This window comes from Zea mays, chromosome 4 (assembly GCF_902167145.1).
Source record: "Zea mays cultivar B73 chromosome 4, Zm-B73-REFERENCE-NAM-5.0, whole genome shotgun sequence".
NCBI lineage: Eukaryota > Viridiplantae > Streptophyta > Magnoliopsida > Poales > Poaceae > Zea > Zea mays.
In genome coordinates, this window is record NC_050099.1 from 69,800,382 (window position 1) to 69,872,470 (window position 72,089).

The 72,089-nt window shown below is 44.3% G+C and overlaps 1 protein-coding gene and 2 pseudogenes across 1 annotated transcript; 2 read left to right on the forward strand and 1 right to left on the reverse strand.

Moving 5' to 3' along the window:
- Window positions 1–15,560: 15,560 nt before the first annotated feature.
- Window positions 15,561–17,449, forward strand: LOC109945523 (uncharacterized; annotated as a pseudogene).
- A 3,806-nt stretch (window positions 17,450–21,255) lies between these two features.
- LOC103655334 (transcriptional repressor ILP1-like) lies at window positions 21,256–31,179 on the forward strand (annotated as a pseudogene).
- On the reverse strand, window positions 31,049–32,447 carry LOC100382228 (P-loop containing nucleoside triphosphate hydrolase superfamily protein). Its single transcript, NM_001174983.2, has 4 exons — window positions 32,394–32,447; window positions 32,060–32,102; window positions 31,810–31,889; window positions 31,049–31,680 (listed from the first exon to the last, which is right to left on the reverse strand). The coding sequence occupies exons 1-4, from the start codon at window positions 32,422–32,424 to the stop codon at window positions 31,241–31,243; spliced, it is 594 nt and encodes a 197-aa protein (NP_001168454.1). The 5' UTR covers window positions 32,425–32,447; the 3' UTR covers window positions 31,049–31,240.
- Window positions 32,448–72,089: the final 39,642 nt, after the last annotated feature.

Below are 72,089 nucleotides of genomic sequence, written 5' to 3' on the forward strand. Positions count from 1 at the left end.
AGAAGCTTGTGGAGATTCTTCATCCCCACATGTGCTAAGCGGCGATGCCACAGCCAGCCCATGCAAGTCTTAGCCATTAAGCATGCATCTAGACCGGCCTCTTCTTTTGCAAAATCAACTAAGTAAAGCTTGCCGTCTAGAATACCCTTAAAAGCTAGTGAACCATCACATCTTCTAAAGACAGACACATCTATATTTGTAAACAAACAGTTATATCCCATATTGCATAATTGACTAACAGATAGCAAATTATATCCAAGAGACTCTACTAAAAACACATTAGAGATAGAGTGCTCATTTGAGATTGCAATTTTACCTAACCCTTTTACCTTGCCTTGATTCCCATCACCGAATATTATTGAATCTTGGGAATCCTTATTCTTGACGTAGGAGGTGAACATCTTCTTCTCCCCCGTCATATGGTTTGTGCATCCGCTGTCGATAATCCAGCTTGAACCCCCGGATGCATAAACCTACAAGGCAAATTTAGGCTTGGGTCTTAGGTACCCAACTTATGTTGGGTCCTACAAGGTTAGTGCAAATATCTTTAGGGACCCAAATGCAAGTTTTGTCTCCCTTGCATTTTGCCCCTAACTTCCTAGCAACTATTTTCCTATCCTTTCTACAAATAGCAAAGGAAGCATTTAAGGCATGATAAATTGTAGAAGGTTCATTAACTTTCCTAGGAACATTAACAACATTTCTCCTAGGCATATTATGAACAACATTTCTCCTACCAACATTCCTATCATGCACATAGAAAGAACTAGAAGCAAACATGTCATGAGAATCATAAACATATGAATCAAAAACATTATAACTTCTATTTGCATTTCTATTATGTCTCCTATCATGATACATAAAAGCATGGTTCTTTTTAGCACTACTAGCCATAGGAGCCTTCCCTTTCTCCTTGGCGGAGATAGGAGCCTTATGGCTTGTCAAGTTCTTGGCTTCCTTCTTGTAGCCAAGTCCATCCTTAATTGAGGGGTGTCTACCAATTGTGTAGGCATCCCTTGCAAATTTTAGCTTATCAAAATTACTCTTGCTAGTCTTAAGTTGAGCATTAAGACTAGCCAATTCATCATTAAGTTTGGAAATTGAAACTAGGTGTTCACTACAAGCATCAATGTCAAAATCTTTACACCTATTACAAGTTTCAACAATTTCTACACAAGAATTAGATTTACTAGCTACTTCTAGTCTAGCATTTAAATCATCATTAAAACTCTTTAACTTAGCAATAGTTTCATGACAAGAAGATAGTTCACTAGAGAGCATTTCATTTCTCTTAATTTCTAGAGCAAGAGATTTCTGAGCTTCTACAAATTTATCATGCTCTTCATACAACAAATCCTCTTGCTTTTCTAGAAGTATATTCCTATCATTCAAGGCATCAATTAATTCATTAATTTTGTCTACCTTGGTTCTATCTAATCCCTTGAATAAGCATGAGTAATCTATCTCATCATCATCACTAGACTCATCCTCACTTGAAGAAGCATAAGTACTAGTATTATGAGTGCTTACTTTCTTCTCCCTTGCCATGAGGCAAGTGTGACGTTCGTTGGGGAAGAGGGATGACTTGTTGAAGGCAGTGGCGGCGAGTCCTTCATTGTCGGAGTCGGACGAAGAGCAGTCTGAATCCCACTCCTTGCCAAGATGAGCCTCGCCCTTTGCCTTCTTATAGTTCTTCTTTTTCTCCATCTTGTTCCCTTGATCCTGATCACTATCATTGTCGGGACAGTTAGCAATAAAATGACCAAGCTTACCGCATTTGAAGCATGAGCGCTTCCCCTTGGCTTTGGTCTTGCTTGGCTGTCCCTTGCGACCTTTAAGCACTGTCTTGAATCTTTTGATGATGAGAGCCATCTCTTCATTATTAAGTCCGGCCGCCTCAATCTGTGCCACCTTGCTAGGTAGCGCCTCCTTGCTTCGTGTTGCCTTGAGAGCAAGGGGTTGCGGCTCGTTGATCGAACCATTCAAGGCGTCGTCCACGTATCTTGCCTCCTTGATCATCATTCGCCCGCTAACGAATTTCCCAAGAACTTCTTCGGGCGACATCTTGGTGTACCTGGGATTTTCACGAATATTGTTCACCAAATGAGGATCAAGAACGGTAAATGACCTTAGCATTAGGCGGACGACGTCGTGGTCCGTCCATCGCGTGCTTCCGTAGCTCCTTATTTTGTTGATAAGGGTCTTGAGCCGGTTGTATGTTTGAGTTGGCTCCTCGCCCCTTATCATTGCGAACCGTCCAAGCTCGCCCTCCACCAACTCCATCTTGGTGAGTAAGGTGACATCATTCCCCTCATGAGAGATCTTGAGGGTGTCCCAGATCTGCTTGGCATTGTCCAAGCCGCTCACCTTATGGTACTCGTCCCTGCACAAAGAGGCTAGCAACACAGTAGTAGCTTGTGCATTTTTATGAATCTGTTCATTAATAAACATGGGACTATCCGTACTATCAAAGTGCATTCCACTTTCTACAATCTCCCATATGCTAGGATGGAGAGAGAACAAGTGACTACGCATTTTGTGACTCCAAAATCCGTAGTCCTCTCCATCAAAAAGAGGAGGTTTACCAAGTGGAATAGATAATAAATGAGTATTAGTATTTTGAGGAATACGAGAGTAATCAAAAGAAAAGTTCTAATTGACCGGTTTCTTTCTCTCGTATTCGTTGTGGTCGTCGTCCTTTTGGGAGGAAGTAGACTCATCGCTGTCGTAGTAGACGATCTCCTTGATGCGTCTTGTCTTCTTCTTCTTCCCATCTTTGCGTCTGTGGCCCGAGTCGTTGGACTTGTCATCCCTTGGCTCGTTGACGAAGGACTCCTTCTCCTTGTCGTTGATCACGATTCCCTTCCCTTTAGGATCCATCTCTTCGGGCTGTTAGTCTCTTTGTGAAGAGAACGGCTCCGATACCAATTGAGAGCACCTAGAGGGGGGGTTGAATAGGTGATCCTGTGAAACTTAAACTTATAGCCACAAAAACTTGTTAAGTGTTAGCGCAATAATCGCCAAGTGGCTAGAGAGAAGGTCTTGCACAATACGATAATCACAAAGAATTCAACACAGAGAAGACACAGTGATTTATCCCGTGGTTCGGCCAAGTACAAAACTTGCCTACTCCACGTTGTGACGTCCCAACGGACGAGAGTTGCACTCAACTCCTCTCAAGTGATCCAGTGATCAACTTGAATACCACAGTGTTATGCTTTTCTTTTCTTATCCCGTTCGCGAGGAATCTCCACAACATGGAGCCTCTCGCCCTTACACTTTTGATGTTCACAAAGAATCACGGAGTAAGGAAGGGAAGCAACACACACAAATCCACAGCAAAATGCGCACACACACGGCCAAGAAACGAGCTCAAAAGACTATCTCAAAGTTCTCACTAGAACGGAGCTCGAATCACTGAGAATGACAAATGAATGCGCAAAGACTGAGTGTGGATGATCAAGAATGCTCTAAGGTTGCTTTGTGTGCTCCTCCATGCGCCTAGGGGTCCCTTTTATAGCCCCAAGGCAGCTAGGAGCCGTTGAGAGCAAATCTGGAAGGCCATTCTTGCCTTCTGTCATCGGGGGCACCGGACAGTCCGGTGCACACCGGACACTGTCCGGTGCCCGATTTCCTTCCTTAAATAGCGAAGCCGACCGTTGGCAGACTTGGAGCCGTTGGCGCACCGGACATGTCCGGTGCACACCGGACAGTCCGGTGCCCCTTCTAGCCGTTGGCTTGGCCACGTGTCGCGCGCAGATTCCGCGGCCGACCGTTGGCCCGGCCGACCGTTGGCTCACCGGACAGTCCGATGCACACCGGACAGTCCGGTGAATTTTAGCCGTACGTCGTCGGCGAATTCCCGAGAGCGGCCACTTCGCTCGAGCCAGCCTGGCGCACCGGACACTGTCCGGTGCACCACCGGACAGTCCGGTGCCCCAGACCGAAACAGCCTCTTGGCTGTACACAGCCAACTCTTCTCTTTTCTTCTTCTTTCTGTTTCTGATACTTAGACAAGTATATTAGTACACAAAACCAATGTACTAAGACTTAGAAACATACCTTTGCTCTTGATTTGCACTTTGTCCATCCATGGGCATAGATTCACATTTAAGCACTTGTGTTGGCACTCAATCACCAAAATACTTAGAAATGGCCCAAGGGCACATTTCCCTTTCAGCATCGAGCCCTTGGACCCTATCGAACGGGTCCGGGTCCGGCAAATCACCTGCAGGTACTTTTGGAGCGCGCCTCTGGGCCACTAGCCGACCCTTATCGAACGGGGCACGGGCGTCCACTCGGATCACCCGTTAGCAACTCACTAGAGACACCATGTTCGGCGCCCTCCGAGGGCAACATGGCGCTTCCCCCCCCCCCTTCCCCCTTGCGCAAAGGCGACAAAGGGGCATATAATAAAAGTCGAGATAGTCCTTGATCGTCCTCTCGCTCCATGCAGAGGCTCGAGGGCTGCTCTCGCAACCCGGCTACGGCTAAACCGTTGACAGCGTCAACAAACCAGCCTAAAAACCCGGAACCCGACCATGCACCCGGGCTACAATCAGGTCGCATGAGGGAACAACCAGGCCGGCCAAGGCATCACGAAGGGCATTAAGACCTTAGAGGAGTCAAACCACTCCTCCGAGGCCTCGGGGGCTACACCTGGCGGGTGCGCTCGCGCGCACCCACCAGAACAAAGTATAACCGAGAAAGGCTGGTCCCCTCGCAAAAAAGTACGGCAAAGCCTCCAAGCGAGTGCCAACACTCCCTTTGAGGCTCGGGGGCTACTGTCGGGTACCATAATTAGGGGTACCCCCAACACTCCTAAACACGACTGGTAACCATCATCAGCACAAACCGCAAAGACTAATGGGCGCAGTTCAGGTCAAGGCTTCATCTATCCGAGGGACGCGATCTCGCCTCGCCCGAGCCCAGCTTCGGGCGGGAACTATAGTCCCGGACGAAGTTACGTCTCGCCTGAGGGCCTCTTCAGGCAATGGGCGCACCCTCAGCACGCCCAAGGCCCAGCTCGAGCAGGCTTCGTCGAGAAGCAACCTTGGCCAAATCGCCTCTCCAACCGATCGTATCGCAGGCGCATTCAATGCAAGGATCGCCTGACACCTTATCCTGACATGCGTGCCTCAGTCGGCAAGGTCGAAGTGACCGCAGTCATTTCGCCCTTTCACTGACCGACCTGACAGGAAAACAGCGTCGCTCGCTCCGCTTCGACTGCTGTGCCACCCACCAGGATGAGGCTGACAACAGCCAAGTTTAGCCTCAGGCGCAACAAGAAGCTCTGCCTCGCCCGACCCCAGGGCTCGGCCTCAACCTCGGCCTCGGAAGGTGGTCTCCGCCTCGCCCGACCTTAGGGCTCAGCCTCGGGAGGAGTATTTGCCTCGCCCGACCTTGGGCTCGGACCGACCGCGCCATGGGGGATACATCATTACCCTACCCCTAGCTAGCTCAGGCTACGGGGAACAAGACCGGCGTCCCATCTGGCTCGCCCCGGTAACGAGTAATGATGACTCCCCGCGTGCGTCCATGACGACGGCGATTCTCAGCCCCCTACGGAAGCAGGGAGACGTCAGCAAGATCCCAGCAGCCCTGACAGCTATGCTTCTATAGGGCTCAAGCGCTCCTCCGACGGCCACGTTACCGCGTACACAGGGCTCTAGCACCCCTCCGACAACTACGTTGGCATGTACAGAGGGCTCAGGCACCTCTCTGTCAGCCATGTTAGCGCATAGCTACACCCCCATTGTACACCTGGACCCTCTCCTTGCATCTATAAAAGGAAGGTCCAGGGCCTCCATGCGGGAGGGTCGCGCGGGAGAACGGGCTGACGAGCAGGCTCACTCTCTCTCCCTCGCGAACGCTTGTAACCCCTACTACGAGCGCATCCCCCTGGCGCAGGATAACACGAGCCGCGTTTTCCCACCTTGTGTTCCATCTCGCGCCAACCCATCTGGGCTAGGACACGCAGCGACAAATTTACTTGTCGGTCCAAGGACCCCTCGGGGTCGAAACGCCGACACTACCTCTTTTAACAAGAATAAAGCATTTGCTACCAAAGACTCTAAAATATGAAACATTGGGCTTTTTACCGGTGAGGAGTTCGTAAGATGTCTTCTTGAGGATTCGGTGTAGATATAACCGGTTGACGGCGTAGCAAGCGGTGTTAACCACCTCGGCCCAAAACCGATCCGAAGTCTTGTACTCATCAAGCAAGGTTCTTGCCATGTCCAAGAGAGTTCTATTCTTCCTCTCCACTACACCATTTTGTTGTGGCGTGTAGGGAGAAGAGAACTCATGCTTGATGCCCTCTTCCTCAAGAAAGCCGTCTATTTGTGAGTTCTTGAACTCCGTCTTGTTGTCGCTTCTAATCTTTTTGATCCATAAGCTGAACTCATTTTGAGCTCGTCTCAAGAATCCCTTTAAGGTCTCTTGGGTTTGAGATTTTTCCTGCAAAAAGAACACCCAAGTGAAGCGAGAATAATCATCCACAATAACTAGACAATACTTACTCCTGCTGATGCTTATGTAAGCTATCGGGCCGAATAGATCCATGTGGAGTAGCTCCAGTGGCCTGTCAGTCGTCATGATGTTCTTGTGTGGATGATGAACACCAACTTGCTTTCCTGCTTGACATGCGCTACATACCCTGTCTTTCTCAAAATGAACATTGGTTAATCCTAAAATGTGCTCTCCCTTTAGAAGCTTATGAAGATTCTTCATCCCAACATGGGCTAGTCGACGGTGCCAGAGCCAACCCATGTTAGTCTTAGCAATTAAGCAAGTGTCGAGTTCAGCTCTATCAAAATCTACCAAGTATAGCTGACCCTCTAACACTCCCTTAAATGCTACTGAATCATCACTTCTTCTAAAGACAGTAACACCTATATCCGTAAAAAAGACAGTTATAGCCCATTTTACATAATTGAGAAACGGAAAGCAAATTGTAATCTAAAGAATCTACAAGAAAAATATTGGAAATAGAATGGTCAGGAGATATAGCGATTTTACCCAATCCTTTGACCAAACCTTGATTTCCATCCCCGAATGTGATAGCTTGTTGGGGATCTTGGTTTTTCTCATAGGAGGAGAACATCTTCTTCTCCCCTGTCATGTGGTTTGTGCACCCGCTATCGATGATCCAACTTGAGCCCCCGGATGCATAAACCTACAAAACAAGTTTAGGTCTTGTTCTTAGGTACCCAAACGGTCTTGGGTCCTTTGACATTAGAAATAAGCACCTTGGGTACCCAAACACAAGTCTTTGACCCCTTGTGTTTGCTCCTAACATATTTGGCAACTACTTTGCCTGATTTGTTAGTAAGCACATAAGATGCATCAAAAGTCTTACATGAAATATTAGGTTCATTTGATGCAATAGGAGTTTTCTTCTTAGGCAATTTAGCACGGGTTGATTGCCTAGAACTAGATGCCTCACTCTTATACATAAAAGCATGATTAGAGCCAGAGTGAGACTTCCTAGAGTGAATTCTCCTAATTTTGTGCTCGGGATAACCGGCAGGGTATAAAACGTAACCCTCGTTATCCTGAGGCATGGGAGCTTTAGCCTTAGTAATTAATTTTTCATTCTCAATCTTAAGGCTAGCAAGAGAGGCATTCAATTTATTAATCTTAGCAATTAAACTAGCATTATCATCTTTAAGATTGGTAATTGAATCATCACATACATTTGAACTCTCAACCTTAGCAATTAATCTAGCATTTTCATTTCTAAGGTTTGAGATAACATCATGGCAAGTGCTTAGCTCATTAGTTAATTTTTCACATTTTTCAACTTCTAGAGCATAAGCATTTTTAACTTTAACATGCTTTTTGTTTTCTTTAATTAGGAAGTCCTCTTGGCTATCCAACAGTTCATCCTTCTCATGAATAGCACTAATCAATTCATTTAATTTTTCCTTTTGTTGCATGTTTAAGTTGGCAAAAAGGGTGAGCAAATTATCCTCATCATCACTAGAATTATACTCATCACTAGAGGTTGCATACTTAGTGGAGGATCTTGATTTTACCTTCTTCCTTTTGTCGTCTTTTGCCATGAGGCACTTGTGGCCGACGTTGGGGAAGAGGAGTCCTTTGGTGACGGCGATGTTGGCGGCGTCCTCATCGGAGGAGGAGTCGGTGGAGCTCTCGTCGGGGTCCCACTCCCGGCAAACATGGGCATCGTCGCCCTTCTTCTTGTAGTATCTCTTCTTTTCCTTCTTCTTCCCCCTCTTGTCGTCGCCCCTGTCACTATCACTAGATAATGGACATTTTGCAATAAAATGACCAGGCTTACCACACTTGTAGCAAACTTTCTTGGAGCGGGGCTTGTAGTCCTTCCCCCTCCTTTGCTTGAGGATTTGGCGGAAGCTTTTGATGATGAGCGCCATCTCCTCATTGTCGAGCTTGGAGGCGTCGATGGAGACCCTACTAGGTGTAGAGTCTTCTCTCTTCTCCTCTATTGCCTTGAATGCAACGGGTTGCACATCGGGTGTGGAGGAGGCGCCTTGCTCGATGATTTTCTTGGAGCCTTTGATCATCGACTCAAAGCTCACAAATTTTCCTATTACTTCCTCGGGAGACATTAGTTTATATCTTGGATCACCACGAATTAATTGAACTTGAGTGGGATTAAGAAAAATGAGTGATCTAAGAATAACCTTAACCATTTCATGGTCATCCCACTTGGAGCTCCCGAGGTTGCGCACTTGGTTCACCAAGGTTTTTAGCCGATTGTACATGACTTGCGGGTCTTCTCCTTGGTTGAGCATAAAGCGACCAAGCTCCCCCTCGATCGTCTCCCTCTTGGTGATCTTGGTCACCTCGTCTCCTTCGTGCGCGGTCTTGAGCATGTCCCAAATCTCCTTGGCGCTCTTCAACCCTTGCACCTTATTATACTCCTCTCGACTTAGAGAGGCGAGGAGTATAGTGGTGGCTTGGGAGTTGAAGTGCCGGATTTGGGCAACTTCGTCCGAGTCATAGTCCTCATTCCCCGGCGATGGTACCTGTACTCCAATCTCAACAACATCCCAAATACTAGTGTGGAGTGAGGTTAGATGGTGCCTCATTTTGTCACTCCACATATTATAATATTCACCATCAAACATGGGTGGTTTGCCTAATGGGACGGAAAGTAAAGGAGTATGTTTGGAAATGCGAGGATAGCGTAGGGGAATCTTACTAAACTTCTTGCGCTCATGGCGCTTAGAAGTGACGGACGGCGTGTTGGAGCTGGAGGTGGATGGCGATGAAGAGCCAGTCTCGTAGTAGACCACTTTCTTCATCTTCTTTTTCTTCTCGCCGCTCCGACGCGACTTGTCGTGTGAAGGGGATCCCTTCACCTTGTTGCCGGACTCCCCGGATGGAGCCTTCCCATGGCTTGTGTCCGGCTTCTCGCCGGTCACCATCTTCTTCTTGGCGTGATCTCCCGACATCACTTCGAGCGGTTAGGCTCTAATGAAGTATCGGGCTCCGATACCAATTGAAAGTCGCCTAAAGGAGGGGTGAATAGGGCGAATCTGAAATTTACAAACTTTAAGCACAACTACAAGATGGGGTTAGCGTTAGAAATATAAACGAGTCCAAAAGAGAGGACGAAAACAAATCATAAGCAAATAAGGCAGAAGACATGGTGATTTGTTTTACCGAGGTTCGGTTCTTGCAAACCTACTCCCCGTTGAGGTGGTCACAAAGACCGGGTCTCTTTCAACCCTTTCCCTCTCTCAAACGGTCACTTAGACCGAGTGAGCTTCTCTTCTCAATCAAACGGGATACTAAGTCCCCACAAGGACCACCACACAATTGGTGTCTCTTGCCTTGGTTACAATTGAGTTGGAATCAAGAAAGAAGGAAGAAGAAAAAGCAATCCAAGCGCAAGAGCTCAAATGAACACAAGTATCTCTCTCTCACTAGTCACTATTTGATTGGAATGATCTTTGGACTTGGGAGAGGATTTGATCTCTTGTTTGTGTCTTGTATTGAATGTTATAGCTCTTGTATGAGGTGTGAAGGCTGAAAACTTGGATGCAATGAATGGTGGGTGGTTGGGGGTATTTATAGCCCCAACCACCAAAGGAGCCGTTGGTGGAGGCTGTTGTCGTATGGCGCACCGGACAGTCCAGTGCGCCACCGGACACTGTCCGGTGCGCCAGCCACGTCACCCGGTCGTTGGGTTCTGACCGTTGGAGCTTCTGACAGCTGGGCCATCGGATAGTCCGGTGGTGCACCGGATAGTCACTGTTCACTGTCTGGTGCACCTTCTGGCTCTGCTCTGACTTCTGCGCGTACTGTAGCGCATTAACTGCTCGTTGCAGACGACCGTTGGCACTGTGTAGCCGTTACTCCGCTGGCGCACCGAACAGTCCGTTGCTACACCGGACAGTCCGGTGAATTATAGCGGAGCGGCTCCCAGAATTCCCGAAGGTGGCAAGTTCAGACTGGAATTCCCTAGTGCACCGGACAGTCCGGTGCGCCAAACCAGGGCACACTTCGGTTGTCTTTTGCTCTCTTTGTTTGAACCCTTTCTTGGTCTTTTTATTGGTTTGTTGTGAACCTTTGGCACATGTAAAACTTATATTCTAGAGCAAACTAGTTAGTCTAATTTATTTGTGTTGTGCAATTCAACCACCAAAATCAATTAGGAAAAGGTGTAAGCCTATTTCCCTTTCACCCAGCATGTCTCCACCCGTTTGGGCCACCTCTCTGCAGCAACCTCCTCAGTGACCTTATCCAGCTGTGACACACCAACACGATCGCCGACTACCAGAACAAGTTCCACACCTTGCTGGCCCACTACGAGGACGTCTCAGGGTCCCAGCAGATCCATATATTCACCATCGGGCTACGCAACACCTCTGTTAGAATACCTTTTAGGGTTTATTAGGGTTTGCGGCTCTCCCATCCCCTTTTAATGGGCCTGTCCCAACACTACTAGTCTATTAATACGTCACCCCACCCTATTCCAGGGTTAGGGTTTCCCACATGGTATTAGAGGTAGGTCACAATATTTTTTTTTCTAGCCACAGTTGCCCTCTCCCCTACAGCCACCGCCTCCTCCCACCTCCCCTCCTCGGCGGCGCCCGCGCCCACCTCCCTGATGGAGCCCACGCCCTCACCAGCACCCGCGCGCCCCTCCCTCCTTGGGGGCCACATCGGCTGTACCCCTGCTGACCGCGCCACCGCCTATTCGGGCCTCCCTGCGCAGTGACGAGCAGCCCATGACTTCCTACACCGGTGCCATGCAGACCGCCACGGCCACAACCGTCGTTGCTTCCTCCGGCACCAGTCCGGCCCTTCCGTCGACTCCGAGCTTGGCTTCTGTTTGCCTAGCGCGGCCGCCGCCACTGCCGCGGCCAGCGTGTGCAGTCGGCCTCATCCCCTCCGGGCTTGGCCTACCGGGCTACCCAACATGCACAGGCGCCCTTACTTGGTCTTCTGTCACCGACCCATCGCCTCAGGCAGCCGCCCCTGGGTTCTCCACCACTCGTCCGCTCGTTGCCGATGCCACCTAGGCTTCCCCGACGCCCTCCACTGACTCCGCGCTGGCATCTGCCATCCCAGGCTGCCCTAGCCACCTCGCAGGAGAGCGCCGCGTCTAGCGCACTGGAGCAGGAGCGTGCCTTGGGCGCAGCTCTGACCGCCCAGATGGTCGCCGCGCAGCATCTCATCATCGGCTCTCCTCCGGTCACCCACGAGACACCTCCACCCACCCAGAGGCTCCCCACGCCTCTAGACTCGACACCGACCACATCGCTGCTCTCCACGCCCAAGCTGTCGGTCTCCACAACATCTGGTCCCTCATATCCATCGTGCTAGACATGGCGTCCTCTCACTACCCTTGCTGGCGGGGGCAGGTCCTCCTCACCCTGCGGTGCTATGCTCTTGCCGACCACATCCTCGATGACATCGTCACCCCGTCGTCCTCGGCCAGATCCCTGATGGACACCGTGGTGCTCTCGTGGCTCCATGACACCATCATCGCCGAGCTCCAGAACATCATTCACGACCAGGCGTACACGGGCAGCCAGGCGTGGCTCGCTCTCGAGGAACAGTTTCTTGGGAACCAAGATGCTCGGGCTATTCACCTTGACGCTCAGTTCCACCAGTTCTCCCAGGGGACCTCTTTGTGGGGGAGTACTACCTCTAGATGAAAGGCTTAGCGGACTCCCTCCGCAATCTCGGCGAGCAGTGGCGAACCGTACCTTGGTGCTAAACCTTCTGCGTGCCCTCAGCCCTCGCTACGCCCACCTAAAGGCTCTCATCAAGAGGATAGTGCCTTTACCACCTTCCACGCCGTGCGGAATGAGCTTCTCCTCGAGGAGCTCACCATGACGATCGAGGCTCCCACTCCGGCCCCGGCGCTCCACAGTGCCACCCCTAGTGCTCAGGCGTCTTCCGGGGGATAGGTCCCCCGCACTCCGTCAACCGAAGCCCCCGCACACCCCCCCTATCGTGGCCCCTGTGGCCTCTCGTCCGGCTTCCACCACCAACTGCAGCCGTCGCCCCCGCAAGGGCGAGCGTGGGGGCGGCAGCTCCACCCGTGGAGGTTTCACCGACCGGGGTAGCGGGCAGGACTGGCTGTCATTCTACAACCCCTGGACTGGCACATCTCCATGTGGCCGGCTCATACCTCCAGTGCCTCTCGTCCTCAGGCACCGGTGTCGGCTCTCTTGACTGCGCCTCCTATGGTGCACCTTCGCTACCTGCCTACGACATGTCTCGTGGTGGTACTCTATGCCAGTGATGTCTCTTTTTATATGTGTCGCAGCAGCAGCAAAAACTTCCTGCTTAGTCAATGTTCCATTGGGTTCTTTGTGACGGAAGAGCAAAATAAATATGTTTCTGTAGCAAAAGATAGATGAATGGATACATTTAGAGCTATGTAAATATCAAACTAGTATTCCATGCATTTCCAAATCCACTTTAGGACTAGTTTGGAAGGCTAATTCCCAGGGGCAATCTGGCATTTTCCCCGTGTACGCATGCCGCGTGGAAATGGCCTACGGGAAAACTTACCGGCCCATTTGGAAGCCGAACACCCGGATCCAGCAAATCACTCCAGGAAACCCTCCCTCGACACCTGAGGTCGGGCGGCTTTCTCCGTCGCGCCGCCAGCGAGCGAGCGGATCCAAGGCGACCTAGCAAGCAGCTCGATCTAGCAAGCAGCTCCACCGTCTGCTCCACCACATCCGCTCTGCCGCCGGCAGTTCCACTCCAAAGGTAAGGCACCTAGCAAGCAACTCGATCTGGGATTTACTTGCATTCACTTGATCTGGGATTTGATGTGGGATTTACTTGCATTCACTTGATCTGGGATTTGCATCTGGGCCGATTCTTGTGGCACCTAGACCGCATGTAGCTCTGTTCTTGTTATTCTCTTCTCCAGTAAACTTGTGTTATGCTAATTTTGATTTGATATGAAGGGCAATACCCCACTGTTTGCGCACAGAGACGACCATCTGCTCCAAAGTGACCACACCCTCTATTGCCAATGTCAGCGCCGCCAGCATCTGTTGTCATCGTCCCCATCTAATATTTGTACGTCCATTGCATCTGATGTCATCTGTCTAGTGATCAGAAGTGGGATAACATCGTGTAAAACACATAATCATATGTTCTGTTGATGTACTGGACATTTGCAATAGCGTGGTAAATTAAGTTTGTAGTGGCTAATTGAACCACCAGTAAAAAATAACTTTTACAGGCAGCTCATGTTCTTTTATGGATGCTTTATAGATTAACTGAACTTTTACAGTAAAAAATAACATTTGCAATAGTGTGGTTCATAATGTTGTATCCGGAGCTATATAGATTAACTGAACTGAACTGAACTGCTTTCCTGTTATGTGACACTCTAATGCAGTTTAACTGAACTGAATTGCTTTCCTGGTATTTTCTAAGTTCCTTTCCTATTATGTGACAGGTTTTTGGTCCAGGTTAACTAAATTATCGTCCTTGAATAAATAAGCTACCTAAGGTAACCAACTGTTCCTTCACTCTTGGAATTATTTGATCATTTCTCATGTTTGTTGACTACAAACCGGTGGGGAAAGTGTCCTAGGCTATCTTTGTTGCTGCTGCTGTCTCTGAGCATATAGAACTGTGGAATACCTTCATTCGATTTGTTTATTTTATGCTGATGCTAGTACTTTTGATTTTGATAATTATATATTTCTTTCAAGTGATAATTGTAGCTTTGGTTTGTTCTAAATTATATAAATATAATCTAAGAAAATTCCATGTTTGTGTGGTTCTTCGTTCGAAGATATTTTTGTTTTTCGTTGCAGATAATCTTCAGACTATTACTTGCTTATCATGCTTTTTGCTATGATTATGTGTTGCTTATGTAATTTCTCGATTTCTCTAGATATGGGTTCTTGGGAAGCGCTAGCTAGGCAATTTTTGTTGGAGGAAGAAGAAGACGATGAGGAGTTTTTCTTTATTCTTCTCCCTGCTATACTTCCATTCCTCTCTGAAGAGAAAAGGTCTATCCATACCTCCTCTCTCTGGTGCCAAGAAGGTTAAGGAGATTCTTGAAGGGCACGAGAGTTGGTGCAAGTCTGAGTTTCGAATGGAGCTAGAAATATTTAAAGCCACATCAGATTTTCTTAGAAGAGAGGGTTTGTTACGTGACACATGAGGAGTTAGTGTCGAAGAGCAGCTTGGGATTTTCATGTATATGATCTCCCACAATGCCAGTAACCAAATGCTTCAAAAGGCTTTCCAACATAGTGGAGAGACTATCTATCAAAAAAAACATCAGAGGTTTTTGATATAGTTCCCACTCTAACTCAGCGGTTCGTGAAGCTTCCCAATTCTATCCAAACACATCCAAAAATTATAACAGATTCTAGGTTCATGCCCTTTTTTCAGGTGACCTATCAATAGTAAACATGATTTCCTTAGTTTTTTCCCTTTAACATGCCATAAACTTCCTTTTCTTTTATACAGAATTGCATTGGAGCAATTGACGGAACCCATGTACCTATTACCATTGCAGAAGATAAGGCTCCTTCTTATCGAAATAGGAAAGGGTCACTTTCACAAAACGTGATGTTAGCATGTGACTTTGATATGAATTTTATATTTATTTCATGTGGGTGGGAAGGCTCAGCCTCAGATGCAGGAGTCCTTCGATCCGCTATCAGTAAAGGACTCAGTGTGCCAGAACGAAAATTTTATCTTGTGGATGGTGGGTATGCAAATACATCATCATTTATTGCCCCATGCCGAAGAGTTAGGTATCACCTCAGCGAGTTTAGAAGGTGTCGTTCATCACAAGCTAGTTATGTGAACTACAAAGAGCTATTCAACCATCGTCATGCCATTCTTCACAACCACATCGAAAGAGCCATTGGTGTTCTGAAGAAAAGGTTTCTAATTCTCAAAGTAGGCACATTTCATCCTATCCAAAATCAAATCAAGATAGCAGCAACAACTGTTGATTTTCACAACATAATTAGAGGGCAAAACGGTGATGAAGGTTGGCTTGACCACCAACCAGATCATATATCTCCAAGCCAGTATGTTGAAGTCCCAAAGGGAGACAACAACTACCCCAATGATATGGACTCAAGTGATGGAAGCAACCTGAGAGATCAGATTGCTCTCCAAATGTGGGCTGCCTACAATAGTTAGTTTAGGATCTCTTATATTTATTATATAGTAATAAAGACTTATGTTTTATTATGTAGTAGTAAAGTCTTATGTTTTATTATGTAGTAGTAAAGCCTTATGTTTACTATGTTTTGTTGGGAAATATAGCCATGACAAAGAATGTTTCTAGGGCAGCTTGGAACACTGTGTATGAGAAAGGTCTGGTTGATGTGCTCCTTGAACATAAGGACAACCCAAACTTCAAAAGTCAAAATGGTTGGACTGTTGAGGGATGGAACAATATCACAAACAAGTTCAATGAGAGGTATCCTCTTGCCCATTACTCCAAATAGCAAATGCAAGACAAAGATGAGGAGCTTAAATCTCATTACAAGGCAGTAAGAGAGTCAAGGAAAGAAAGTGGGGTGGGTTGGAATGATTCCCTATGTATGATAGTGGTTGAGCCAGAACTTTGGGAAAAGCTCATCCTTGTAAGTCATTTCCTTAATATTGAATATGTTTTCTTAATATTGCACATGTAAGCTCATTTTTGTGATTTCATCTTGCACATATAGGCTCACCCAAAGGTAGCGAAGTACCAAAAGAAGCCATTTCCATTGTACTAGTCTTTGGAAGCCCTGCATGAAGGTATTTTTACTCATAACTTCTATCTTTTTACTACTTATAAGAAGGTATTTTTACTCATCTTCTCTCTTTTTAGGTAGCGTGGCTACATGAGATTTGAATTTCACTTCCACTCAGCAAATGCCACCACCTTCTTTCATTCATGTTCGTCCTCATACTGCCCCTCATGGTGGCCCTCTTGCTACAGCTTCTGCTTCTGCTACTGCTCATTTGGATAGGAGTACCTCTGAACAAAGCCACTCTCCCTTGCACCCCCACACAAACCCATCCTCCATGGAATGGCAAGAAATATCAAATGAAGCTCAATCAAGACGTGTAGAAGGTGGAAATGGGAGAAAGCGCAAGCAAAGCCAAATTGGAGCAGCCATTGAAAGTTTTGTGGATTTTAAGAGGAGCGCCACATCCAAAACGCTCGAAGGTATTGAAGAAGTGTCTATGGAAAAGTGTCTAGACAAGTTGGATAGAATTGATGGGCTCACGGATGAGGATAGATCGTATGCAATGGAGGTCTTTGAATCTGCGATAAACAGAGAGGTGTTTATGAAGTCAAAAAACCACAATGCTAGATTACATTAGTTGAAGAGGAAAATTAGGTAAGTTCTAATTCTTAGTTTCTATGCAATTAAAGTTTGTTTATATGATTATTGCTGATTATTTTTCTCCACAGTGCTTATAGAGCGCTCACTACTATCATGTGATGTGAGGTGAAGGCGGCGATGAAGAGATGGGCTTACAGGTATTCACTGCATTACAAACTTAACTGTTCTTAACAATTGCTAGTAGCTGTTGATGGTTACTGCTATCTGCTGATGACAAGGATCAAACATTTGGAAAGTATCCATGAACTAAAATGCTACCCAAACTCAAAATCGTTTCCTTTTGTTCCTAAACAACTTGTCTATTTTTGTAGTACTATTATCTGACCTTTGGTTTAATATATACAAATAATTTGCAATCGTCTATATATATAATCTGCTTTTGTATTTCACATTTACTTCACATCTAGTCTTTCTAAGATAATGTTCATTGTGTATATACTAAATTGATTCATTTCAACTACTAACTCCTACTGCTATATATTGTTTAACCACACTTCTATGTTATGCTACTAGCATTGAACTATATAATTGTGTAACCATATGAACTAAAATGTGTGTCAATTGGTGTTACTTGCAGTGTGTTAAGTGGAAGCAACACATAAAGCGAACATGGAAAAGGAAGCTGGCATGAAACTAAAACACATTAAGTTGACATGTGGCATGCATTGTCTTATTCCACTGCCAAACTTTCTAATACTCCATTTTTATATTGTCTATCTGTACGTGTGAATGGAGATGATGATACTATGTGATGTGATGATGGATGGATTAGCTTCCTTGGATATTAGATGGTATTCAAATTAAACTTTGTGTGAGTCATACGTGCTTCATATTTCTGGATTTTTTGTGATGTTTTATTGTTTTTGAGTTTTCTAAATATTCCTTATTTTTGTTTGTTTTTTTCTGAATTTATTTTTCTGTATTTTTGCTCAAGAGGTGTATTTAGCCCCTTGCTTCTCAAACAATGCCAGAAAAAACACCTGAGGTCTAGTTTGGATACTCTTGGATTGAAGTGGTATAGAGGTATTGAAGAGTGTTTAAATACCCAATAGATTAAAAACTCTCACAATACATACCAATCCACCTCAAATCCCTCACATTACTATAATATCCAAACTAGGTCTGAGAGGGAAAATTATCTCCAGGAAATAAGGTGGCATCTAAAATCCTCTCATGGGTTGGTTTCCAAGGGAACTTTTTCTCCTCGCTGCCAAACTAGTCCTTAGTGCATGTTACCGTAGAGCTCGCTTATTCTCATCCTTTGCAACAAAAACACTATGAACAGGAACAACAACTAGACGTATCGATCGATCCAGCTCATCATGAGGCAGCGATGCACAATCTTCTGCAGCATTGCACAGAGCTTGCAGTTTGGATCCATCCTTTTCTATTGGAAGCATATTTTGCAGCCAACTAGCGCAAGTCTCTAACAACTGCCTGCATGCTGCAGTTAACAGACATATCATTTTATATCCCATTTAATTGTTACTTGGCACCTATCGAATATATAATGGCACATAAAGAGCTGTAACACTATAAGATTAAATAAGATGTAGTATCAGGGGGGAAATCTACAGTAATCAAATAGAACTGACTGAATAAATAGAATTGGTGACAAGATACAGGATCGACAAGTATTTATGGTGAATCAGAAAAGGTTTAGAGCTAGGGTGACTGACTTCGTAAGAACTGACCTGCGAACTTATTTTATTGGCAGTGAAAACAATGCCCAAAACATATCTCGCAAGGTCATCACTTCCTTGAGAAGGGCCATCCCTACCCTTGCTCATATTTGAATGAGGCCCTTTAGAAGCAACATTAGGTCCGGTTGAATTCTTGGTCTTCCTTGCCATAGTGCTGGTGGTGCAGGTAAGTATGCATCCCATCCTCACCTAATGTTGGCGGGCCTCATGTCACGGGTATACGTTAGGCACCATCCGATGGCTTACGTTAGGTGCGTCTAGCGATGCGTCGGGCACCGGACCTCTGTCTAGATTAGGGGTAGACCCGAGAATATCTGTTGACATGGCACTCCTAGGCCCTCCTGAACCCAGTCGCACTGGTCAAGACACGTGGCAACACCAAACCTCACTTGGCTTGAAGTCCGGATGGCGTATACTAGGCCCGGAACCATCCCGGAGGTTCAGTGCTACAGCCGGAGAGTGTCTTGTTCCCAGGGGCATGGTATCCCTCCGAACCCCTTTTTCAGGGATTCGATGGGCCCACGAGGAGGTCTAGGTTCCATTCGTAGGAACCCATGTCTATAATTGAAGTTATCGATTCATCCCTTTATGAGTCTTGTGGTGATTGTGGTCTAGCACAGGAAACGAGTCTGGCTGGACCACAACATCGTATGGTGGGCCTTAACTCTATGCTGGGCTAGACACTCGGAAATTCTCTCAAATGGCGGTCATTGGGGTCCCTTCTTCACCCAGCAAGAGTAGGTACCCTATATTTAGGATAATGGCAGAAGTGTTTCAACCATGTTTTTAGAACAATATGATTTTAAAAATATCATGACACAACTATAGTATTTTTTACACTATTATAGACAGGATATATATAAATTAAACTTTCAAGGTAGTCTAAGGGAGTCAAGTCTACTTTCAAAAATCAAGGATTTTTCCAATTTTCTGTATATCTTTAAAAAATAATAAAATATAATTTAGTCTTAGTGAGTTTGTTTTGACAAGAAAAAAAGTATGGAATCATAATTATATTTTTATGGCAGGTGAAGACTACAAGTAGGTATGGACTTTGGCGGTAGTTTCCAGGTCCTGTCCCGTCGCCGTTGCCGTCGCCAAAGATCTCGTCCCCCTGCTGCTTTTGCTTGCTTGCGGTTGCAAGCAGCCGTTAGGCGCTATGCGAATTGATGGATTGGGATAATTTTTCAGATATTTTTTAAAATTCTTTCTTATCACGAATAAATAAAGTATAGAATTTGTTATAAAAATTTATATTCTTACTAGCTGGATGCTCGTGCGTTGCAACGGGAATATATAATACCAGTATACTACGATAACTTATATATAAAATCTGTGTTATATTTTTATGAGAAAATGTTTCATAATCAATTTGTGATCCTAGCCATACATAAATTTTGTTATTTTAATATAGTTATTTCACCAATACATTGCAACCATCAGTATCATGCAGACTTCGATATATGTCACGATTTGTATGGTCTCATCATTGGAGAGCACGTTCCACACATGCCGGAAAAATTCCCTCGTACATCGTTAGTCATCAGACACGCACCACCATATGCTCTTGCTTAAACAAAAAGGTAAGTGTGTATGTGTTTGCGAAGAGAATTAAAGGCAGACCGGCACAAAAGCTACCCTGGCGGTGGCGAGGATGACGAACTGGTCACTGTTGTCGATCCTCCTCTGTGTCACCTCCGGCGCCAATATGACGCCAAAATCCTCGATACAGTAGTCGTCGAACGCACACGACATGACGAGTACCGATGGCTCTTGGTTGGGCTGCCAAACGAAGTGCACCCCGGGCTCATCAGCGAGGTAGTACCCCTGGCTGTTGCACCACCAGATGCGCTATTCCACTACATACATCATGTTCGAGGACACTCACACAACGTCAGCAACGTCCATCGTCCCAGCGCACAAGAATTCATGTCCGGTCAGTAGCGACTTACGTGGCAGGTTGGGCTTCAGGTGGACGATGAGCTGGACGGCGTGATGGCGTCGTCGTCGGATGCGGTGTCCAGAACAACCCGAGAGTCGTCGACGTTGGCGACAACCATGAGGCCCCCCTGTTTAACGATGGACAGCGCGGTGCAGCTGCTCTGGACAGCGTCCAAGCGGCGGCTTCGCGGGAGCTTGTAGTACACAGCGGCACATGCGACCACGTAAGACTGCTTTTAGAGGTCGAACTGACAGTCGCCAAGCTTCTTCTCGTCATCGATGAGCGACGACAACGCGAGTGCCTCCTGCTCATGGAGTTTGTTCGGGGTTTGAAGTAGGAAACATGGATTCATGCTTGGCGTTGGTTTATGAAAATGACTCACAAGTCTGATCCATGGAAAAAAATATTACGAAGAAAAAATTTCACACATGCAAAAAAGGGAATTTAAGTATAATGCATTATTCAAACAAAAGAAATAGCATGCAAAGCTCTTCTTTAATCTTTACTACATATTAAGGCTGTAAGGGGTAGGCTGCCTCCCCTGGTTCTGCCTTCGGTGAATCTAAGCCGTTCTTTGCCTTCGGTGAATCTAAGCCATTCTTTCACGCACGATCCAACCGCGCTCAGCCCCTGACCCCAACCCGCTCGTTCCCCTCCCCTCCTCTCTTTCTCCCTCGCGCTTGACTCCCCCGCCGCCCCTTCCCGTCCCCACCCCCACCCCGACGCCGACCGCACTCCGCTCCCCGTCCACCATCCCAGCGCGATGGCTGGGAGGACCGCGCCCGCCTCCCTCCCCTCCTTCTCCCTCACGCCCGACGACGAGTTCCTGCTCGGCTGCTCCCCTCCCCTCTCGATTCTTCCGGCCGCATGGCGGTGGCGGTTGTTGACCCACGTGGCACGGCGGCGGTGTGGTGCGTGTGCAGGGGCTCGGACAGCGGCGGCGAACGCGACGACCCCGACCCCCACCACCGGGTGCGCGGCGTCCAGCGTGAGCGTGACGGTGTCGCAGTCCAACACGGGCGACAGGGCCGGGTACGACCCGATGTTCGAGGTGATGGTGCGGAACGCTTGCCGCTGCGTCGTCCGCGCTGTGCGCCTCCGCTTCGAGGGCTTCGCCAGCTCGGTGCCCGTGGACCCGCGCTGATCTACTCAGCTCCATCCGAGACGATAGCCCAGGGTTCGTTTCTTTCTTCCTACGAACTCTTCCACACCCGTGCGCCCTCATGGAGCCCTGGTAGAGCCCGCTCGTGATGCCCATCCCGCCGAGGACGAGGACGACACCGAGGCAGGCCCGTTCGCGCAGCGCCGCCTTCCCCCGACAGCCTCGGTGCGCCCCGCCCGCACGGCGTCCCCGGCCGCAGGAGCGCTCCACCGCCTCACGCCCACCAGGGAGCGGATCAAGAGCTCGCCGGCACCTGCCGGCGCTGCTGTGTCGGCGCCTAAGCCTTCCAACTTCCAATCCCATGCTGGGGAGTACACACCAGAGCGCCTCTGGGAGCTCCAGAAGAAAGCGCGCCCGCTCCCTGGGAGCCTCTTGCGTGCCCAACCACGGACTCCTGCGACTGAGCCCCGGTCGCAGAAGTTGTCTGGTACCCCTGCAAGTTCCACTCCAGCTACCACCACCGCAGCTGCAACAGAAATGGTGGTTGTTCTTAAAGGTCTGGTGAAACCTATGTCTGAGGCCAGCATTGGGCTAAGGATACCGAAGCACGACAAGGAGGAAGATAAATCTGAAGAAGAGGGGAAAGGAGATGAAGAGGATGAAGGACGAGTGCTACCTGACCGTGCAACTATTGAAGCCATCAAGGCGAAGCGATAGCAGCCAAGGCATGCGGCGCCAGATTATATCTCTCTTGATGTTGGTGGTGTGCTGAGCAGCCGGAATGCTACTGGTGAGTCGAGTGATGAGGATGACAATGAGATAACGGATCAGATTGCAATGTACACTGACAAGCCAGGTGATGGACCGAGGAGCACAAAAGGTGTATTCAGTGGGATAAGTAACAGGGGTCCTGCCACCAGTTTGGGGGCTTTCAGTGATGGCAGCAGGAAGGTTGTGGATGATAGAGATGATGATGATGACGAAGAAGAAGAGAGGAAATGGGAGGAAGAGCAGTTCAGGAAGGGGATTGGTAGGAGGATGGACGATGCTTCTACTCAGAGGTCAGCAAATGGGGTACCAGCTGCTATGCAGGTCCAGCCACAACCATTTAGATACCCAGTGAGTTCCCATTACCAGCCCTCCCTTAGCGGTGTTGTGCCAGCGGCATCAGTTTTTGCATCTGGAACTGCAGAGTTCTTGTCCATCGCTCAGCAAGCGGATGTTGTAAATAAAGCCTTGCAAGACAACATCCAAAAACTTAGGGAGACTCACAAGACAATAGTCAGTGCTTTAGTTAAGACCGACACACATCTTAATGAAGCTCTTTCAGAGATATCAAGCCTCGAGAGTGGTTTGCATGATGCTGAAAAGAGGTTTGTTTATATGCAGGAGCTACGTGATTATATTTCTGTGATGTGTGACTTCTTGAATGACAAGGCATTTTTATTGGAGTTAGAGGAAAACATACAACAATTGCATGAAAAACGAGCTTTGGCTATTTCTGAGAGGCGTGCGACTGACCTAGCTGATGAATCAGGTGTAATCGAAGCTGCTGTAAGTGCTGCAGTATCTATCCTTAGCAAAGGATCAAGCTCAACTTGCCTATCTGCTGCATCAAATGCTGCCCAAGCAGCAGCTGCTGCTGCTAGGGGAAGTTCCAACCTCCAACCTGAGTTGGATGAGTTTGGCAGAGATATCAACATGCAGAAGCGTATGGATCTTAAGCGCATGGAAGAGGACAGAAGACAAAGGAAAACTCAGTCAGAGACCAAGAGATTGGCATCTGCAGCGAAGAATAAGGACATCAAGAAGATCGAAGGAGAGCTAAGCACTGATGAAAGCGACAGTGAGAGCACTTCTTATGTTTCTAGCCGGGATGAGTTTCTTAAGGCTGCTGACCATGTGTTCATTGATGCTAAAGAGGAATACTCGAGCCTTAGGATTGTCAAGGACAAGTTTGAAGGTTGGAAAGCTCAGTACCCTTCTGCGTACCGAGATGCCCATGTAGCCCTGAGTGCACCATCTGTGTTCAGCCCTTATGTGAGACTAGAGCTCTTGAAGTGGGATCCCCTCCACGAAACGACCGATTTCTTTGACATGGATTGGCACAAGGTTCTCTTTGACTATGGCGTGCAAGATGACGAGAGCCCCTCAGGTTCGAATGATATTAGTTATTTAAGTTTTGTTAGTATGTACTATAGTCTCATCCTTGTTAGGTGCCTTTTGTGTCTGCATCTGGGTTTTTTATTGCGACACTGAACAATAAACCAAATGCATTCATTTGTTTCTTCTCTAATGTGTCTGCAATTCTGCATCTATGGTTTTAGTCACTGCCATAGACTGTAGTGAATGTTCTAGATCGCCTAAAGCCCCAGATGATTTTTAACTCCAAATGAATGTTTGTCGTTTTGTCTAAGCACTTGTCCCAGTTCGCTAAAGCCCCAGATGACTTTTAAATCTAGATGATTTGTTGTTATTTTGTCTCATCTCTAGATCTACAGTCTATTATGCAAAAAAGATGAATCTACGTACAAGCTAGAAGAGGTAATAAAACAGCAACACCCTCTGTTCATCTCACATACCAACCAAAAGAATTTTGGTAAGCCCAACTAACGTGAAAAAATGGCTTCACAACTTCATCGTGAACATGCATTTTTCTTGACAAGAATTTATGTTTTGCCAAATGCTACCAGCTCGGATGGTATTCTTGTTTACTCCTAACACACTTTATTCTTCATGATTTTTTGGTGCTATATTATATATGAAATCAGAACTTTTTAAATTCAAAGCAGTTTGTGTGGTTGTTAGTGTTGCAAGTATTTTGTTATTCCTGTTTTGGACCATTTTTCTACCATCTTGCCTGTAAGTTGTAACTCCTGTGAACACAGAAATACTCAAGAATTTGTGATGTTTTCACTGCCCCTTTTGATAATCAAGTCATGGATTAGTTTAGCACATCACTTATTTTTTCTGCTTTGTTTGAAATTGTTTGGGTTCCTCCTCCCCAACTTTTCAGAATTACCTATTTCTATTGTATGTTTGATAATTTGCACTTCCACTCCATCCACAATTTTGGTTAATTCAGTTAATATGAGTTTATAACTGGGAATGTCATTCAGTAGTATAATTTACAAAATGAAGAACTATTTATCAAGATGAGCGGTAACATGTGTAATTGAAGGTCAAATGCTCTGCAACACAAATGCCTGGGGAGCTGCTGGTTGGTTCCAGGGCACAATAAATGTAGTTAGAAAATTTATCTAGGTACTTGAGGTAACAATCATGTGTAGTGGCAAGTTTTCTAGAAAATTTATTTAGTGCAGGTTTTCATAATTTCTTACCTTTATATCTACATTTTAGATTTCCTCCCTTTTGACACTATTTATTATTGTTGTTGTCTTTCCCAATGAAAAGGAAATAATGTTGCGGCCATGGGCATGTGTTGTTCCACCTCTCATTTCTCTGGAACAAGTGAGAAAGATTATAGAGGAATGCATGAAGAATGCAAAGAAAAAATGTTATAGGTTTGTGTTGTTCCACCTCTCGTTTAGCTGAAACAAGTGAGAAGGATTATAGAGGATTGCATGAAGAATGTAAAGCAAAAATGCTACAGGCCTGTGTTGTTCCACCTCTTGTTTTCCCTGTTCTTCTTTTTCCAGTCTTTAAGGTTTGCCTAATGTCCTCTACATAGAACTAGAGACGGTTGTTTTCCCTTTTTTTGCTACCGACTTAGAAGAGATCCAGATGCTCTGTTATTCACAGAGGTAACTGCATGCCTGAGTAACTAATATTGGCTTTTATTTATCATTTTGTACCACACTTTGTTAGCTATTTCTGGTTTCATTTTAGCCGGTGATATGGGGTAATAAGATGATCAGAACCCTCCCTCTGTTTTCCATTATAATACTTTCATATAATGCATAGTACTACTTGTTTTCTTTGACCTTCATTTGATTACTATCCATTGTGTTATACAGCTACTTCTAAATTGTATGCAAAATTAAAAGTTATGACCGTTCATTCGAAGATAATCAGTACTTTTCAATTTTGATGTATCCAGCACAAGCCTACTTGACGACGACGGGCGGCGGGCCATGGATATGTACGAGAAGCTAGAAAAAGTTGGGTGTATGTCTAATCTTAATTTTAGTTTGAACCTTACAAATTGTTGGAACCTAGAGGACTGTATTTTGTGTCATATTTAAGTCGTTTTCATGTCGCCGTGTCAGCACATTCTCATTCATTACATTTATTTTAAGAGTCATTGTAGGTTCATTCTATAGTCGCTTGTTTAATGTTGCTTTAGTTGCTTCATTCTTTGGAAATTGCAGATATGTTTTTTAGAGCGCAAATTTATTTCCTATCTGAGCATACAAAAGACAAATAGTTGCACAAATATTTTGAAGTTCACATATTTCTACTTGCACTTTAGATGCAGTCTGTGTTTTCATCAAATTTCTTTACTCTGCATGATATGGTTGGTATTTAGTATCCTCTAAAGATCGGATTTTGGCCCAAACAGTTTGCAACGATTGAAGCTAGAGACTACATATTTTCTTCCGTACCATGCAAGTAGTGCTATCTCTTCCTTAACTTCACCACTTAATGTCTGTCTAAATGTAGTCATTCCATATCCCTCATTTGAAACTTTTCATCTGTGAAGACCGTCAATAAATGAATTCTTATATTCACCAATGAAGAAGTTCCTTTTGGTACTATTACAGGAGCAGTGAAAACTGAAAACTAATATGATTAGGACAACATATCAACGTGCAAAGGCAGTTCTTCTATTTAAAACTGCATGCTGCCATCACATCTCAAAATGTTTCTTGTCCTTTGTTTACCCTAACAATACTCTCTTCTCCAGGATGCACAAGATCTTGGCCTGTCTATTGAACTTCTTCCACTGAGCCACCCCGATGAGCAGTTCGACATGTCCCCATTTTATGCGGTAAGTCTCCATAATTATTTTTTTATCTTCTCTATGTTCTCTGCTAAATTGGTCCAATTGCACATGATTTGATTGGTCTGGATGGGGATGAGATAATCGAGTATTTTGCCAAGAAGAAAAACCAAACTACCATGTACTGATGCAGTCTCAGTGTCAACACTCAAGTACAGTTCACTAATATATATGAGAAAAATATGAAGAACTCATGTACAGCTTCATCCATCCAGCTTAGTTGTGAGGCCCAATAGAATCACCTTCCTGTATGTGGTCTTCTCGGTCCTTAAGGTATGTCCTTGACCAGTGGACTTTTGTCTTGTATGTATTTTCAAATCTTGCTATAGTGTGGACTTCAATTGTTTTAGTACTTTCGGTGCATTTTCTATTTGTGAAACATCTAAAACAGGCTGGTAACCTGTATTTTGTGTGGATTTCAAACAATCCATTCATGTATTTAAAGTTGTCTATTGAAGTAGTTTAACCCATCTGTTGTAGCATAATATGTGGATTTCAGGCAATAGTAGTCTCCTGGCTCCGTCTTTGAAGAAATAAACCTGCATGACCACACACTTCTGGCAGTAGTGCAACACATGCCAGATCTGCAGTTGCCAACTTGACTCAGAGGTGGCAGGCAATCCTGCTCGACCTTGCCCTAAGCACCCTTGAGTAGAAGGTGGGGGAGCAGACATCGAAAAGGCATGGTGCGGGGTTGCAGTGAGGGTTGGTGCACGATAGAGATGGGTGTCGCAGGCAATAGAGAAGGGCAAGTAGAGAGGGCTCAGTCAACGCATGAATGCAGAGTGAATAAATGGGAGTAGGTATTCTGTTTCGTGAGTTCATTCCAAATATGGTGAATCAATACATGGGTGGAGATTGAGCAGCCAATTTAGTGCTCTTTTTGGTTGCTTGATGTGCCTGTAGTTTGTGTGGATTTGAAACAATTCCTTCACTGACTGTTGAACTGATGCAAAACTATGAGAGCCCTATTGCTCTTTGATTTTGTGGATCTTCCATGGTAAATAATTTTGCAAAGGTTAAACTAAATTTATAGCTTGCAAACTTAAGTACAGCTCTGATTTATGCAAGTATGTGTGTATGTGTTGTTCCTGTTGTCTGGTGTTTAATGCAACTGAAATGAATTGGCAACTATGTTCTGTCCAAAAAAAGGAGTACACATATGTAGATCCTCAAGTTGACATTTTGATTTACAGAAGCTACAGTTCTGTATGATATGTGGACTTTAGTCAGAGAATATTGTGTTGTTTCAATTGGAATTATCTGAAATTTGACGTGATAATTGCTGCAATGAGGAACCTATTTGAGAGAGAAGAGTCATGTAAGGATTGATATTATTTGAATGTGGGTCTAATTGGGTTGTAAAGTGCACCCTTCATCAGTAATTATATTGTGAATTGTGCAAATGAGAAGAAATTGTAGTTCAAGATGACATAAATTGTTCTTTTCTTCTCTGTTTTTACAACGCAGTCAAGTCAAGCACACTGTCAAAAGTACATGGAAACAGAACAACTTGGAACAGAGATATTACTATTCTAAGACACACGGAAGCAGATAACATGTTATATACTAAATTCTCGAATGGTTTATCCCACTTGTCAGCTTGGCAATCCTTCTCACTAAAATTGTGAATACGAGAAAAAAGAGATGTCTGGAGCCTGAACATAAATAGCTGGTTTGTTTCACTTTTGCAATGCTTCTGACTAAGCTCCCCTGATGATACATGGCATATGCATTTGTCTGTTGCATCAGCATCATACATATTACTCCTTGCCAAAATCTATACCGTAATGTACACTTGATTCCATTTTTTTAGCATTTAGCTTCCTCGACCTGAAATAGAAGTTGCAGAGATTTTGAGTGTCAATGTTTAACTACCACCTTCATGAATTGTTGATTGGATTGGTGAACTGAGTGCAAATGGTGTCAATTCATCAATGTGTGCCGTCGCAACGCACGGGCACTATACTAGTTAAATAATATTACCTCAATCCAAAAATATAATTCAAGAATATCGGTGATACTTATCTACTACTACGCATTGTGCAATGGTAGCAAGTGAGCTTGGAGAGAGATGTAGTAGATGTGTTTCCTGTCATAGATGTAGACATAAACACATATAGGTGGGTGCCCGTGCGTTGCAACAGAAACATTTAATATCATGATAACTTATGAACAAATGTGTGTTATACTGTTATGTGAAAATGTTTCGTAATTAATTTGTGATCCTAGCCATACATAAATTTTGTTATTTCAATCTAATTATTTCATCACTACATTGCAACCAACAGTACCGTGCAGACTTCTATACATGATAGCTGAATGCTCGTGCGTTGCAACGGGAATATATACTACCAGTATACTACGATAACTTATATACAAAATATGTGTTATACCGTTATGAGAAAATGTTTCATAATCAATTTGTGATTCTGGCCATACATAAATTTTGTTATTTATAATCTATCTATTTCACCACTACATTGCAACCATCAGTATCATGCAGACTTTGATATATATCACGATTTGTATGGTCTCATTATTGAAGAGCACGTTTCACACATACCGGAAGAAATTCTCTCGTACATCATTAGTCATCGGACACGTACCACCATACGCTTTTGCTTAAACAAAAAAGTAAGTGTGTGTTTGCAAAACTAATGGTCAAACATCGTATAACCATAAAGTTAGAATACTATATTAATATATTAAATAAATTAATCCAATAGACATAGATTAACCCAATTAACATAGGATAAATAAATATCTAATTATAAAAGTATGAAACATGGTATAATCAATGTTGTTACTGCATAGTAAATATTCATACGAGACTAACACAACTGGAACGATTCAATTTGGAATTAAAATGGGGAAGTTACGAATTTCCAAAGTTTCTATGTATTTGATATAGGATTAATTAGGAAATCAATTTTATTGTTGTTTTCATGACAAAACAGAGGTATTATGTGATAAAAATAATATTATAGAATTATAGAAATTGGAATGAACTTATTTGGATTTAATATGAAATTTCCATGAATTAAATGGGTTTCTGCAATTATTTTTTAACTAAAAATCAATTTCTAAACTCCTTTTCCCTATTTTGTTTATTTCCTGGACTGCGTCCCAAATTCCAAAAAGATCAGGTGCTAAGCTATAAATGTTTTTCTAGACTCAGTGAGCATACAGAGTGGACGGTGGGTTAAACACAAAAGACGTCTTAGTTGAAGTTGTACACAATTCAACATGAGTCATGTTAGCTAGAGGGTAGAAGGCTAGACATCCTACTCAATAGATCTAAGGTTCGATCTCTGGGCAGCCATGGTTTGATTTTTTTTTCTACGCGCGGAACGGGGAGGGTAGAACGGCAGACTACTCTTACCTTCTTAATAAGTAGTATAGATTTTTAGCATTGAACTCATTAAGAATTATAAAAAGTAAATCTCAAATTTAGATATGGATACTATTCAGATTCAGATGTTTTTTTTATCTTTTTTATTGTAGAATATGGTTAAGAATATGACCAAATATTAGCACTAAATTTTACAGACATCTATGTTAATATATTAAATTTATCATATAATTCGAATGTTTGCGCGAAGGAGAATAGTTGGGTAGCCTATGGGAGAAAATCACAAATTTATCAATGTCTCTAGATTAGACATTGTGCACGGTATTTTTATCATATTATTTGTTTGGCAAGTATAACCGAGACACTCTATTTTTTGTTTGGTTCAATAGTGGAATAGAGCGGAGTCGTTCTGTTTTTTGTTTGATTGCAGTCATATGAGTAGAGGGGAGAAGATAGAAGAGAGCGCTCGCATCCGGCCATTCTGGTGGAGCGGAGTACATTTCCATATGTAGACTCCAGAAGCCGTTCCGCTTCTCTTTTATTAGAAACCAAACATCCAAATAATAGAAATGGAGCCGCTTCATTTTTCTCCACTTCTCAACCAAACATACGCTTACACAACGGGAACATATGTTGTGCTTAAAGAGGTATCGTGTCCACGTGCATATTTTTAATCTAAAACATTAATTTAACAGTAATAACTATTGTTATGAATAACCCCTCTCACTAGAAGAGAAAGGTACAAGGGTTATTTATAAAATTGATGTTGCTGTTGGATGTTAAATATATGTTCTAGAATTAAAATGTGCATGTGAGCGTACATTCGGTTGTACAACCTGTGTTTGTGATCTCCCAGCAGAGCAGCGAAAACCGTGTTTGTCCACGAGGACACTTACAATCGACGGCAACAACAGGTCCCGTGACCATGATTTGTGTGGTTCAACAGGTCCTCATGCAGCTGTGCTTCGTCGGTTTAGGTTGCAGGTTAGAACAATAGCTCTCGCCATTTCTTTCTTTCTTTCTACCTTCTGTGTTCATGTTTATCAGAGCATGCCTGTTTCATCGCTATGGGTGTTTGATTCTGAACGAGATGGGAAATGATGAAGAGAACTTGCATCATGTTCAGAATTTGTTTCTTGGCTTTAATTCGTATAAATTTCTACTGTTTTTATAGTGTTTTTATCTATACAGGTTGCAGCTGCACGAGTCTATAACCGGCTTTAATTCGAACCGACTGCACGGAGGTTCTTTAATGGTGGATGAATGAATACTGACTGCATCATGGGATGAAACCATGAAACTGCACCGCGTTCGCATCCAGAAACAAGTCAAGCAGGGACGCCGGACGACACCGCTAGCTCGTCCCTGAACAGGGCGACGGTGTCGCGGACGATGTCGTCGGGGCGCGCCGTCGCGTCGGCCTCGGCGACCCCCTCCGCGGGGTCGACCCGCAGCAGGTCGAGCTGGCTCCGCAGCAGGCTCGCCGGCATGAAGTGCTCCCCTTCCACCGACCTCCGCAGCACCCTCTCCGCGAGCACCTCCGCCGGCGCCCTCAGGCACACGAACCTCACCCTGCAGGCGGCGTAGCGCCCCGGCTCGTAGGCGCGGTCGGCCGCGCGGAGCACATCCCGGTACCCGAGCCGCAGCGCCGAGCAGCTGACGGCCACGTCCTCGCCGCCGTCCAGCCGCCCCCGGATGGCGTCCCGCACCGACTCCAGCCACGGCGCGCGGTCGGCGTCGGAGAGCGGCACGCCCGCGCTCATCTTGGCTGGGTTTGCGCACGAGTTGAGAGCGGATGCCTATCGGCTCAGCACGAGTTGAGAGATGGCAAAAATGGCACAAGGCCAGAGCTTTCGGAGACGTGATGGTGTGAGTTGTGTGGTGCCGTGGCGTGTACCTTTGTTTGCCTCGGAATGGTAGTCGTCTGCTTCGATGAAGCTGCAGCCCAGGGCTTCGGCGAGCATTGCCGCGACGGTTCTGCAAGTTCAGTGTGTGTCAGTGTGTGAGAGAGAGATCCAGTTCGTAAGCACTGTCACCGGCAGAACGCCGACGAACGAATCCTGCCGATCTGTGCTCATCCTTAAGCAACCCTGACCGGATCCTTGAAGCTTGAGGATACAAGAGCGAGGGGGACGAAGGTATCTTACGATTTGCCGCAGCCGCTGACTCCCATGACCACGATCGCCAGCCCTGCAACCAAAATTCCCCCCAAAGAGAAGCTCGGTTAGCATTAGCAGCCGCCCAATCCCAACGTATCCCGGCTCTCCTTGGCTGTTCATCGCAGCAAGGGACTCTCAGCTCAGGATTCAGATCGCGAGCTTGTTGGTACGCACGACACGAACAGCCGCTACGCGAGCGACCAGCAAATTAAATCCCGAATCGGAATCTCTTGCGAGAAGGCTGCTATTTTGACTTGGACCACGCGTGGAGGAGGAGGATGCAGCTGCCGGGCAGGCAGTGGAGGCAGGTGCTGCTACTGACCTGGATGCGCGAGGGAATCGGAGACGGCCATGGCGGGCGCTGCGGGTTCTCTGGTGGAGGGAGGACTAGGGAATGGCCAGCCCAACACGACGACGCCGACGCCGACGGCAGCAACGTTTTCGTGAGGTCCATCCATTCCTTTCTCATTTCCAGGTCCAGGATGCCAAACTTGCTGACGTCAGCTACAGCGCATTTATTTATTTTTTAGATTTTAAAGACGAAGCAAGGCGCACAGTACAAACATGCAGTTTTTTTTGTGTGTGTTTCATTTGAAAGAGATCACGAGCTTTTCGTCATTTAGTTTAACGAACATTGTTTGTTTTGGTTAAAAAAATAAACCTTGAAAATTGTCTCAAACCATATCACACGATAAGCAGAGAAGCATGAGCCGTACTGAGGAATAAATGTTTTCTAGTCGCTTGTCATTATGGCTCGCTAAAAATAACTCGGCATTCGTCATCGTCGCGACATGTTTAATTGTCCTGCTTAAGCAACAGTGCAGCATCTGATAGATACAATACCTAGTATAGCTATTCACATGTTTTTTTTTGTTATTTCTGTTTCTACAAATACTGGTTGACAGATTACTGTATATAATCAGAAACAATGCACACTATATCATGTATTGGTTTATTGGACGTTGTCGTATGTAGTTTTTCTGGCAAATCAAGAATGTGAAAATGAAAGTTCATGTATAGTATATGCATGCCATATATATATCTATTCAAGCTCTTTTTTTTTTTTTTGCTATTTAGCTGTGTAGGGGTGATTCTCGGTAGGAGCAGAACTGTTGAAGCTCTGTCAAACGCCTCTCTAAATGTAACCTTTAGCTAGCTAAAGAGCTAACGAAACTAGTTCCGGCACCAGACCATGCCCCATTTGTTTCAACTTTTTTTTAGCTTCTGGTCGTCAAAAGTTGTTACGGATTGTCAAACGTCCAACTTTTTAGCCCGTTTTTGTGAGAATCACTCGATGAAAACTGTTCAAAATCAGTGTGAACATAGAACCGACCGAGTCATATGATAGCAGAAATCCGTCACTTTCTAGATTCTAAACCCTATGGACTCATTCGTCTTCCCCACATAATTTCCACGATACTCAGATTCTTTATACTAGATTCTCAGAAAAGCTTATCTGAGAAAAGTTGAAACAAACAGGCCCCACATCTGGTTTCACTGACTAAATTTTAGTCTCTATCACATTGGATGTTTGGATGCTAGTTAGAAGTATTAAATATATCCTAATTACAAAACTATTTACACAAATGAGAAATAAACGATAAGATGAATATATTAAACCTGATTAGTCCATGATTCACTTATATGATGCTGCAACAAATATTTGCTAATCATAGATTAATTAGGCTTAACAAAATTTTCTTGGTATTTAGTCTTCAGTTGTGTAATTAGTTTTAGAATTAAACTATTTAATACTTGTAATAGACATTTAAAATATTTGATGTGACATGGACTATACTCCATTACATGGAACTAAACAAGTAATGCTTCCCATCATTTGCTAGAGTACAGGTGGCAAGAATGATTGGGTGAAACTCTAGTGTTAGTAAGGGATGGCTTGGCCATACTTATTTTATTTACGTAAGGCTGGGCGCATCGATTCCTGCCGGTCGCCCCTTTCCCTCCAACTCGCGGCTACATGAGCCCCCCACGCCCGCAGGCGGTAGTAGTGCCCCCTACAAGGCCCCCAGCCGGCGGACTTCTTTCTCCCTCAGGTTATCCGCAGCGGTTTCCCCTAAAATTCTACCCCTATATTACTTTTTTGGGTCACATCATCAACATTTCATCCCCTGTTTTTTCATCTCCCGCAGCGGTTCTCCCTAAATACTTCCTCTATACCCCACTACAACCATAAAATAACATTTACTATACCTACTTTCATCTATTATCAATTTTTCTTCTACTAACATTTAATTAAATAGTACGAACACAGTGTTTGGAGGGCTTGCCGCCGCCCTCCACATCTAGAGGAGCACTGTTCTCAGCGCTAACACTGTTGCTTGTAGGGGAGGCTTTAGGGGTGGCCGCTGCGCCCCTCTCGCTACGCTAAATGTATACAGTGTTAAGGGAGGGAGGGGTTCGTCGCATGCGCTGCACACAGCCTCAGGCTGTGCGCAAAGCATCCCCTCGGCATCACCCTCCCCTTGCATGGTGGCTGTAGGGGGCACTCCACGGCCGCAACTGTGCCCCCTATAGCGACCCCTACGCGTCGGCCCCCTTCTCTCTCCCCCCAGATCTAACGTGTCACTGTTCATCACACTAAACACTGTGTTGTGGGTCCACGAGTAATTGTTAGTAGATAAAAAATTGATAGTTGATATAGAAAATGATATTTTATAGTTGTAGTGGGGTATAGGGGAGTATTTAGGGGGAACCGCTGCGGGAGATGAAAAAATAGGGGGAAAATAGGGAGAAAAAGTAATATATAGGGGGAAAACTTTAGAGGTAACGGTTGCGGATAGCCTCAGTCCCTCCGTTCGTGGCGTGAAGCTCTAGCACTATTCATTCCTGTAGCTGTAAGCCCACAAATAATTGTTAGTAGATGAAAATTTAATAGAAGATGAAAAATAGGGATATGGAATGATATTTATGGCTGTAGTGGGGTATAGGGGGAGTATTTAGTGGGAACCGTTACGAGAGATGAACAATTAGGGGTAGAATCTTAGGGACGTGGCGCAAAAGTGGTGTTGAGCACCAAAACAGACGAACGGACGGTCCGCACCTGAGGCCGAACGGTCCGTGGTCCGGACAGTCTGCACTGGTGGTGTGGCCGCGCGTAGGGATGGGGTTTTGTACCCAATGGATATGGATACGGGTAAAAAAACTCACCCGCGGGTCCTATCGGGTTGGATACCCAAAATATATCGGGTCGGGTATGGGTAAAATACTTTACCCGCGGGTATCCAGTGGATATCCGAGATATCAATATACCTTTTTAAATGTGCTACATCCACTAAAAATTAAGGACCATAATAGAATGGAGCCAAAAAAATACACGGCAATCCTGGTTTTATTGCATGATGGTTGCTGCTACTTCACCATGGACACAGGCACGACCACGGCCTGCTGTTGCTGGCGGCATGCTGATGCTACTATACACCATGTGATGGGCTGCTGGAGCTGGTTGCTGCATGCTATTTTTATTTATCAATTTATCATGACGCATGTGTTGTTGATTAATGAATATTAATTTGTGTTGTGTTAACAGTCAACTGTAATGTACTAGAGACCAATGAGACATTGACAATATTATGACTGTCAACTGTCATGAACTCATTAAGTTTTTATTCTCTGTACTCGAATTTAAATATATTGGATGCGATAATTATGAGTCGAGATATTATATCGACATATAGCCAAATATAGTCATTCTCGTGTTGTACTGGTGCTTAGATGGAAATTAAAATATTTTATGCATTTATTATAACACTAAATAAATGTTATTTAGTCTACAATAATATATCCACTGGATACCCGATACCCGGTGGACATGGGTACGGGTACAGTTTCTCGCCCGATTGGCTTGGTGGGTATGGATATTTGTAGAAGTCTCGGGTACAATTTCGGGTCGGGTATTATTATACCCGAACAAAATCCGACCTGCTGCCATGCCTAGCCGCGCGCGCAGAATTAGTTAGGATTCCGAGTTTCTTGCGGGATTTGTTAGCTAAATCTTCGGGATTAACTCGGGAAAAGGCTTGTAACGGGTCCAGACCTCCTCCCTATATATATAGAGAGGGCTACGACCAATTGGGACACCAACAATCGATCAATCAATCAATATACATCTAGTTTTTTACCTTTTACCCTAGGAGTAGACAGTAAATTAGATTCTTCTCTAAATCTTCACCTCTCTCCGGCTCTACGTCGATTAGAGGCGTCTTGGGTGGCCTGCCGATCACAAGACAAAGCCTAGGATCTCTACTCCCCGACGGGGTCCCTCCCGGGAGCGAGATCCAAGCGCTACCGGCGAACTCCGTCGTACCTGCGCACGCGCGGACCGTCTGGCCACCAGGCGCGGACCATCCGGCTCATCAAGCAGGAACACCAGCCACTGCGCCAGGTCGCGGACCGTCTGGCTCCTGGCTGCGGACCGTCCACGCCTCTGCAGAGAGCATCGCTACCGGTTCTCATCGTAGTGATTGACGCCCGGATCGACGCCAACAAGTGAGATATAGAGAGAAATTTAGAAGAAACCGCTGTGAACAGTCATAGCCAAGAAATACTTGATGCTACGATATGGGGGAAAAGAGTGCCTAATCACGAGGATCCGCTAGAATCTTTTCGAGTGCTCGTTCGAGAACTACCATCTTTGACTCTAGAACTGAATCATTTGTATCTTAGAAGAACTTCCAGGTTAATAGGGAGGTTGTTTGATCATAATAAATATAATTTTTTTGTTATTTCTATTTTATGACTGACCAATATAAACATAAACAACTTCAAATTAGACTCGTTTCACCTCATCAAATAATGGCTTGGGCTAAAAAAACCATACCTAATGGGGAAATCGTTGGCGAAGTCAAAATGCCCTCCACTCTTCATTATAAAACCGATAAACCAGAAAAAGATGGATTGTTTTGCAAAAAATTGAGGGGTGATCCTAAAATTTTTTGGTGATGGCGTGATAAAAAATTGAAGGGACGATGTCGTCCCATCTCATCCTATTTTAACCTTAAACCTAACATATTCTAGTAACATATTCTAGAGCCCTTGCGATCGCCTCTTTTTTTCTGAGTATTTGGTCACCGGGTTGCGGTGGGCGTCGATGGGCTCCATTTTTACTGGGAGAACGGATGAGTGTTGTAGAAAGGGATCTGAGTCGAAACGGGGATAAAAAATGCACTCTGGTGGCTGCTGATCATTTACTCTGATGAAAGCTTCCCCAAATGAAAGGTGCTAATACAACTCTCAGAGAAACTCTTCGCCTGACTCTCATACAGTCCTCCATCTTAAAAAACCTACTCGACAAAAAAAAAAAACCACACTGTTACAACAAATGGCCTAAGTGTAAGGAAAATAGAACAAATGTGCAAGAGCTTTTGGTTTACCCGGTATATAGATCCCTAGCCTTATCAGATCCAGCAGACTTAAAACTGGCCAAATGCGTTGTTATAGCTTATGTGTTTAGTGCCACATGATTAGCAGTATGGGACATTTTTTTTTATGAAACATCTACAGTCTTGATAGGCATAAAAACCTTCTTTCACATAGTTTTTTTTTCCAAATAGCCAATACAAATAGAAATACCTGACGGGCACCTTACTAGTACTATATAAAAAACTAGTTTTCACGATTACACATTTTCACATCCAACATTTAAATGATAAAAATGTTAAACTTATATATAAATGAGATTTGAATCATAGTTGTTGGCCCTAAACTCACATTCACACCTGACTAGCTAACAAAACACACATGCCTTTATGTTTTGTACTTTATACTTAAATATAAATAAAACCGTAGCAACGTATGTGCACTTTGCTAGTCTATACTATATTAAATCACTAGTTTCCACGATTCCATAGTTTTCACGGTCGTCGTCCTTTTCCTTCCCGCTTTATAAAAAATAAGGTAAAATTATACACAAGTGAGGATCAAACATTGGTTGTTGACTTTACATTCATATTCACTTAACCAACAGAGCACACATATTTTTATGTTTTATTAAAAAAAGTCTACTCATGTGATATATAAAAACTGTAGTAAAGCACAAACATCTAACTAATGTATCTAGAGTGCGAGTATGGATTATACTAGAGTTTGTTACCGATTAACTCTTTTTATATATATGCTGGACTAAAGTTACAAACTATACACTTAATGCGAGTATGGATTGTACCAGAGGCTGTCGTTACTAATTAGGAAATTTGCAACAACTAATAATGAGCCATATACGTGTTCTTTTTTGAATAAATGTTTACTATAGGGGATACTTACAATATTTTTTTCTTTTATATTATAATGGGAAAATAGAGAGAAATGTACACGAGTTTACATGTCCAGGCTATTCCGGTGCATGAACTCATGTTCTCACAGAGTTAGCTGTTGTTTCTTTCATTCTATAGAAGTTGAGTATCGACTCATTGGCAAACATTTCCTTGCATCAAATTTTGTGGGTGGAATTTCTTCGAAGATCCAGTTTGTTGGGACCATGCTTCGTCGCCGAAGGTCCTGCAAAAAGAAACAGCTTCAGCTGAAGCTGCTTGAACATGATGCCGAAGATACCGTTCACGAAGCTTCGGAACTACAGCATATCCGAAGACGAAGGATCGAACCGACTTAAAGATAAAATGACCTTTTAGCCTTCAATGGTCTGAGTCATTGTTGTAAACTTTTATGAGGGGCATGATTATAATTCTTCATGAGCTGTGTCCTGTGCCTATAAATAGTGAACAGTATTCCTTTACTGTTCACACATTCCTGTAATTGCTAACGCATCACTCGGGAATTATTGCTTGTCAAGGCAAAGGTATAAATGTGCCTAATCATTGTGTTCAAATATCTAAAATTCATATAATAATATACGTGAATGATGTTATTTATTTTCGATGTATCAATCTCTAATGTTTCATGTTTTACCTTAATTTGTATTAACTCTGTAAGTTTAATTACGAAGGTGAAACCTTCGTAATATTATGTCTGTGACCTTCGTCCGAAGCTCATTTGATCCTTGTGGAGATAATGCTTCGACGGACGAAGGGCATTGATATTTAACATTTTGTATTGCCTTGTTCTTAATTCATAGCATTTGAGAGCAAGTCCCCAACATTGGCGCCCACCTCCGGTGAACTCACTTCCACTTTTTTGAGCTGATGGCTTCGTCCATCATTCAAGCCGGAGCTGCTTCGGCCCCGAAGCTAGTATTCCCGATAACAGGCGGTTCATGCTCAGAGCCAGCCAACAAGAAACAGAAGAAGGAGGCACAAAGAAGGGTACAGCATGTCGGGGTGCAGGGACCCTTCATCAAGTCAAGATGGTCTCATATTCCAATTACCTTCTCTCAAGAGGATCTTCAACTCAAGGATTACCCACACAACGACGCTATGGTTATCTCTTGTGTGATCAAAGGATTCCTGGTCCATAATGTTTTGGTTGATACAGGCAGCGCAGCTGATATTATATTTGCCAAGGCCTTCAGACAAATGCAAGAGCCCGAAGACAAAATTCATGATGCCACGCATCCCCTTTGTGGCTTCGGAGGAAGACAGATTGTAGCACTCGGCAAAATCACAATGCCAGTGACCTTCAGATTTATCAACAACACAAGGACTGAACAAGTTGTGTTTGATATTGTTGACATGGAATACCCTTACAATGCAATCATTGGTCGAGACACTCTCAATGCCTTCGAAGCAATTCTTCATCCAGCTTATCTTTGCATGAAGATACCTTCGGACCAAGGGCCCATTGCTATTCATGGAAGTCAGGAAGCTGCCAGAAGGGCCGAAGGAAATTAGACAGACTCAAAAGCAATCCATAATATAGATGGACCTGAAGCTTGTGAGCAATACAAGTTCAGAAGGGAAAAAGCTGCTTCGGCTGATCAGCTGAAGCCCATGCTCTTATGTGAGGACATAGCAGAGTAGAAGGTGTTATTGGGATCTCAACTGTCCGAAGAACAAGAGAAAACCTTGATAAGGTTTCTGTTCAACAACAAAGATGTTTTTGCTTGGTCATCTAATGATCTTTGCGGGGTTAACAGGGATGTTATTGAGCACTCGCTCAATGTTGATCCATCCTTCAGACCAAGAAAGCAAAGGCTTCGGAAGATGTCTGATGATAAAGCCGAAGGTGCTCGGAACGAAGTGAAAAGACTCCTCAGTGCCGGAGTTATCAGAGAAGTAAAATATCCAGAATGGTTGGCTAACACTGTTATGGTAAAGAAGGCCAATGGCAAATGGAGAATGTGTATCGATTTTACTGATCTCAACAAGGCCTGTCCGAAGGACGAGTTTCCATTGCCAAGGATAGATTCCTTAGTCGATGCAGCAGCTTCATCAGAGCTTATGAGTCTGCTAGATTGCTATTTAGGCTATCACCAAATCTGGATGAAGAAGGAGGATGAACCGAAAACCAGCTTCATAACCCCCAGTGGAACATATTGTTACCTTCGGATGCCTGAGGGGCTTAAGAATGCCAGAGGAAGCTTCAGCAGAATGACAGCGAAGGTCCTCCATTATCAGATAGGCAGGAATGTGCTAACTTATGTTGATGATATCATTGTAAAAAGCACGAAGCAAGATAATCACATTGCTGATCTGCAGGAGACCTTCGCTAATTTTAGACAGGCTGGTTTAAAGCTGAATCCGGAAAAATGTGTCTTCGGGGTGAAGAAGGGGAAATTTCTTGGTTGCCTAGTTTCAACAAAGGGCATTGAGGCTAATCCAAGCAAAATCGAAGCTATACTTCGAATGGAACCACCAAGTACAAAGAAGGGGGCTCAAAGATTGACAGGAAGGCTGGCATCTCTCAACAGATTCATATCTAGATCAGCAGAGAGAAATTTACCATTTTTCGAAGTGCTGAAGTCAGCCGAAGTTTTTCAATGGGGACCAGTCCAGCAGAGAGCCTTCGAAGAACTAAAGCAATATTTGATAGATTTAACAACACTAACTCCACCAACGCCAGGGGCTCCTTTGTTATTATATGTGGCAGCTTCGCACTCAGCGGTAAGTGCATCACTTGTCCAGGAGAAGCTTGAAGGCCAAGTCAAGAAGCAGGCCCCAATATATTTCGTATCTGAAGTCCTTAGTTTATCAAAGAAAAATTATACAGAATTGGAGAAAGTACTGTATGCTGTTTTCATGGCCTCCAGGAAGCTTCGGCATTATTTTCAAGCTTACAACATAATTGTTCCTTCTTCACAACCTTTGAAGGATATTATGAGAAACCGAGAAGCTACTGGAAGGATTGGAAAATGGGCTACAGAGCTCAATGAATTTTGTATTGATTATGTCCACAGATCTTCGATTCAGTCCCAAGCGTTGGCAGACTTCATTGCTGACTGGACGCCAGGGGCTCAGGAGGAAGAAATGAATAAAGATGCCGAAGCATGGACAGTGTTTTGCGATGGGTCTTGGGGAACCTTCGGAGCAAGAGCAGCTGCTGTGTTGGTTTCACCTTCCAAAGTTAAAACTTGTTATGCGGCAAGACTTGATTTCAGTTGTACAAACAATATTGCTGAATACGAAGCTCTGCTCTTGGGTCTTCGGAAGTTAAAGGCAATGGGGACCAGAAGGGCCATTCTTAAAACTGATTCCCAAGTTATTTCTGGTCATGTTGACAAGAGTTATAAAGCAAGAGATCCGATGCTTGAAAAATATCTAGATACAGTCCGAAGGATCGAGGCTTCCTTTGAAGGATTCTCTGTTAAAAATATTCCTCGTGGAGAAAATGAATATGTTGATCTATTGGCCAAGTCAGCAGCACAGGGGCTGCCTTTACCTTCGGAAGTATTTTTCGAAACAATAAAAGCACCTTCAGTCGAGCTTCTTGAAAGAGCGGTCCTCAATATATCCCCTGTCTATAGTGAAGATTGGAGAACTGAAATCATCTCTTTCCTTCAGGGTAATTTTCTTTCGGACGACGAAGCTTACAACAAAAGAATAGAAGCAAGAGCTCGACCATATGTCATAATAGAAGGAGAGCTGTACAAGCGTGGGGTCTGTTCCCCATTGCTCAAGTGTTTATCCAGATCCGAAGGTATAGAATTAATGAAGGAAATACACGCAGGCCTGTGTGGATCTCACATTGGATCTAGGCCTTTGCTTGGGAAAGTTTTTCGTCAAGGATTTTATTGGCCAAAGGCAGCTTCGGATGCAGCGCATTTAGTCCAAAAGTGCGAAGGTTGTCAGAAATGTGCAAGAGATCAAAAACAACCTTCGTCTTTAACTCAATTAATACAACCCACTTGGCCGTTGCAAAGGTGGGGCCTTGATTTACTAGGTCCATTACCACCAGCACAGGGAAACTTAAGATATGTTGTAGTGGCAGTAGAATATTTTTCCAAGTGGATTGAGGCAAAGCCGCTAGCCACAATAACTTCGGTTACTATTCAAAAGTTTTTCTGGCAAAATATTGTTTGTCGCTTCGGAGTGCCGAAGGCCATTACTGTGGATAATGGGACACAATTTGATTCTGAAGCTTTCAGAGAATTTTGTGATCAAATTGGCACGAAGATCCATTTTGCATTAGTTCGACACCCGGAGTCAAACGGACTTGTCGAACGAGCTAACGGGATCATAATGACAGGAATAATGAAGTCAATCTTCAATCAGGGGAAAGTGGCCAGACGAGTTAATCAAAGTGGTGTGGAGCCATAACACAACCATGTCAAGATCAACAGGCTTTACACCTTTCAAACTATTGTTTCGAGATGAAGAAATAACCCCGGAAGAGGCCAAAGCAGGATCAATAAGAACGGTAACTTCGGCAGAAGGTGAAGACGAAGCTGATTGCTCTGTGGAAAAAGATGCTATAGAAGGGATCAGACTTCAAGCTGTGGAAAACATCAATAAATATCAAGCCGAAACAATAAAATGGCGAGACAGAAAGGTTAAGCTGAAGAACATTGAACCAGGACATCTGGTGCTTCAAAGATGTTGGGGACTTGTTCTCAAATGCTATGAGTTAAGAACAAGGCAACATAGAAAATGTTAATCGATAAAGTCCTTCATCCTTCGAAGCATTATTCCCTTCAGGATATAATGGTTTTCGGACGAAGGTTATGAAGGGCGTACCTTCATAAATACACTATACAGTGACGAAGGATGAATTGTAAGGAATATAAAAGAGAATGGCCAACGTGCTAGATGTTCTAGAAACAATTAAATCTTCAAGCACACCTGCGAAGAAAACTGTTGCCATTCCCGAAGCGAAAACTGATATTTCTGATATTAAAGTTCCAGAGCAAGAAACTGGAGCCGAAGCTGGGTCCTTAGAGCCCACGAAGACAAAATCCTTGGAAACCGAGGAAGAAAAAATAACAAAGCCAACTTTTATTGAAGAAATCAGTGTCATTGTCCCCGAAGCATCCCACAAAGTCCTTGATTATATTGTTCGTCATGCTTCGGGGAAAAAATTATCAGAAAAAGAAGAGCAAGAGGCCCAGCGCTACGCCCAAAAACTGAAGTATCCAAAGGGGGCGTTAATATTCAATGGCAGTGGAGAAGAAGACTTTTTGTATTGTCTCCCTGACACCAAGGAGATTTCTGTCTGTCGGGAGATGAGCAAGAGCTTCGGATTCCCAACATTAGAAGACGGGCTCTCGGTGCTGTCGAAGAATGATCTAGCCGACAGCCTGGCATATAATAGCTTAAAGGTACAACAAATGGGATCTTTGTATTTTTTGTTGAGACCAAAATTTTTCGTTTGTTTAAATCTAATGACGTACACATATTCTTCTTTGCAGGGCCTGATACTTAGCAATGCCCTCAGGGCCCAAAAAGATGCTGAAGACGAAGGGTGTGCTATAGCCCTGAGCAACCTTCGTTCCGAAGTGATTGAACTTCGGAACGAAGGTCTCAAAAAAGATAAAATATTACATTCATTAATAAATAGAATAAAGGAAGACGAAGCTACTTTCAAAGGTCAAGCTGAAGCTCAGAAGCGCGAAATTGAAGATCTTCGAAAACAACTGGCCAGAGCCAAAGAGGAACGCATGCTTGAAGAAACAAAGCGAGAACTGAGCGACCAATGGGCAAATCATTTAGAGGGAACTGTTGAAGAGCTTCGTTCATCCAAGAAAAGATGTTATAACAAATCTATAGAATGCGTCAAGAAATTGAAAGCTAGCTTCGCCAGCGTCGACGCATTTTCAAGCGAAGAAAACTTTACAAGAGGCAACCCCGAAGGCCCTATCAAATGGATCGATCACGAAGCTGAGGCTTTCGAGGAAATTTTAAACAGCCGTGGAGACATATGTGCTTTCTCAGGTGCCAGGGGAATTGCCACCATTTTAGAGAAAAAGGGCTGCGGGCATGTAAAGATTTTAGCACAATCCGAAGCTGGCTTGTCCCTCGAAGATGCAAGAGATCCTTCGGCCGAAGCTAGCATGGTGGGTGGAAAATTTTTCACCGACGTCTGGGATAATGGTGGCCGAGAAATGGCCCGAGAAATTATTCGAAAGAGCGAAAAGGGCATTCACGATGCTAGAGAAGTGGCTGAGGCTGCTGAAAAAAGCGCAGAGCCCGAAGGGCAAATAGGTATCAACTAATGGTTTTTATTGTGTTGTAATTTTCGATTTTAATCTTCGTTCGCAATTTGTAATAGCTATGTAGCCGTATCCTGTCCTCCTTCAGATCCTACTAAAGCGTCTTCGGGACCTCCCCCGAAAGGAGACGACGAAATTAAAAAGATGGCTGAAGCCATCATGGATGAAGTTGTTAATCGGCTCCTGAACGAGGCTGCAAAAGTCGTTTTGAGAGAAGATTAAGTATTATTGTAAAAAACTTCTGAAATGTAATACATTGTAACATTTTGTAACCCTGAATGTAATATACCTGTTTTTATTGTTCAATTCTTTACGATGCATGAAATTTTACACGTACCGTTTTTGAGTCTTTGACGAAAAAACACCTTCCCTTCTTTTCATGCTTCGTGAAGAAGAATTTTTCTTTGTCACAACAATATCCATAGTGTTCTGATGAATAATATCCAGGCTTCGTGAAGATGTTTTCCGAAGCTACACTTCCGAAGGTCAATAATGTATCTCCTTGTGACATTATGATTTTTCCCTTTTTTCAAAACGTTCTTCTGTAGATCGATATTGTGTTCACCTCTTGTGCCATATGCAACATGATGTATGATGCTTATGCTATGCGAAATGATGCGATGATGCTATGTTATGCGAGGTGGTGTTTATTCCGAAGATACACACACATCCCTACAATAAAACACATAATCTTTTATAAGCCTCCCTTAGGAGCTTCTTCGCCTTTTACTTCAGCGGAATCAGCGTTTATTTTTCGCTGTAAGCCTCCCTTAGGAGCTTCTTCGCCTTTTACTTTCAGCGGTATTCGCGTTGACTTTTCGCGCTTCGCCTTTTACTTAGGCGGTATCAGCGTTGACTTTTCGCTGTAAGCTCTGCATTCCCTTTGGAACGACTTTGGAGCAGAAAACTTACACTGCACTCCCTCTGGAGCGGCTTTTTGTGACTTCGGCAAACTTACTCTGCGTTCCTTAGAACGACTTTTTGTTGCTTCGAAGAATTTTCGATAATTTGAAGGTCCTCTTTGCTATCACAAATCTTTAAACTTCAACAACTTAAGCCTGTGAAGAAAATATATTTTCCTTGTGGGAATCAACGAAACTATTTACATGAAACCTAAACAATGTCCTTTATTACACAGAAAATAAAACTGAATGAAAAAGATTGCTATTAAGGTAGGATATTTGTCAATAGATGTGCTTTGACTCTAGCACAATGTGTTGACTGTGCGAGCTTCGGACTGTTCTCTGAAGTCCCTTTGGTGTGGAGCATATTGGCTCCCTTCTGGCTGCTGGCCTTGTTGCAGCGGTGGTGGAGGCGGAGGCTGTTGCCAGGAAGCTTGAGGTTGACTCGCCGAAGCAACAGAAACTGCAGGGTGATTGCCTACATACTCTGGGATGTAAGGCGAATGATACGAAGCAGTGTGCATGACCTGCTTCGGCTGAGCCTGTTGTGCTGCCGCTTCGGCTATTTCCTTTTGCTTCTGGATGGTAACATGGCACATCCTGGTGGTATGACCTTTGTTCTCACCACAGAATAAGCAAAAGATTCTTCTCGGTTGATCGCCAAATCTTCCGTCGAAGCCCCTGGCGCCTCTGCCTCTCGGAGCTGGTGGTCGGAAGGAGCCTTGCTGTTGCCCCGAAGCCTGTGAGGAACATTGTGGCCTTTGCTGTTGGCTCCCTCTATCATCATTTTGTGTAGAGTTATGAATTGATCTAACGTGCCTCGGATAGAACCTCCCTCCGAAGCCCCTGGTCATTTCAGAAAACCTGAAAGCCTCCTCCCTTCTTTGGCGAAAATCATTATCGGCCCGAATGTACTCGTCCATCTTCTGGAGCAGCTTCTCCAAAGTTTGAGGAGGCTTCCTAGCGAAGTACTGAGCTGACGGTCCTGGCCGAAGCCCCTTAATCATGGCGACTTGTTCTCAAATGCTATGAGTTAAGAACAAGGCAACATAGAAAATGTTAATCGATAAAGTCCTTCGTCCTTCGAAGCATTATTCCCTTCAGGATATAATGGTTTTCGGACGAAGGTTATGAAGGGCGTACCTTCATAAATACACTATACAGTGACGAAGGATGAATTGTAAGGAATATAAAAGATAACATAGACAATTGTATATTATTATTATGTAAAAACAGAAATAACGTCGAATTACAAATGTACCTTCAACTTGAAGGAGATGAAAGTACAAGCGTGACGCAAAAGCGAATGCCAAATCAGCGTGAACAGTACGGGGGTACTGTTCACCTATTTATAGGCACAGGACACAGCCTATGCAAAATTACATTTATGCCCTTTACATTTGATAATAATTCTATAGTAATCTATCGAGGTCTGAATAGCCTTTTCATCTTTAAGTCGGTTTCATTTTTTGCTACCACGCCGAAGCTTTTCTGCTCACACCTTCGGCGCTGTATCAACCTTCATATTATTCTGGTCTGCTGTGATTCCGACTTGAGTCCGAAGATACCTGTTCACACATTATACTCCAGAAATACTGTTAAATCCTGTTTTTGAGGACCTTCGTAAGCCGAAGGCCCCCAACAGTAGCCCCTCGCAATATTAATTTGTTTAAAATAATAAATTTAGATTGCGACATGGATGAAGGCTTTACGCCGAAGGTCCGAAAAAACACCTTCCCTTTGCTAGAATAGCAACATTCACTGACAAGCGGGGTCTTTCAATTTTCAACGCATTGGGCGTATAAATACGGTCATACCGCAAACTCATTTGGCACGCTCTCTTGCCATCTGCTCCCGCTCACTCAATTTTTTAGCTCTTGTGCACTAAGATTTGCTGAGCTTTTAGTTTTGAAGCTTCGGCTTTGAAAACAGTTTTTTAGTGTTTCCGAAGATGTCTGAAGATAAGAAGGCTGCTGCTGAGATGAAGCTGAGTCTTGACGAAGAGAAGAACTTGGGGTTTCTTATAGCGATGTCGAAGACCAATACAGAAAAAATCACCAAGGAGATTCTGGAAGGTTTGTCTGAAGATACTAGTGACAGCGATAGTTATGATGTGGACAGTGGTGGTGAAGACTCCGAAGATCGCCCTTGGCGACCAAGCCATGCGGTTTTCGGCAAATCAACTATCAAAGAAAATCATCTTGTCAACATGAGAGGAAGGTATTTCCGGGATTTGTCCATTGTGAGGGCCGACGAAGGGGAAAAGACTTGTCCACACCCTGAAGAGAATGAAGTCGTAGTGTACCGAAGCTTTTTGAAAGCTGGACTACGATTTCCCCTGAGCGAGTTTGTCGTAGAGGTGCTGAAAATCTTCGAAGTCTATCTTCACCAACTTACCCCCGAGGCAATCATAAGGCTGAATATCTTCGTGTGGGCCGTGAGAAGCCAAGGTCTGAAGCCTGATGCAAAAAGTTTCTGCAATATACACGAATTATCATACGAAACAAAACCTTGGGGTAAGGAACAGTATCACAATAATTTTGGCTGCTACAGTTTCGTTTCTCGGTCCGGGTCAAGCTGTCCCGTGCCAACCTTTCGGAAGAGATGGCCCGGCGACTGGATGACAGAATGGTTTTATGTGAAGAATGACCTGACAGTACGAGAAGATATCAAAGGTATAATTATGCGCCCTATTTGGCAAAGCTTCGGCCTTCGGAGGCCGAAGGTTGAAATGAATGAAGCTGCCGAAGAATGCCAGAGAGCCTTCGGCGTTATCTGTTCTTTTATTGGAACGAGAGATTTGGTACAAGAGCATATTGCCTTCAGGGTATGGCCGCTCGCGGAGAAATGGGAAATGCCGCAAGAAACCATAAAAGAGGCCGACGAAGGTAGACTTATCAGGCTGAAGTACACTTTTAAGTTCGGAGATAAATTCGTTGAGCCAGATGATGACTGGTTAAAAAGCATTGAAAATTTAAGTGATGAACTGCTTGGGGCTTATTCGAAGGCCGAAGATACTGCACTGTCAGCAGCCTTCGGAGGCCGAAAAAAGAAGAGGCTGAATCGGGTGTTTGATGCAATCGGGTTCGTCTACCCTGACTATCGTTATCCCATTCGAGGACAGAAAAGAAAAAACACAACCTCTGCGAAAGAAGAAGCTGCAACTGCTCCTAGCGAGCCAGAACCGAAAAGAAAGAGTATAAAGGTCCTCACACATCGACCGCGCTATATTGAACCAGCTTCGGTGCCTGAGTTCACCGGAGAAACTTCTTCGGCCACCGAAACTGAAAAGCCAAACAAACCAACCTTGCTGCCAGAAGTCGCAGAAATGGCCGAAGCGCCAACAAGGATAGAATTGGAAGGACTGAAGATTTTGTTACCAGAAACAAAAGAGATGGCCGAAGCGCCATCCACAGAAAAAATGGAAGAAATGAAAAAACCAACTGAGGAAAAAACATCAGAAGTTTTGAGTCCTGCAGCAAATGTTGAGATTATAAAAAATCAAAAAGTGCCAGCAGTGACTCCGAAAAGAAAGAGAATGGCCAACGTGCTAGATGTTCTAGAAACAATTAAATCTTCAAGCACACCTGCGAAGAAAACTGTTGCCATTCCCGAAGCGAAAACTGATATTTCTGATATTAAAGTTCCAGAGCAAGAAACTGGAGCCGAAGCTGGGTCCTCAGAGCCCACGAAGACAAAATCCTTGGAAACCGAGGAAGAAAAAATAACAAAGCCAACTTTTATTGAAGAAATCAGTGTCATTGTCCCCGAAGCATCCCACAAAGTCCTTGATTATATTGTTCGTCATGCTTCGGGGAAAAAATTATCAGAAAAAGAAGAGCAAGAGGCCCAGCGCTACGCCCAAAAACTGAAGTATCCAAAGGGGGCGTTAATATTCAATGGCAGTGGAGAAGAAGACTTTTTGTATTGTCTCCCTGACACCAAGGAGATTTCTGTCTGTCGGGAGATGAGCAAGAGCTTCGGATTCCCAACATTAGAAGACGGGCTCTCGGTGCTGTCGAAGAATGATCTAGCCGACAGCCTGGCATATAATAGCTTAAAGGTACAACAAATGGGATCTTTGTATTTTTTGTTGAGACCAAAATTTTTCGTTTGTTTAAATCTAATGACGTACACATATTCTTCTTTGCAGGGCCTGATACTTAGCAATGCCCTCAGGGCCCAAAAAGATGCTGAAGACGAAGGGTGTGCTATAGCCCTGAGCAACCTTCGTTCCGAAGTGATTGAACTTCGGAACGAAGGTCTCAAAAAAGATAAAATATTACATTCATTAATAAATAGAATAAAGGAAGACGAAGCTACTTTCAAAGGTCAAGCTGAAGCTTAGAAGCGCGAAATTGAAGATCTTCGAAAACAACTGGCCAGAGCCAAAGAGGAACGCATGCTTGAAGAAACAAAGCGAGAACTGAGCGACCAATGGGCAAATCATTTAGAGGGAACTGTTGAAGAGCTTCGTTCATCCAAGAAAAGATGTTATAACAAATCTATAGAATGCGTCAAGAAATTGAAAGCTAGCTTCGCCAGCGTCGACGCATTTTCAAGCGAAGAAAACTTTACAAGAGGCAACCCCGAAGGCCCTATCAAATGGATCGATCACGAAGCTGAGGCTTTCGAGGAAATTTTAAACAGCCGTGGAGACATATGTGCTTTCTCAGGTGCCAGGGGAATTGCCACCATTTTAGAGAAAAAGGGCTGCGGGCATGTAAAGATTTTAGCACAATCCGAAGCTGGCTTGTCCCTCGAAGATGCAAGAGATCCTTCGGCCGAAGCTAGCATGGTGGGTGGAAAATTTTTCACCGACGTCTGGGATAATGGTGGCCGAGAAATGGCCCGAGAAATTATTCGAAAGAGCGAAAAGGGCATTCACGATGCTAGAGAAGTGGCTGAGGCTGCTGAAAAAAGCGCAGAGCCCGAAGGGCAAATAGGTATCAACTAATGGTTTTTATTGTGTTGTAATTTTCGATTTTAATCTTCGTTCGCAATTTGTAATAGCTATGTAGCCGTATCCTGTCCTCCTTCAGATCCTACTAAAGCGTCTTCGGGACCTCCCCCGAAAGGAGACGACAAAATTAAAAAGATGGCTGAAGCCATCATGGATGAAGTTGTTAATCGGCTCCTGAACGAGGCTGCAGAAGTCGTTTTGAGAGAAGATTAAGTATTATTGTAAAAAACTTCTGAAATGTAATACATTGTAACATTTTGTAACCCTGAATGTAATATACCTGTTTTTATTGTTCAATTCTTTACGATGCATGAAATTTTACACGTACCGTTTTTGAGTCTTTGACGAAAAAACACCTTCCCTTCTTTTCATGCTTCGTGAAGAAGAATTTTTCTTTGTCACAACAATATCCATAGTGTTCTGATGAATAATATCCAGGCTTCGTGAAGATGTTTTCCGAAGCTACACTTCCGAAGGTCAATAATGTATCTCCTTGTGACATTATGATTTTTCCCTTTTTTCAAAACGTTCTTCTGTAGATCGATATTGTGTTCACCTCTTGTGCCATATGCAACATGATGTATGATGCTTATGCTATGCGAAATGATGCGATGATGCTATGTTATGCGAGGTGGTGTTTATTCCGAAGATACACACACATCCCTGCAATAAAACACATAATCTTTTATAAGCCTCCCTTAGGAGCTTCTTCGCCTTTTACTTCAGCGGAATCAGCGTTTATTTTTCGCTGTAAGCCTCCCTTAGGAGCTTCTTCGCCTTTTACTTTCAGCGGTATTCGCGTTGACTTTTCGCGCTTCGCCTTTTACTTAGGCGGTATCAGCGTTGACTTTTCGCTGTAAGCTCTGCATTCCCTTTGGAACGACTTTGGAGCAGAAAACTTACACTGCACTCCCTCTGGAGCGGCTTTTTGTGACTTCGGCAAACTTACTCTGCGTTCCTTAGAACGACTTTTTGTTGCTTCGAAGAATTTTCGATAATTTGAAGGTCCTCTTTGCTATCACAAATCTTTAAACTTCAACAACTTAAGCCTGTGAAGAAAATATATTTTCCTTGTGGGAATCAACGAAACTATTTACATGAAACCTAAACAATGTCCTTTATTACACAGAAAATAAAACTGAATGAAAAAGATTGCTATTAAGGTAGGATATTTGTCAATAGATGTGCTTTGACTCTAGCACAATGTGTTGACTGTGCGAGCTTCGGACTGTTCTCTGAAGTCCCTTTGGTGTGGAGCATATTGGCTCCCTTCTGGCTGCTGGCCTTGTTGCAGCGGTGGTGGAGGCGGAGGCTGTTGCCAGGAAGCTTGAGGTTGACTCGCCGAAGCAACAGAAACTGCAGGGTGATTGCCTACATACTCTGGGATGTAAGGCGAATGATACGAAGCAGTGTGCATGACCTGCTTCGGCTGAGCCTGTTGTGCTGCCGCTTCGGCTATTTCCTTTTGCTTCTGGATGGTAACATGGCACATCCTGGTGGTATGACCTTTGTTCTCACCACAGAATAAGCAAAAGATTCTTCTCGGTTGATCGCCAAATCTTCCGTCGAAGCCCCTGGCGCCTCTGCCTCTCGGAGCTGGTGGTCGGAAGGAGCCTTGCTGTTGCCCCGAAGCCTGTGAGGAACATTGTGGCCTTTGCTGTTGGCTCCCTCTATCATCATTTTGTGTAGAGTTATGAATTGATCTAACGTGCCTCGGATAGAACCTCCCTCCGAAGCCCCTGGTCATTTCAGAAAACCTGAAAGCCTCCTCCCTTCTTTGGCGAAAATCATTATCGGCCCGAATGTACTCGTCCATCTTCTGGAGCAGCTTCTCCAAAGTTTGAGGAGGCTTCCTAGCGAAGTACTGAGCTGACGGTCCTGGCCGAAGCCCCTTAATCATGGCGACTTGTTCTCAAATGCTATGAGTTAAGAACAAGGCAACATAGAAAATGTTAATCGATAAAGTCCTTCGTCCTTCGAAGCATTATTCCCTTCAGGATATAATGGTTTTCGGACGAAGGTTATGAAGGGCGTACCTTCATAAATACACTATACAGTGACGAAGGATGAATTGTAAGGAATATAAAAGATAACATAGACAATTGTATATTATTATTATGTAAAAACAGAAATAACGTCGAATTACAAATGTACCTTCAACTTGAAGGAGATGAAAGTACAAGCGTGACGCAAAAGCGAATGCCAAATCAGCGTGAACAGTACGGGGGTACTGTTCACCTATTTATAGGCACAGGACACAGCCTATGCAAAATTACATTTATGCCCTTTACATTTGATAATAATTCTATAGTAATCTATCGAGGTCTGAATAGCCTTTTCATCTTTAAGTCGGTTTCATTTTTTGCTACCACGCCGAAGCTTTTCTGCTCACACCTTCGGCGCTGTATCAACCTTCATATTATTCTGGTCTGCTGTGATTCCGACTTGAGTCCGAAGATACCTGTTCACACATTATACTCCAGAAATACTGTTAAATCCTGTTTTTGAGGACCTTCGTAAGCCGAAGGCCCCCAACAGAAGAGTAGCTAACCCTGAGATAGTTGGCAAATTACAGCTGAAGTGGGAAGGACCTTTTTTGGTAGTATCTTCGTCAAGACCCGGTTCCTATAGATTGAAGGATATGGATGGCAACGACATCCCTAGGTCATGGAATGCGGATGAGCTTCGGCGATATTATGTTTAATTTGATGTAATTTTTCTATTTCTTTTTTGTGGCACCCTTTTCCTTTCCAAAGGGGGAGAAAGGTTTTTAATGGGGCCACAACTTGTAATTTTTCTTTCCTTATTTCGGTTCTATAAAAGTGATATCCCCAAAAAAAAATGTAAATGTAAAATGCCAAGGGAAAAGAAAAGAAAGCAGGGAGAAGCTCAAAAGTCGTTCCTAAGGGAATGCAGAGCTTACAACGAAAAGTCAACGCTGATTCCGCTGAAAGTAAAAGGCGAAGAAGCTCCTAAGGGAGGCTTACAGCGAAAAGTCAACGCTGATTCCGTTGAAAGTAAAAGGCGAAGAAGCTCCTAAGGGAGGCTTACAGCGAAAAGTCAACGCTGATACACTGAAAAGTAAACGATGAAGCTGAAAAGTGAAAAGATTTGAATCATTCTCAATATTCATCTCCACAATACATTTCATCATGTCATTTGCGTTCATAAACATTCATTTAGACATATATAGAATCATCATCACATCACACATTCGACAATAAGGAGAGACTTCGAAAAAGGAAAAAAAATTTATGCTTCGTTATGTACGAAAAGAAGGGAAGGTGTTTTTCGCCTTCGGCTCAAAAAAGAAGTTTCGTCCACAACAAAGCAGATTGTACACAGATAGCGGAAACAAAATATATTACAAGGTATGTACAAATTTACATGAGTTTTTCCATAATAATATTACAAAAGTCTTTCCAGAATTTTTGCAGGAAAGAATATTGCAGCAATTATCAAGCTTCAGCTTTGTCATGCTTCAGCTTCGTTATACTTCAGCTTCCTTATACTTCAGCTTCGTCATCCTACGAATATTAAAGAATAGAATAAGAAAGGTGCAAATTTCAAGGAGAAGGTAAAGGTAACAAATATAAGCTTCTTACCGGCTTAAGATGACTTCGAGCTTCGTCACCCGCCATTTTCCGTCCGCCATTTAACCAAATCTGGGTCATAAATCTATTTCCGATACTTCGAGCTAGGCTTGGAATATCTATCAGATCTGATGATGATAAGCTGAAGTTAGGCCTATTAACAATCTTTCCATGCGTGCAGCCAGCCTTTAGAAAAGCGGTAGCTGTGCCCTGAGAAGCTACCAGGGCGCAGAAGTCAGCATGGCCACCAATAACTTCATCAAGAGCGTCAACCTCGCCTTCAATATATTCTAATGTGCTGGGCAAGTTTTCAGCTGAAGGTGTAAATTTTTCAAAGCTGGCTCCAATAGAATGAAACACATCCTTCAGCCGCTGCACGCATCGGCTGCCGAAGCTTAGACATTTCTCTTGAAGCTCTTTCAAGGATTTTTGCAAATTTGAATTCTTTTCCATCTCAGTTTTAAGACTTGCTTCAAGCTGTTTCTTCTCCTGCTTAGATTTTTCTAGTTGTTTGAGCAATTCATCCTTTAAACTGTTATTCTTGGCTTGGACCTCAGCCAAGGAGCCTTCCATAGACTGAATAACAAAGTCTTTCTTCTCTAATGCACCTTCGTGTTCCTTAGTCATCATTTCAAGGTCCTGGATGGTGAAGTCCTTCTTTTTCAGAACAGCTTCGTAATCTTCAACTTTTTCTTCCAAATCTTTGATGATAGTTTCGGTCTTCTCTTCTTCGAGATCTTGTTGCATTTTTAGAACCTTACTCAATAGTATACTCTGCCAAAATAATCTTCGTCAGTAAATGACCTAAAACATAAATAAAACAATAATAATAAAATTTGTTACCTTAAAATTAGCATAAAGCAGGCTTCCGGCGATATGGTGTCGTTGATATCTGCAGAGGTCAGCTTCTAGTTTCGGTAGGCCAACGCTTTTGGAGAGGGTTCTAACAACTTTGGCCTCGGTGCGGTTCCGAAGGCATCTTAACTTCCCTTCGTTGACCCCACCAAATAGCGTAGCCCCTGGCTTATACCCACAAGATATGGCATATTTTTTCAACTCTTCCTTTTCGGCAACTGTTAGCTCTTGTCCAAGCAAGTCTTGAAAGTTAAAACTTTCTTCTTCTAAAGTGTCATCGATCTGCTCCTTTCCCTTTCCAGTTGCAGTGGTTACCGCAGCCACAGCAGCTTCTTCCTCAGCCATTTTCAGGAGAATATTGTCAATAACTTCAAGGGTAGTTTCCAGATTCGAACCTTCCGTGGTCCCAGCTTCGGCCCCAACAGCTTCGACGTCGCCGGTTTCAGCTTCGGTGGTCTCCACTCTGGAAGCTTCGGCTGCGGCGCCTTCGGCTTCAGCGGTCTCGACAAAAGCAATTTTCGACACTGTCGTCGGTGGCGGCGTCTGATGAATCACATCTGCTATTTGAATAATTCTTCGTTTTTTCGGCAGTACAGGACTTTCTTCTGCCGAAGCTGCTTTGTCCCTCTGAAAAAACTTCGTCAGTTCCGGCGCCAGCGGACTTAGCTTGACAGGCAAGGGTTCAGTCATTACCTTCATAATCTCTTCTACTTCGGCAGCAGAAGGCGTTGCAGGAGTGTCTTCTTCTCGAACCAACGTTTTTGGTTCTGGAGATGCAGTTTTCCTTTTTTTTGCAGCGGCCACCTTCGGCTCAGGGCTCAACTTTTCAGGACTCAGCTTTTCAGAAATCTCCTTTTTCTTTTTTGTCACTTTGGTGCTCTCTTCGTCAACAGCACTGGCTATTCTTTTTCTCTTCGGGCCGCCAGCATCTCCACCCAGTCGCCCATAATCAGGGTATTCAAAGCCTATAGCATCAAGTACTCTGTTTAGCCTTCGTTTCGGCCGGGTGCCGAAGGCTGCTGTCATCAATTGGTCCTCTTTTTTAGAGTAATTTCCAAGAATTTCAGTACTCATTATTTCGATTGTTTCGAGCCATTCTTGGCAGGGTGCCTTGAAATATTTCTTGAATTTATAATGATAGGGCAGTCGGATAAGCTCCCCCTCTTTCTTCTCTCCTTTAAGCTTCGGCATAGCCCATTCCTTCATGGTGGGAAATACTTTGAAAGCCAAAAATTCTTGCACCAAATCCCTAGTGCCAATGTGCTCCGCAATAATTCTGAATTCAGCCAACGTCGTTTGGGTTGGACCGTCTGGTGTCATGCGGCACTGGGGTCGGGTTTCTCGAAGATTAGTTCAAGCGGGCTCTGTACAAGCTTCTCCTTGTCGTCATCAACTTTGACGTAGAACCATTCCGATTTCCAGCCTGCCGGCCACTTGCTTCTATAGCTGATCACAGGAAATTTTGTAGTTTTCCGATATGCAAAGTTGTAACAACCAAAATTTTCATGTAGCCCATCCTTTCTGGCCTTAGTTTGGTAGTGTAGCTCGTGTACTCGGCAGAAACCTTCGGCAAATGGATCCACTGCTTGGCTTCGGAGAGCCCAAATATAAACACTAAGCCTAACAATAGCGTTAGGAGTTAGCTGGTGAAAATAGATCCCAAATTTCTTCAGCACATCGGCAATCATCCTATTCAAAGGAAATCTCAGACCAGCTTTGAGGAAACTCTTAAAAATCACTATTTCATCTTTTTGTGGCTTCGGGGTAATCTCTTCTCCACCAAAGCGAATCATCTTCTTCTCATCTTCGCTGAAGTAGCCCGACTTCACCATCTTTGGGAAATCAGCCTTCGAGATAGTCGACTTTCCGAACTCCAGGTGACTAGGCTTGCTCGGTACTGCGATATTGTAATCATCGTCAGTACCAACCTCCTCAATATCTGCTTGTTCTGCTTCAGCAGCAGGGATGTCTTCTAATGTCATCAATCCAGATCGCTTCATTGCTTCAGAGATAGGAACAGTTTCCGCACCTTCGGCTTCGTCTCCCTCGCGCTCAACTCTAGTAGTAGAACGCACTCTGGCCATTTAATTTTGAATTTCTTGAAAAATTTCTTGGAAAATAATAGCCTTCCCTTCCGAAGCTATTCTTCTGACGAAGCAAATTCTAAATTGGAGCTTCGTTTGAATGCGAAAGTTAAGCTTCGGCTATGGTTGAAAATTTTGGCAGCAAAAACAGTGCAATAGCAATGAATGTTGTGGTAACTTCACACCTACCCGTCTGTTTATATAGTGTTGCAGGTAAGAAGGTGAATCGTCAGGATTTTTACACCAAGCAAACAGTTGCTCGCACCCGCTGAATGGTGGGCCGCAAAAACCAGAACAGTGAACCTGCATGGTGGGACCGCTGCACGCTTGAAAGTTGTATCGTTTCTCGACAACGAGCTCAGGGAAGGTGTTTTTCGGACCTTCGGCTTCCTGAAGCCTAAGAGACTTTTTTTCACGGATCAAGCTCGTTACGAAAAACGATCTAGCACCGTGAAGGGGCTACTGTTGGGACCATGCTTCGTCGCCGAAGGTCCTGCAAAAAGAAACAGCTTCAGCTGAAGCTGCTTGAACATGATGCCGAAGATACCGTTCACGAAGCTTCGGAACTACAGCATATCCGAAGACGAAGGATCGAACCGACTTAAAGATAAAATGACCTTTTAGCCTTCAATGGTCTGAGTCATTGTTGTAAACTTTTATGAGGGGCATAATTGTAATTCTTCATGAGCTGTGTCCTGTGCCTATAAATAGTGAACAATATTCCTTTACTGTTCACGCATTCCTGTAATTGCTAACGCATCACTCGGAAATTATTGCTTGTCAAGGCAAAGGTATAAATGTGCCTAATCATTGTGTTCAAATATCTAAAATTCATATAATAATATACGTGAATGATGTTATTTATTTTCGATGTATCAATCTCTAATGTTTCATGTTTTACCTTAATTTGTATTAACTCTGTAAGTTTAATTACGAAGGTGAAACCTTCGTAATATTATGTTTGTGACCTTCGTCCGAAGCTCATTTGATCCTTGTGGAGATAATGCTTCGACGGACGAAGGGCATTGATATTTAACATTTTGTGTTGCCTTGTTCTTAATTCATAGCATTTGAGAGCAAGTCCCCAACACAGGTATTTCGGCATTTCCATATGCACCACATCATGGTTATGATTATTTCCATTGACTAGGGTTTGTATAGATCTGTTGTCATCTTGGCCACCGCCTAGTGGGGGTTGGATGTCCTTGGTGGGGTAACATCAACAATCTGCCAGCATCTACGAGTGAAACTGCATCTCAAGAAAAGATGGGACCAAATTTCTAGCCTTTGCCTTATGCAATTTTCACACGTATATGAATCGAGCACTCCCCTCATGTTAAGTTTTTCATGCAGAAGCAGCCAGGAAAAAAGTTTTTTTTGCTTTGGTTGCACCTTGTTTTCCATAGAAGAGTGAATGTTCGTGGGACCGGGGTTGACGTGGATCAGTTTGTATGCCTTTTGAAAGGAGTAGCTCGAGGATCCCCAGTTGTATCTCCATTCGTATTTACCTTCTGGCAGTGGAGTATTTTGGAGCTCATTGCTTAGGAGCTGAAACTATTCAAATGCTTCAGCATATAATGGCAAGTGGAAAAGATCTGTGGTTGAGCCTAGGGTTTTTGTTTGCTGAAGAGGTGATGCTTTTGTTGATTGCATAGGAGAAAAGTTCTAGGTATAGCTCTTGATGCACCTTGCTTCCCCGGCAGTCAGGTCAGAACTGCACTGAACGACCATCACTGATTAGTGGTTTAGCCATACTATTGCACATGTGTATCGTTTTGAGGACATCGTTCAACCAAAAGGACCCTATCCTCCTAGATATCGTGACTTCACCGGTAGGATAGCGATTGTCCCAGATCAGGTGCACCCAGGGCAGGTTATACCTAGTGAAGCTTATGCAGGGATTTCATAAGAAGAGCTTCGTTATGTTTTTTATGTTGATGATTCCAAGGCCACCTTGCATTTTGGGCTTACGCGCTATCTGCCATGCTGCTTGGGGTGGCTTCTTGGCATTGATGTCTGCTCCTTTCCAAAGATAGTATCTTCTATATTTGTCAACTTGTTTGACGACCGAACTAGGCAGCTTTAGAGTGTAGAGGTAGTATAAAGGTAGTGAAGAAATAATTGAATTAACCATCTATAGTGTACCTGCTTGCAATAGAAACATGGATGTTCATGTTAATCTTTTTTCAATCTTCTGTATAAGAGGTATTAATGCATCCAACTTTGGTTTGGTGGTCCCCATAGGCAGACCAGATAAGTGAAAGGGAAACTCCAATTTTGCAGCTAAATGTTTTGGCAAGGATGCCATCTTTTCATCTGAGGCATTGATGAGATAGACGTTGGATTTCTGATAGTTGACGTGCAGACCAGTCGATGCTGCAAATGAGTTTAGCATTGCCTTGAGAAAAAAATTGTTTGGGACAGGCTTCCATAACCAGGATGGTGACTTTTGTGTATTGAATGATAGAGAACTCCTGACCACACCTATTTGCCAAAGGGAGTTTAAGGAGACCACGATCTTTTTCTTTGTTTTAGCACAAAGAGGAGAGGAGATAAAGGGTCCCCTGCCGAACTCCTCTTCTATAGTGCAAAGTTTTACCCGGAATTCCATTGAAAAGAAGCGATGAGGTCCCTAACTCCATGATCATTGTGACCCATTTCAACTACTTAGGGCCAAAACCCTTACACCTCAAAATGTCAAGAATAACCTTGTGTTCTGATTTGTCAAATGCTTTCTCAAAGTCCAGTTTGAGGATCACCATCTCTTTCTTTGATTGCTTACATAAATAAAGATATTCGAAGGACCATGCCAAGCAGTCTTGAATGGTGCGTTCCTTGATAAAGCATTATCGATTGTTACGAATTAGCTTGGTGATTACCTTCTGTAGTCTATTTGTCATCAGGTTAGTTAACAACTTCACACTTGTGTTTAGCAGGGAAATTGGGCGGTAGTCATTAACAGTGATAGGGACTACTTCCTTGGGGAGAAGGATGATATGGAAACCATTTATCTTTTGCATATAGATGTTCTCATTATAGAAACCCTAATAGTGACCTATGAAGTCCTGAGAGATAATTGGCCAACATTTTTTCATGAAATCAGTATTAAAACCATCGAGGCCTGGCGCTTTACCAGAAGGGAGATTTGCCACCACCGAGGAGATCTCATCATCCAAAAAGGGAGAGTCAAGGTCATAAAGATCTATGAGAGCAAGTATAAGATTCTTTAAGTCAAAAACCATGTTATTCTATTATGTCGTGCCAAGTCTGTCATGGTTTGCTTCATATAACAGTTGTGCCTTATTTTCATGATCATCAATAGTTTGGCCCATGGAATCTTGCAGAGTTGCAATGGTATTTAGCTTGGGCTTGACCGTGGCATTTGCGTGAAAGAATTTTGTGCCAGCATCTCCACATTTTGCCCATTTGATCTCCCCCCTTTGTTTCCAGTAATTTTTTGTTGCTCTAGCATGCAATGGAGGTTTTTTGAGAGGATTTCTAGAAAGTTCCATTCTTATATTATTAGGTCACTGGCTTCCTCAATGAGGTCCATGAGTTGTATGGATAGCTTGATGTTTTCTGTCATTGTAGCTAATTTTGGTAATTTCTTATGCCAACTCATAAAGAATTTTCTAGCTTTTTGAATTTTGTCGTTATCCTTTTGGCAAGGTCTGGTTGATGAATGTGTTGGTACCAAATCTTTTAAAATAAAGGGTAGAAACTATCATGTTGAAGCTAGAAGTTCTCAAATCTGAAGATGTTTGGTTTTGGCACATTGGTAGTTATCTGAATCAACCATGGGATATGATCTGAGATGTCGCGTGCTAGAGTATGAGCTTTAGTCCCTGGAAAATTAAGTAACAATTCCTGTGAAACAAAACACCAATCCAATTTTTTCAGTAATAGTTGTTGTTGCATGTTTGACCAGGTAAAGTACTGACCATGAATTGGGATTTCCTGCAAACCGAGATTGTTAATGGAGGCATTGAAGTCAAGCATCAGATGAATGTTATCCCCTTGCAGTTATCTAGATTGCGTATAAGATTGAAATCACCCAAAAAATCCAAGACTGATCTGCTGCAATGGAAATATTAGAGAACCATTCTAAGAATTCTTTCTTGCCATTGAGCGTGCATGGGGCATAGATATTGGTGAGGAACCATTTCTGATTGGTCAGCTTGGAGTAGAAACAAATTGTATGAGCGTACATACTGTCAAAAATCTATTCCCTAAGAATTTGCAACTTTGCCAGAGGGTTATGATGCCACTAGATGAGCCCATCGAGGGAAGGAAACAAGATTTATCAAAGCCTTTAAGGCTGAAATTCTAGATATAGGGATCATCAAAGTTGTCACATTTTGTTTCTTGTAGACAGACTATGTCACATTTAGATTCCATAATTTTGCTTCAAATTGAATTCCATTTTCCTAGAGAATTAATCCCCTTACATTGTGCATCAAAATTTCCAACTTCTTTGTGTTTGAGCCATATATAAGAAATAGCTTGTTTGATGACATATACCAAGTATATATCCAACATAGAGTTCCACATCCAACCATAGATAGTTAATCTCAATACACCAGAAATAACCATGAGATAATACATATAATTACATATAAGTTGATTAAAACCAGCAAACATCCCCATAAGTTTGTGCTCATTAGCACCTTCAAAAGCATACAAACCATAGACAAAATCATGGTGTTATTTTTCACCAGAATAAGGTTCCACCTAACCGAGATAATAAGGTAATATCCATTGGAAACAAAAGAAGACATGTTGCCTATGTCAGCAAGCAAAGCATGTGACCAAAAAGAACCTGCAATGGTTCTAGTTTTTACCCAAGCCCTTTGGCCCCTTCTCCTTATCATCCCCATCAGATTTCTTGTCTTTGCCAGCCTTGTGCAGAGGAGGGCACTGGATCAAATTTCTAGAAGTTTTAGATTTACCCAAATTTTATTTAGATAGCTTGTCAGAGCTGATTTTGCAGAAGTTCTCTCCCAGTTTCTTGATCCCTTAAGCTATGATGGACGATGGGGCACAGGAAGAGCAACATTTGTTCAAAGAGGGTGCATGTTTGAAACCAGCAACTTTTCACGGAGTCTAGAACTCCTCATTGTTGTTTCCATGATGACAGCTTCTTTAGACTTCATGGCTTGGTCGGGCTGGCCCACATCAGTTGTCTCTTTGCCAGTTGATTCCAAAACAATAGGACATTCTTTTGGTATGTCTAGGTAGATTGATTCCATATTGGACTCCAATAGAGCTTTTGGTGCATCCGAGGAGAAGAAATTTCTAGCCCACTCAAAGGTATCAGGCGACGTCAGGTGCTGGGTAAAGAAATCGGCCCATGCTTTAGGAATCAGAACTGTATTGTCCTTTGCAATACTTTTGGTATGGTCAGACCACATGTGCATCCTTTTCCTAGTCATGTGCTCATTGTATATAGAGGCATTCACTTCTGTGAAATATGGCCCCCACCATTGCATGGGAACGACCTGGAGATGCTCTTCTGCTGGTGGACCCATGGGATCTAGAGCTTGTTCATTAATTTCTTGCACATCTTCTTGCATGGCTCCAACATTATCATCAACCTGCTCTTGTATGTTGGCTTCAACATTGTTTTCTGGGCGGCTAGCTAGTAAAGCCAAGACAGTAGGGATCTAAATGTCCTATTCCAATTTCATTTCAAACTCCTTGTCCAAAGCATGAAATGAGTTTGGAGAGTTGAAGGGCATGAAGATCTAAAAGCCTTGCCCCATAGAACTATATGAAGAAAGAAGATCTTCAATGCCAGAAAACTAGAAACTTATTGGTTCTTCGGGCTCCTCCTGCTCAGCTGGAATGTGGTGCACTGGGTGGGGCAACATTTTCCACAATTTATGGCCATTCCTACCATGTCTCATCATCTGCATTCTCCATAACATCATCACCAACTGGGGGAATGTTTAAGTCGAGTCATGCATGAGCTGCTGGTTGCCCAAGACCAAAGAAGTCAAATGATAACTGTTGTCCATTAGGGGGTAAGATAGCACTTGTTCTTCAACTTCAGGATGTGCACCTAACATGTTGTGCTGCATTATCTCACACTGCACAGTCCAAGACGTACCCTAGAAGCCCTCAGCAACACTGAAAACAATGAACTGTGGGACCTCTTCTAGAGAAGTCACCCTAGTTCTCAGGATGAGTCTTGTAAAGTTAGTAACCAATAGTTAAAGCGATCAACATCCCACATAAAGAAGATGGCCAAATGAGTTAATGGCATTCTGAATATGCTCCTAGGACCAGCAATCTAACGGAAAGCTAAGGAGCATTGGTCAACACTCTCTATTGAAATTTATGGCACGACGGTTCCAAGCTTCGTTGTGCCTTAAAACTGTGAAAGTGAGCCCTATCGCCCGCTGAGGGCTGAGGTTGACCAAATTATCCCTATCAAACACAAAGATAAAGTGGATCAATGTCTGCCCCAAGTGAGGACGCTGAATCTCCTTGATTTGCACCTAGCGGTGAACCACAAGGTATTCTCTAACGACTTCAGAAGTGCCTTCAAAGTTAAGAGTGCGACCAGACAAAGGATGAATCAACACAATCCCCTAATCTTCATGAACAGGAGGTTGACAGCGGACCACTGCACGTACCATGAATTCACGGTGTAGAACATGCTCCGAGATGAACTGAGAAGGATGAAGGGAGCAGGATCAACTCGATGGTACACCATTGCTGTTATAGCAGTTGGAGCGGCTTTCGGCGATCGCAGAGCACCCGAGAAGGTTGCTGCAGCCGAGCTTGCTCGACATCGGAAATCGCTGATGGGTTTTGTTGAACAGTGAGTTTTGCTTAGTGACTGTAGAAGACAAATAGCCCTTTATTGATATGTTCACCTAGAATAAATCTTTAAGGGTCCATTTGTTTCCCTTCATTTTGATGAATTGGAATCTAACTAATGGAGTAGGCTATTTTTTAGAATGTGACATTCCACAACTTTCCAAAGTTTATATATAAGCCTATCTCAGATTCTTGGGGTGGGAGATGGAAATTGATTCTATAGATTTACATGCTACTTTTCTAATGTACAACTTATAACACACTCTTCTAGTTGCTTCTCTATAGCATAAGCGTAGTGTATAACTATCTCTCTCGTATAATTTAGGATAATATACAAATAAATTGCATATACAAATATATTAATTTAATTAGTTTGTGTCTAAATTATGATTATTAGAATGGAATTCAATTGCAACGAAACAAACGGGCCTAAAGGAGTAAAAAAATTGGACGCCCACTGCATAGGTTCTCCACCGGTTTGTGGAACCAAGAGGTAGGATGAAAATTGACATCATTGAAGCTATTAGGAAATAAATCTGATGATGAACTATCCATATGGAAACCAGAAATTATACAACACCATCTGCATTTTAATTGATTGTGCCTGGATTGTTTCTGTAATAAGCAATGAATTTGCTGCTTAGGGGGAGAAATGTCACCTTTCGTAGCCAAGCTTTGTGAGCAGTCCATTTGATGCTCTGGGCCCAAAGGGTGTTTGGGCCTCCAAACAAGATGAGGAGGCTGAGACTGCCTGAGCCCGCGCCCAAGAGGCCTTCCGATAGGAAGGGGGGCATTAGAAGGATGATAGTTCAAAATTTCAAAACCTGCAAACCTGGCACGATTAATGGGATTCAAATTATTGCTCAATTTCACACTGTTCTTCTCCCAACCATGAGGATGAACAACATTTCGATGATAATCCATAGCCTTGTGATTAATCCTCAACAATCTAGGTGCCGAAGAAGACCAAGCACCTAGCTGAGACGGGGAACCAAAATTTGAGATTCTTCTCGAGCCATTCAAAGGAATAGAATTTGCCCGAGTTAGGACTTTTGATCTAACAGCATCAGCATAAGAAAAAAATCTCAGTTTTTCTTCTCACATCTATCAAGAAGAAACTTCTTTAGAGTAATAAGATTAAATTCACCAACCCAATTAGGACCGTCTGAATTCGAGAGATGAACATAGGCTTTGAATTGATAACATGAGAAAACCTTCAACTTAAACACCGCAAAACCAATTAGCTTAGAGAAAACTGAGAAACGAAAGACCCGGTCAGATAATTGAAAAACTTTGAAGGCCCGTGTGGCCACCAATTGTTTGCTTTATATTAAAGCCAACTATTTGTACTGCTGCATCTGCAATTTATGAAGACAAGCCGATACGAATTAAAGCCAAGCGAACAGCTGCAATAACCGATTGAAAAATATAGCCCACATTTTTGAACAGATAAACGAAGTTTGCACCTTCCCATCGACAAGACAAGACAAAATTCGGATAGTTTTTTATCCCGGAGATAGTTGATTGGGAGGCCCCATCAAACCAGATACTAGTCTGAAAGTGGAGATCCGGTTGAAAATCCAGATTTTCAATACCCTTTTCAGCCACCGCCAAGATCCTTCCCATCAAGATGATAGTCAGTAGTTGCTTCGGATTAAAGCCGTCTGTTTGAACTACTGCTGCTGTAATATATAAAGACAAAAACACTATATATACAATAGAAGTTGGTACGAATTAAAATCAAACGAACGAGGAGCGTCTCCTCGTTCAACATTACGTCAAGATTTTTAGTAGTACGAAGATCCATGTGTCATTCTCTGCGTGAATCAACGACAACTGGGCAACTGCTTGTTGATGGCTCGGAGGCTCGTAGGACTGGCGTCGGATCCTTAGGTATTGTTTACATCTGTCTTTGAGGGACTTCTTAGAAACGACCGAGCCAGTTCATACAATCAGTAGCTATGGTAACTGTTAGGACTACTACAACTGCAATTTATAGAGACAAAATACTGTAAAAGTCGTAGCTGCAGCCAAATTAAAGCCACAGCAAGCGGCATCGAAACATGGTGAACGCGTCTGAATCTTCAAATCCACCGCTTCCCAGAGGGACAGCATAAGAATTGGTGCCATACACGTGTTCTTGATAGAACAACAAATTCTCGTTCCGTGTCTCAACAAATCCCGTTCCCGTTCTTGAATTCGATTGGCAAGTTCATTGCTTTTTGCAAATACGGATTCCTGTAAGTATCAACAGGCCTGCATTTTTTTAACTGTAAACAGGCCTGAATTGTGTTTTTGTTCGCTGTCAACAATAACTTCACATCATGCGATGGCGTTGGCCGGAACCGCTTGGAACTCATGCACGACGCCGTCGATCTCGATGGAGCTGCAGCCAGGATCCTTGACGATCTTGCTCCTCCTCATCTGCTTCCTCACCCGCACAGCCCTTCCATGCCGTCCCTTGGACGCGTACATGTTCGACAAGAGCACGTGGTCCCCGGCCTCGCCACCGCCGCTGTCCGCCGCCACCACGACGCGCCGCATCACCCGCTCGGCTCTCTCGACGTTGCCGCGCGCGCGGCAGGCCGCGAGGAGGGAACCTCGGACGAGCGCGTCGGGTGGCACGGGCATCGCCGCGGCGAGCGCCTCCGCCTCGTCCAGCCTCCCCGCGCGGCCGAGCATGTCGATGGCGCACCCGTAGTGCTCGATGCCAGGCGCCACGCCGTAGGCCTCCGCCATGGCGCCGAGGTGATGGAGGCCCTCGTTGACGAGCCCGGCGTGGCAGCAAGCGGAGAGGACGCCGAGGAGCGTCACGCCGTTCGGCCGCACGCCGGTTCGCCGCATGGCCGCGAATAGCGCTAGGGCCTCCTCGGCGCGGCCGTGGGTGGCCAACCCCGCGATCATCGACCCGTAGGTGTACACGTCGCGCTGCGCCATGCCGTCGAACACTATCATGGCCTGGTCCACCGCGCCACACTTGGCGTACATGTCGAGCAGGGCGTTACTAACAACGCCGCCGGCGTCGGCGTCACGCCCCAGCTGCCGGCGCATGTACGCGTGCACCCACCGTCCGGTGTCCAGCGCGCCGAGCTGGGCGCACGCGCCGAGGACGGCCACGAACGTGCCACCGTCCGGGCACACACCCGCGCGCTGCATCTCCCGGAACAGGGCCAGCGCCTCGCCGTACTCGCCGGCGCGCGCGAGCGCCGCGAGCATGGTGTTCCAGGACACGACGGTCCTGGGCAGCGGTATCCTGCGGAACCACCGGCGTGCGGCGGCGACGTCGCCGCACTTGGCGTACATGTCCACGAGCGCGTTCCAGGCCACGACGTCGAGCGCGACGCCCGCCGCCGCGACGCGCCGGTGCGCCTCCCGGGCCAGCGCGAGGTCGCGCGCCTCCGCGCAGGCCGCGAACCCTGCGGCGGCGGCCACCGCGTCGACGGAGACGCCGTCGCCCAGCTCCAGCATCGCGAGGAACAGCGCCACGGCGTCGCGGGCGAGGCCTAGCCTCGCGTGCCCGGTCACCATGGCCGTCCAGGAAACCACGTCAGGGCCGTCGCCCGGGAACGCGTCGAACAGGGTCACCGCGGCGGCGCGCTCGCCGCGCGCGAGGTAGAGCGCGATGAGGCCGTTGCGGACGGTACGCTCGCGGTCCAGCCCGATCTTGGTTGCGTGGGCGTGCACTGCCGCCGCGGTGCTGGTGGAGGACGCAGACGACGACAGCGCCTTGATTAGCGCCCGGAGGCCGCGAGCGTCGGCCGGGGCGCCTCGCCGGAGCGACGCCGCCACAGCGTCGGGCTTGGGGTTTCCATGCCCGTGATGATGAACCGGAGCTGGATTCGTTGGCTTGCTGGCGTGCCGGAGGTGGACCTGCTGCTGCAGGTGTAATGCTGGATAAGGCGCCATGGATGGCCGTAGAGCGTGCACAGTGTGAGCCCCGTCGTGGTCTCATGGTCTCAGCTTGGAATCCTGGATAAGGAACAAGACGCTGGCGTGGCGTGTGGGAGCGGACGAGGGCTGCCTGGACGGCTGGACCCCTCAACACAGAGATACCCAAAGCTCCCCGCCGTCCCGTCATCCCTCGGGCTACAAGTGGGCGTCTCATTCAGATCGAAAGTGGGCGTCTCATTCGAGATGGTTAACATAAATGTGATCGTTAACATATACTATAGCATTAGCTAGAAAGAAAGTGAGTCCTTTTTTTATAATTATTTGAGGCTGAAATCAAAACAATAAATATTATTACAAAGGACTTCGCTTGAACTGTGTGGTACAAACACACACTTTGTGTGAATTTTTTTTCGAAAGGACGGCAGGAGGTTTGCCGAATATATTTATAGAAGGAGAATAACCAAATACAGGGACTACTGGCCAGCAAATTTCCAACTACACCCATTTCAAGAAAAAGAAGAGAGCGAAAAGAAAAGAAAAAATAAACAAAAACCCCTAAGAAAACCACCACTAGAGTCTAGAGAACTCTCTGATCAAAAGATAGAGAAAGCCACACTGTATTGTAAGACATCCTCCTTGATTTGATGGGCGACGACAAGTTGATCATTCCCGGAATTTTGAAAAAATCATCTATTTCTTTCTTTCCATATATTCCACCAAAAATAGACCACTAGCTCGTCAAATAACCTTCGTCTTGGTTTATCAATTCTGAGTCTACATCTTCTCCACCAAGTATGTATCAGGCCATCTTGGTTTAGGTTTGCTAAAGAGTTGAGATTGGTCCAATGTAACAAAGTCCGCCAAATGCTTTTTGAGTAACTACAATCTTTGCACAGGTGACTCGGGGTTTCTGGATCTATGTGACAAAGAGGACAAATAGGGTTGTGATCCCATCCCCTCTTCTACGAATCGTTAGTTGTGAGGATCTTTTCATGTAGGAGCGTCCACGCGAAAAACGGCATTTAGGCTCCGCTTTTGCCTTTCCATATTGCTTCAATTTTAATTCTAGACATGCTTCCATTGAACTGAGCTTGGTAGGCGCTACGGGTAGAGTATTCGCTATTGGCAGTCCAGCGCCATAATATTTTATCTTCATTTGCAACGTCTCTTACAACGTTATTGATGGCTTCTCACAGTGCCATCAATTCTTGAATTTCAGTACCTTCCTGTATCGGCCAGATATTGGATATCCATCTATTATCCTCTAGTCCCCTATTGACCGTGATATTCTTATGTCTCGTTTTTTTGAAAAGAGATGGTGCAATGTGATGAGGTGCCCTCCCAGAGATCCAACTGGATTTCCAAAACAATGCCTTATTGCCATTGCCCACTGTGACCACCGTAGAGGCGTGAAATAAGTCCTGATCAGTTTTATCACATGGAATGTCCAGACCCACCCAGGCTCTGTCCTCATTTTTCTAGTTGTACCACATCCAACGCAGACGTAGTGTCCGTGCGAAGCGTTCTAAATCTAAGATCCCGAGGCCTCCCAAAGACTTGGGCCTCGCTGTGACTTGCCAATTGATTAGACAATGACCACCACTCGAATTTTTTGGGCCATCACCCATCCAAAGAAAACTTCGCCGGATACGATCAATCCTCTGAATGACCCATTTTTGCGGTGGGAACACTGTTAAGTGGTAGATAGGTTGAGATGATAGAACCGTCTTTACTAGGGTTTCTCTACCAACTTTTGATAGGAGCTTGCCCTTCCAACCGGCTAGTCTAGCACCAATCTTATCAATTAGAGGCTGCACCTCAATCCGTCGAAGTTTTCTAGTGTGTAAAGGTAGACCCAAGTATTTTCCAGGGAAGGTCGAGATCCTCCCGGGAAAAAGATGAATGAGTGAGCTGACCGTATCTGATTGACAACGAATTGGAAAGATTTCCGTTTTTGCTAGGTTAAACTTGAGGCCTGAGCAATTAGTGAAAATTGTCAAGAGTTGTCGTAAATTTTGCAGCTCCGTATGGTCTGGATTGGCAAAAATTCCAGCATCATCAGCATAAAGCGAGCAACGCAAACGAGCTAATCTGGGTAGCACCGGCTCTAAAAAACCTATTCTTGCTGCTTGCTCAATCATTTTTTGGAGGGGATCAATGGCTAAGATGAATAACATAGGCGAAAGTGGATCGCCTTGCCCCAGCCCCCGAGCATGTTTAAACTTATTGCTTGTACGACCGTTGACTAGAACTCTAGACGATGATGTAGCCAAGATGGTCGCAACCCAATCCCTCCACTTTTGGCCAAAACCCAGGGCCTTCAAGACATCTAGAAGGTAAGGCCAGCTCAAAGAGTCAAAAGCTTTTGATATATCCAATTTAATAAAAAGAGTTGCCTTATTGTTCTTGTGTAGACTACGAATAACATTCTGCACGTAAAGGAAATTGTCATGAATGCAGCGTTTCTTTATGAAAGCATTTTGTGAGGTGGATACGAGCTTATCAAGCATTGGGGCCAGACGGTCAGCCAACACCTTAGTAATAATTTTAGCCAGACTGTCGATCAGACTGATTGGCCAAAACTCACTAAACTCTGTAGCTCCCTCTTTCTTCGGAAGCAGAATAATGTGCGCCTCATTTGCGAAATGTAACTTTGAGGTTTTATGATTATGGAAATCTTGTAATGCCTTAATCAAGTCGACCTTGATAATTTCCCAACAGTTTTTGTAGAAGATCCCAATGAAGCCATCAGGGCCTGGGGAGCGGCTCGCTAGTAAAGCCTTAATTAAGTCAGTGATCTCTTGGTCAGTGAATGGGGCTTCCAAATGTGAAAGGTCATAGGGTATGTAGTCGAGGGATGACCAGTTAAAAGCCATGGTCCTAACAGAGCTCTTCCCTAGAACATGCTGGAAATGTGAGAATGCCGCCTCTTCTTTTTCTTTCTGAGTGAATGCCATTCCTGAGCTAGTGTTGATGTTCCTGATATAATTTTTTTCGTCTGACCGTTGCATGTATTTGGAAAAAAGAGGTGTTTGTGTCCCCTTGGCAAATCCACGATAGTCTGGAATGTTGCTTGGCCCTGGCTTTTTGGATGGCTGCTAATCCAAGGGCTTTTGCTTTAAGATAGTGGCGGAACTCCAGTCCCTCCCCTGAGAGTTGTCTGTCTTCTTGTGCCCGCTCAAGAAGTAGCAGAGTTACTTGCACCATTGCCAACTGCAGCGGGATGTTGCCTATATTTTGCCTCCGCCAAATCTTCAGTGCCTTAGCTGTCCGACGCATTTTGACATGGAAACGTAGAATGGCATCGTCTGAATGAACTGGTTGGTCCCAAGTGCTTTGCACTATTTCCTTGAAGCCGGGCATGGAGGTCCAATATGATTCAAAACGAAAACCCTTGTAGAAATCCAAGGTAACAGCCCCCTGTAGGAGCAAAGGGGCATGATCTGAAGTCATGGACGCCAAAGCCTGGAGATCGGAATTAGGGAAAAGGTCCTGCCATTCTGTAGAGCAGAAAACATGGTCGATGCGAGACATAGTAGGCGTGTCCTGTTCATTTGACCAAGTGTATCGACGACCCCTCATTGCTAGTTCCACCAATTGCAAGCCATCTATTACTCGTTTGAGACGGTTCATCATTTGAATATTAACCCTTGTGTTGTTTTTGTCGCTCATACGGTAAATCAAATTGAAGTCACCTAGAAGGAGCCATTTCAGGTGTATGGTCTGTTTAAGGTGGGTGATCTCATCAAGAAAGAGAATCTTGTCCTGATCCGACTATGGCCCATAGACCCCTATAATGGACCAATCTGTGCCATCAGCCAGTAATGTAATAGTAGCAGATACCGTGTGATCAGTGGTATGCGGGGACTGGAGTTGGAAAAACGATCATGGGCTGCTAGCAAAATGCCCCCAGAGGTCCCAGTGGCCGGTAGCGCCACTGATTGGGCAGCAAGACTCGGCCCCAAAATTTGACAAAGCAGTGTAGTAGTCCAATTAGCGATCTTAGTTTCTTGCAGACAAACAATTGTTGCACCAGATGAGAAAATCATATTGCGTACACTCGCCCGCTTGGCAGCATCATTTAGACCTCTCACATTCCAGCATAGCACATTACAATTTGATTGTGACATTAAAGAAAAAATCGACTACTAGATAATTGTTGCAACATCAACAAGGCCAAAGAGACTGACCCAATTCCCATGAGGCTGGCCGCAGAAGACCAAGTACAAAGCCAAGGACAGAAACAAGACAGGAAGGGAGGGAGAAACTGATTTTGCTCCCCCATAGCTGACACCTTACCACGTTCCACACACTTGTAGGAAGGCCTAATTTTTAAACCACCAAAAGGGAAC

Coding starts and splice junctions, on each gene's coding strand:
- LOC100382228 (NM_001174983.2), bottom strand. CDS start 32,424: ATGGCCGTCTCCGATTCCCTCGCGCATCCAG. Junction 31,890..32,059: donor GTCAGCGGCTGCGGCAAATC/GTAAGATACCTT, acceptor CTGAACTTGCAG/AACCGTCGCGGCAATGCTCG. Junction 31,681..31,809: donor CCATTCCGAGGCAAACAAAG/GTACACGCCACG, acceptor GCGCAAACCCAG/CCAAGATGAGCGCGGGCGTG.